The 72,089-nt window shown below is 47.0% G+C and overlaps 1 protein-coding gene across 1 annotated transcript; it reads right to left on the reverse strand.

The window, feature by feature from the left end:
- Positions 1-43,794: 43,794 nt before the first annotated feature.
- On the reverse strand, positions 43,795-58,074 carry S100Z (S100 calcium binding protein Z). The gene is made up of 3 exons (XM_073655043.1): positions 57,856-58,074; positions 57,398-57,553; positions 43,795-44,080 (listed from the first exon to the last, which is right to left on the reverse strand). Exons 2-3 carry the CDS (start codon positions 57,536-57,538, stop codon positions 43,922-43,924), a joined length of 300 nt encoding a protein of 99 aa, XP_073511144.1. The 5' UTR covers positions 57,539-57,553; positions 57,856-58,074; the 3' UTR covers positions 43,795-43,921.
- Positions 58,075-72,089: the final 14,015 nt, after the last annotated feature.

Below are 72,089 nucleotides of genomic sequence, written 5' to 3' on the forward strand. Positions count from 1 at the left end.
CAGGACAAAGGCTTGCTTGCAGCAGAGTCCTGCTGTAGCTGCAGAACAAAGGGCTCACTTGCCATGTGGATACCAAGTGGTTTGAGTCAGCTATGATTTCATAAGAAGAATATAGACTTATCATACGACCTAGCCGTACACCATGTATATTTCCGAGATCCCCAGACCGGACAGCACACCGTTCAGTGTCTCGATCCGTTCTGGCATCACAGGGTAGGGAGATACGTAGAATAGCTAGTGGGACACAGAGAGTACCGCTGTGTTTAGTCTCCACGCATAGTAGGGACCCGGCTGGATCCGATGACACCAGAACCGCCTCCGTAGGACCATCCATTAAGAAGTTATGACTCATCTGAAGTTTTGGAGTTATTATCTGCCAGGGGCACGGGGAGGGGACTCAGGTTAAGCCCAGAGGGAAGGAGGGCAGTTAACCAAGGGAGATATAAGCTAGAGTAAGGCCATGTGGCTCTCTGTCTGATGCATGTGGTCAACTTCAAACAGGGGGGCTCACGTCGAGTAACGTGCTGCTAAGGACCTGGGAACCCGCTGGAACGTCAGGCCCCCTTAAGGTCCAATGCACACATGGTCGTTAGTAATTGGCATGATTCATCTGCTTATATCTTTTGTCCTACCACTATTGTATTTGCATATCTGACCATTATATATGTAAAACCGTTGTGTATATAGTGCATTGTCTAGTGTGGCCTTAAGGCGATTAAATATGTAATTTAACCTTGGGCTGCTCTTTTATCTCGATCCACGAATCCACACGTCCGTTTCTTGGTTTAATTTCCCATGCTACCCGACATAGCTGGCCCGATATAATTCCTGTTATATCGAATAGGAACTGGTATTGTGACACCCCAGGGGTCTGGTTGTCACAGTGATAGAGATATTACGTCTGAGAGCAGGTGGGAGGTCCTTTGGTCAGGGATCCTGTGCATGCCACACCTCCTGCCCAGCCTTGGGAGGGGAAGAACTTCCCCTGTATAAACCCGGGGCTGAGGCAGGGTTAGTGAGTCCAGGAAGAGTAGAGACAAGAGCAGCATAGGAAGCAGCAGAGTCACAAGGAGTCAGGGGCTGGCAGCTAAAGAGCTCGCCCTGACTAAGAAGATTCTTTACCGGACCCGGAGTCCGAGGCTGTGGGGACTAACTTCTACCCAGCAGCAGAATCCGTCAGGCAGGGGATTTCAGGTCCCCTGGCCCAGAAGCCCGAAGGCCCGGTCACACGCGTGGGACCAGCACCGCCATCGTGGAGCGGAAGCCATTAGAAGGCCCCGAGTCACCGGCCATACGGGTGAGCACCACACGGTACACTCAGGGACGTGAGCTACTTACATCAGCTTCTAGCAAGGTAGCCAGAAGAGTACAGTCAGCTTGGGAGGCCTACAACTACGCCTGGCCAGGGGAGATCCCATCTGCTCAAGGACTGACCAGGCCCCGTTCGCTAGCAAGTACTCCGGGAGGGTCTATCGTTGTTACCAGTAAAGACCCTGAACGCTACCATACCGTCTCTGAGTGGTTCCTGCTACCCCCATCATCCACGTCGGCTGCCCTGAGGCCATACCCCTCTCGTTGGGGGTTATACTATCACGCTGCACCTTCCTTCCACCGGCCTCAGCGGTCTGCCCTGCAGCAGCAGCCCCCTGGCTGCATTCAACGGGTGGCGTAGTCATCAACCATTTTCTACCGCTAACAGACTGCCGTCCAGTTTGACTCCCTGGGCACGGACCGGGTCACCGCCACGAGACTACAACCCTAAACCGATCCGGCTCCGGGTAAGCTCCCGCGTGCGCAATGCAGCGCGACACAGGCCCAGGGGCGCATCAACTTTGGCGTAGTCGGCAGGATCACGTGCCCGCAACCACCGGGTACTGCGTGCCTGAAAAGCAAAGACTGTTCAAACTTACCAGTGGTGAAGATTCCCGCCATCGGTGAAGATTCCCGCCATCCGGCGCCATCTTCAGCCTTCTTCCCGCCATCTGTGGAGTTTTCCCGCCATTGGACGCCATCTTGAGGACGCCGCGCGGGAAGAAGAGGGGCGTGGACTCCGAAAGCGCGCGAGAACTGAAGCCCCGCCTCACGTCCGGACGTTGCGTAAGGTCCTGGAAGGAGCCCAGCAGACGCCGACGTCACAGGAGCGCGACGGAAGGTCCTCAACCCTGACGATCCACTGCGGAGCCGCGGCCTACGGAACAGGATCATCGCAAGGTAGGCCACGGTCCACTAGGGGGGAGGAAGATGTCGGATACGGAGGAGAGCTCCACTGCCTCAACCCCCGCCAGCGCTACCGCTGTTGCAGTTATGCCCTTCACCATGCCCTATATCCCGGGAGCAGCTTGGCTACCCCAGTACTCAGGGGAGTCACATACCCTGCATGACTTTAGAGAAAAGCTGGATAGCCTCTTCCAGGTGTACCCCCTCACAGAAGAGCAAAAAGTGAGCATCCTGGTGGCCCAACTAACTGGGGCAGCCAAAAGGGAAGCAAAATCCTGGCCACCTGGGAGGAAGACTGTCGCAGGGATACTAACCCGGCTGATGGACACCTTTGCTTTTCTTCAAAGACTGCACCCGGTTGCGGACATCCGTGACCATCTTATTGTGTTTCCTTATTGTATTTTATTGTTCTTTGATATACCTTGTTATATTTTTCTAAAAAGTGTTTAGTCCCGGAGTACTAAATTTCACTAGGGGGGAGTGTGACACCCCAGGGGTCTGGTTGTCACAGTGATAGAGATATTACGTCTGAGAGCAGGTGGGAGGTCCTTTGGTCAGGGATCCTGTGCATGCCACACCTCCTGCCCAGCCTTGGGAGGGGAAGAACTTCCCCTGTATAAACCCGGGGCTGAGGCAGGGTTAGTGAGTCCAGGAAGAGTAGAGACAAGAGCAGCATAGGAAGCAGCAGAGTCACAAGGAGTCAGGGGCTGGCAGCTAAAGAGCTCGCCCTGACTAAGAAGATTCTTTACCGGACCCGGAGTCCGAGGCTGTGGGGACTAACTTCTACCCAGCAGCAGAATCCGTCAGGCAGGGGATTTCAGGTCCCCTGGCCCAGAAGCCCGAAGGCCCGGTCACACGCGTGGGACCAGCACCGCCATCGTGGAGCGGAAGCCATTAGAAGGCCCCGAGTCACCGGCCATACGGGTGAGCACCACACGGTACACTCAGGGACGTGGGCTACTTACATCAGCTTCTAGCAAGGTAGCCAGAAGAGTACAGTCAGCTTGGGAGGCCTACAACTACGCCTGGCCAGGGGAGATCCCATCTGCTCAAGGACTGACCAGGCCCCGTTCGCTAGCAAGTACTCCGGGAGGGTCTATCGTTGTTACCAGTAAAGACCCTGAACGCTACCATACCGTCTCTGAGTGGTTCCTGCTACCCCCATCATCCACGTCGGCTGCCCTGAGGCCATACCCCTCCCGTTGGGGGTTATACTATCACGCTGCACCTTCCTTCCACCGGCCTCAGCGGTCTGCCCTGCAGCAGCAGCCCCCTGGCTGCATTCAACGGGTGGCGTAGTCATCAACCATTTTCTACCGCTAACAGACTGCCGTCCAGTTTGACTCCCTGGGCACGGACCGGGTCACCGCCACGAGACTACAACCCTAAACCGATCCGGCTCCGGGTAAGCTCCCGCGTGCGCAACGCAGCGCGACACAGGCCCAGGGGCGCGTCAGTATCACATGATCCGTCTGACGTAATAATGACGTCAGGCGGGATCGCGAGGTGCAGATTCTTCACAGAGAGTTTGCAAGCTCACCATGCCGTGAAGTCTGATGCTGGAGGTTAGAATACGTGTGGCGGGTGCAGGTCCTGCTGGTAAAGTTCTGCCAAGTTTCGGAGTAAAGGAAGGGAAAAATTCAGCACATACATCCAACAATGTATAAAAAAAATAACAAAGTTTATTGAAGATTCATTAAAAACATGGAGTCCAAGAACATAAAAACCTGATGCGTTTCCGGCATCCAAGCGCCCTTAGTCATAGGATTGGCACAGTACTTCCACAAACACAGGTGCAGAGTACACACACAGAGGTTTTTTGACACAGTACTCCCACAAACACTGGTGCATAGTACACAGAGGATTTTTGGCACAGTACTCTCTCAGACACTGGTGCAGAGTACACACAGAGGCTTTTTGGCACAGTACTGCCACAAACATGCCTGCAGAGTGCACACACAGAGAGGCTTTTTTGCAGAGTGCGCACACACAGAACCTAACGCTGTGCCTTACTCCAGCTATGTCCTGTCCCTACGCTAAGCAGAGCAGAATGGTGGTGGCCCCCGTGATCTGGCATATATATAGGCCAGCAGTGTCGGACTGGGGTGCCAAAGGCCCACCAGTAACTAACTGCAGGGCCCCACTTTTCACCTACATGCAAATGTGACATTATCCTCAATTACAAATTTATATAACATGAACTGGGTAGATTGTTGTATGAATAAGATGCTGCCCTTGTCTGAACATAGAGATTCAGGAACATAGAGTGAGCGGATCCAGCTTTACTATCCGGACATAGCCCCTTCAGCAATGCCTCTTCTGAACTGCTGGACTTGTGGGTATTATTGTATCTAATGTCCTGTTCTTACAGAGTAGAAGGTTCCCAGACTCATTTATATAGAAGAAGACAGCCGTGATCAGTCTCACACAGGAAGCATTATATTGACTCTGACGTAATTGCAAATGACAATGTTCAAGCAGGCATTAATAATAAATAGTAATAATTACACGGACATCAGCAGATCATCCCTTATCCCAGGACATACTGAATAATTACACTTACTGTAGGTATAATCACAGAGATGTGAACCAGCAGTCAATACAGTTTATATATTACCTTCATTTTTATTGTGCAGATGACTTTTATGACTGGAGCCATGGCGTGGAGTCATTTATTTATGTATATGAAAGGGATGGTCCTGTGCCTAATATGTCCCTTCTAAATATTTATTTTTATACCCTAACCACTTTTGTAATTTGCTTTATTATAAATTTATATTATTTATATTTCTCCCTATATAGCTAATCTCTAAATGTGTCATTATCAACTTCATTTCCTATGTCGTTTCGTTTAAGGGGAGTCTCAAACAGGATGCCATAGGAGGATGGGGCTGCACTCACTTTTCCGCAGCATCCATCGCCCCTCCTGTAACAGGATGTCATCAGGGGGCAGCGCTGCAGTTACTCACTACTTTCTTGAATCGGTGCCCTACAACGATGCCCTGCCATGGTGCTGTTAGAAACTGTGGGACAGGTGAGTGCAGCCCTGGCACTCTGCACTCTGTGTCTGTCTCCGCTCCTGCAGCTTCTAACTATGAAACAAGATATGGTCAGGGGTGGAGATAGCAGCAGTGAGTGACACCAATGCAACGCTACAGTTTCTAGCACTGCCCTCAAACAAACTGCCATCAGGTTGAGATGCTGGTGTCATTCACTGCTGCTATCTCTCCTTCCTGATGACGATTTGTTTGAGGGCGGTGATACAAGTTGTGGGGTGGCGCTAGTGTCTTCACTGCTTCCACCTCTGTCACCTGACCACATCTTGTTTTCACCAAGTTTACCACTGTGTGCTGTGACGGCATCCTTGAGTGGGTGGTCATGTATGTGATTTGCATACTTCCGGCCACATTCCATCTAGACGTGGCCGGTCTTGCTCATTGCACTTGCATTGAGCGAGGATACTCCCGGTGATGACCCTGGAGAATCCTCATAGTGGACAGAGCGCACAATGTGAGAATTCACAAGTCGGCAGTCACATAAAGTGACTGCAGACTTGTAGCCTAAGTCCAAACAACCCCTTTAAAGGCATTTTATGCACTCTACCATGTCCTACAGCAGCAGCAAGGAAAGTGAAATTCAGCTCCAGAGGTAAGAAGGAGGGGATTTTTCCTATAATTCTCTGCAGTTTACACGTGAGCAGAGGAGGAAAGGCTAAGAAGAATAGCAAGAGGGGCACAATCGCCAGAACAAAACATCACCTGAATCACCTCTACACCACTTGTCCTGCAGCAGTCTAGTATCATGTCTGTGACATCATCCGCTGTCTCTACCACAAGTCCTCCTCTGTGCTGCCGCCAGTTTTATGTCCTATTGTAGCTGTCGCTCCTCTGTCAGCTGGTGTGCTGCGTGTCAGGACATCATATAGTGCGCAGCGCTGGAGGAATAAGATGGCTGTACGCCTATGTTCCATGTAGTTTGCTCTTTCCTAGAGGCAGGGATGATAGTGAATTTCTAGTAGCAGTTAAAACAGGGGCTGACTGAAAGATTTATACTGCCCTGCTTTTTGTTGTACCTTCTGCCTCTGGTGTTTTTATCCTCTTAATATATTGCAATCATATTACCTAGCTTTGTGTACAGACAATTGCTCATTTTGCCTTTCTACCAAGTTAATTCTTCTCTTTTCTTGCTCTATGTAAAAACAGGAAGTCTCTTTTCCCTACATTCAACTCCTGCCCTAGCTGCTCATCCCTCCCCCTTGCCAGGGACTTTGCAGTGAAGTAGAATTGTAGTTCTAATGATGACTCATGCATGGAAAAGAGACTTCCTGTTACTAGATAGAGCTTAGAAGGATTCTGTTAGTCTGTTGTTAATCACGCAATGTCATAGACCTAATGGAAAAGAGAAGGATTAGCTGGGTAGAAAAGCAAAATGAGCAATTGTAAGTACACAGTGCTATGTAATATGATGATTGCAATATATTAAAAGGGTAAACATTTTGATGGGAGTGTTTCTTGAAGGGACACAATAAAGGTAATTTCTATTAAGGGTTACTGTAAACTAATTAATTCAGGAGGAACAATGTAGACAGTTCTATTTAGGGACACAATGTTTAGGCCATTTAGAATTATTATTCAGTGGGGTTTTGAACCTTGGGCACTTCGCACAAATATTTTTGTCATTCATGTTAGGAATCTGTTGTTAACAATTTCAATCCCATTCCTAGACAAAACAACTGAAAGTATACAGTTGAAACTAGAAGTTTACATATACTATATAAAAAGACACATATGCATGTATTTCTCAATATCTGACATGAAATCAGAATAAACCTTTCCTGTTTTAGGTCAATTAGGATTACCATATTTTTTAATATTTGCCAAATGCCAGAATAATGAGAGAGAGAGAATGTTTTAAGGCATTTTTATTACTTACTACAAAGTCAAAAGTTTACATACATTTCATTAGTATTTGGTACCATTGCCCTTAAACTGAATGACTTGGGTCAAACGTTTGGGATATCCTTCCACAAGCTTTTCACAATACTTGGTCGGAATTTGGGCCCATTCCTCCTGACAAAACTGGTGTAACTGATCCAGGTTTGTAGGCCGCCTTGCTCGCACCTGCCTTTTCAGCTTTGCCCATAAATTTTCAATAGGATTGAGATCAGGGCTTTGTGATGGCCACTACAAAACATTGATTTTGTTATCCTTAAGCTACTGTACTTTGTTACCATTTTGGCAGTATGCTTCGGGTCATTGTCCATTTGGAAGACCCATTTCCGTCCAAGCTTTAACTTCCTGGCTGAGGTTTTGAGATGTTGCTTCAGTATTGCCACATAATATTCTTTTCTCATGATGACATCTATTTTGTGAAGTGCACCAGTGCCTGCTGCAGAAAAACGACCCCACAACATGATGCTAGCTCCCCAGTGTTTCATATTTGGGATGGTGTTCTTAGGCTTCTAAGTTTTTCCATTTTTCCTCCAAACATAACGATGGTTATTATGCCCAAAAAGTTCAATTTTAGTTTTATCAGACCACAGGACATGTCTCCAAATATTAAGGTCTTTGTTCCTGTGTGCATTTGCAAACATTAATCTGGCTTTTTTATGTTTCTTTTGAAGTAATGATTTCTTCCTGGCAGAGTGGCCTTTCAGCCCATGTTGATACAGTACTTGTTTCACGGTGGATATTGACACAATCTTGCCAGCTTCCACCATCACTTTCACAAGGTCTTTTTCTTTTGTCCTTAGGTTGATACACACATGTCGGACCAAAGCACGTTCATCTCTCGGACACAGAACCCGTCTCCTTCCTGAGCGGTATGATGGCTGGACATTCCCATCTTGTTTGTACTTGCATATAATTGTTTGTACAGATGAATGAGGCACATTCAGGTATCTTGAAATTGTGCCCATGGATGAGCCAGACTTGTACAAGTCCACAATTCTCTTCCTGATATCTTGGCTGATTTCTTTAGACTTTCCCATGATGCTACACACAGGAGAAGTGTGTGTTCAGGTGTGCATTAAAATACATCCATAGGTGTATCTCTAATTAACTCAGATATTGCCAAAAAACAGAAGCTTCCAAACACATGAAATCATCATATGGGCAGTCCAGAATTGTTTAAAGACCCCTATTGGGTCTCTCATCCTAGTCACTCTTATTTGTTTTTTACTGTTATATATTACATGTTGTATTTTATTTAATAAAGATACAGTATTTTGCAATAACAGCTATATCTCTGGCCGTTAATTACTGAGGGCGATGTTCTTTCTATACATCAGCATTATCTTTATTACATCTCTCTCTCTTCTTCTTGGATGTTTAAATTTTGATTGCTAGCTTTTCTTATAGGTTTACATGGCATTGGTTTTATTGTGTTTTCAGAAACCTTAACAGGTTATATGGATTATAGAAAACGGGACAAATCCTGGGTTAATCAACTCGGGAGGTCTTTGGTGAGAGGCCGAGTAGTGACAAGGAAACCTGTGATGTGAAGGACTTGAAACTCAAAATACGGGAGCTGCTCAAGAAACGGGTCAAATTGTGGTGGAACAAGGCTGCCTTGGAAAATTATCTTCAAAAAGAAATTTTACCAAGAGGCCTGCGTATCCAACTTTTTCCAACCTTGGATATTGACGATCCCATTTTTATTAATAAATGGGAAGATACACTTACTAAGTGCTCCCGAACCCTCCTGGAGCTCCTTATAGGACTTGATAAAAAAGCTCTAGAACCATTAGAGAAGGAAATCGATAGTATTCGGGAAAAATTACACAATTCTCTAACATCTGAAGAATGTAAAAGTTTTGACAAATCATTAGACGAAGACCTCAATAAATGGGAAAATGAAGTTCAAAAACTTAAGTCTAAAAAATATGCACGTGATCTGAGTGATTACCAATCTAATAACATATATCGGTGGAAAAATAAAGGCAAAATAAGGCCACGCATGCAATCTATTTCTAGCACCTCTACTGCATCAGAGGAAGAATGTGGCGGTGGTCCAGGGCGTTTTTTAGGCAAACGCCCCCTACCCAGTCTCGAAGATATTCCTGCGCAACCTCATGTATACGCAAGAACACCCTCCACACATCTCAGAAATCGGCCCTACAATTTCAGGGAGAAAAGAACAAAGAAACCTTGAAGGTAATTAATCTTTCACAAATTCCATTGACAAAAGCCCATATTGATGTCCTGTCTAAGGGACTATCCTTCTCTCCTGTGGAACGATTTGACTATTTCACTGTTGTTAAGGACTTGGAGTTGTTTGCCCGGAAGCTAGCTTTCAAAAAACACTTCAACTCTACTACAGGATCTAATCTATCCCCATTAGAAGTACAAGCTCTAAGGGATCTTGAGTCATTAGAAGAGGAACAAGGGCCATCTTCTGTCCTCAATAGCCCCATGCATCTCCACCGCCGCTCTCGTGCATTCCCGCCCTTGTCTGCTTGCCCACAAATAGACATTTTTGTTAAATTAGTCCGTGAGGACCTAAGTAAACTTAACCCAAAAATTAAATACGATAATCTTTCAATATCATCTAGGAATGCAATTCGTGAATTGCAACAGATGAAAAATATAGTGATTAAAAGAGCGGACAAGGGTGGAAATGTAGTCGTGTGGCCTGTGGAGATGTATGAGGCGGAGGCATTTAAACAACTTCATTGCATTCATAAATATAAAAGATTGGATAATATCCCTTTGAGTTCTTTTAAAAAAGAACTCAAAGATCTCATTGATGATGGCATGGAGGATCATGTAATTACAGCCAAAATGGGAGAAGCTCTCCTGCCAGAATTTCCTATTAATCCCACATTTTACCTTCTGCCTAAGGTTCACAAGGACCCCTGCTGCCCACCTGGCAGACCCATTGTTTCCGGCATGGGGGGTCTTTGTGAACCTATATGCAAATTTGTGGATTTCTTCCTGCAACAATGTGTGGAGACCCTTCCTTCCTTTGTGAAGGACACCACAGATGTCCTTAAAAGGCTGAATGGGGTCTTGCTTGATGAGAACATGTGGCTAGTAACCTGCGACGTGGAGTCACTTTACACATCGATAAGGCACGACCAAGGAATTCGAGCCGCAAAATTCTTTTTGAATATGACTAATTTAGAACCTCAGATGATTGACTTCATACTTGGACTTTTGAAATTCATTTTAACCCATAACTACTTCGTGTTTAAGGACCGCCCCTTCCTACAGCTCCAGGGCACAGCGATGGGGGCGTCTTGTGCGCCCTCTTACGCTAACCTCTTCCTGGGGCTGTGGGAGAGAGATACGGTCCTTAACACTCCGGGCAACGAGGCGGTCATCCTCTGGTCACGCTTTATCGATGATGTGCTATTCATCTGGCAGGGCTCCGCGTCACAGTTAGAGGACTTTCTTATTCGTCTTAACAACAACGACCTAAATGTTAGGCTGACATGGAAGTACAGTCAAAAACAGATCGACTTCCTAAATCTTCTTATCTATAAAAATTCAGATGGAAGTCTGGAGACCGATATCTTCCGCAAAAAAACCTCGACGAACTCTTTACTCCATTATACCTCATCCCACCCTCCAAAACTTAAGAACTCTATACCTATAGGTCAGTTTTTGAGGGCTCGTAGGATATGCTCCACTGAGGATAATTTCTTGGATCAAGCTCAGGAACTGTCAAAACGATTCTATGAGAGAGGGTATAGATATCGGGATATTGACAGAGGATTCACTAGAGCTCTACAGTCCGACAGACAAAACCTTTTAAGCAAACCCCAAGGTACATATAGAAACAATGGTAATATTCAATCTAATACAACTCCTCTCTTTATCTCTACATTTAATACTAACTGGTCAGAAATAAAATCTATTGTCTCTAGACACTGGCCTATCCTCCTTACAGATAAGGACTTGCGTCATAATCTTACAGCATACCCTACCATCACTTGGCGTAAATCCAAAACACTAGGGGATCTGCTCTCTAGGAGTCACTACATACCACCCTGTAATAAGTTCATCTTCGGAAGTAAAGGTCCACCATGGGGAAGTTTCCCCTGTAGCAAATGTTCCATTTGCAAATACGTCCCTAGAACTTCAGACTTCCATGGCTCTAGCGACAACAAAATATACAAAATAGTACACCACATATCATGTGATACTGAGGCCGTGGTGTACCATTTAACCTGCCCTTGCGGACTTATCTATATAGGAATGACCATGAGACCATTAAAAGTCCGCATTCAAGAACACATCCGCGATATCAAAAATTCAAGTACATGTTCTGACCCACAAATTTTAAAAACTATCCCTAGACACTATCTAGAAGTACATAAGGGTAACCCTATGGGCACAACCATATGCGGTATTGATCATGTCTACCTGGGGATCAGAGGGGGTAATGTCAAACAAAAACTCCTACAAAAAGAAACCCGCTGGATAACGGTCCTTAATACAATAGCTCCCTTCGGACTCAACGAATATGTGAGTTTTAAGTCGTTCTTGGTCTAAAGAACCGGTGGGTTATATAGTCCATTTTATTTATCTCTGTGTGTCTTGCATAAGATTTTAACTGCTGTCTTTACTTTATTCTAGATACCTCTCTGTGTTTTTCACATTAGCAGCGTCTGACCTGAATAGGAGTGACGGATGTGCGCCATAATATACCACCTCTGAAGATCTATAAATTTCATAACCATCAAAGTCTGCAATCAACAATAGATATATTTATAATACTGGCAAGCTGTGACCCACTCTTGCCTGAATGTATCGTGACTACCATATGAATCTTGAAATGTTAATGGTTGTATTTTTCAGCTTTATCCCCTTTGACCGATTTGTTGGATATTAATGAATATTGCATGTATATGTTCGCGGGGTCCTATGTGTTGGGACCTTATTTGCTAATATGGAATTAGTCGAATTGTTATTATTTATGCAATTCAACCTCGTAGGAGTGGAGTATATGCTCTTTATTATATTGCAGCATTGACTCAGGATATGCATTATCTGTATGCAATGTACTTGCGGGGTTATATGCACAATTGCAGTGTACCTGTTTGCTGATGGTCTGTTATATCATCTTACCACTAAAGTGGTTTGTCCCTAATTGCATTTTCGTTATTTCTATACATAGTGATACATAGTTTGTAAAGCCGAATAAAGACTTGCGTCCATCAAGTTCGACCTGTAAGTTCTGTAGTTGCTAGAGTTGATCCAGAGGAGGGCAAAAACCCCAAATGATTTAGCCAATCTTCACCTGAGGAAAAATTCCCTCCCGACTCTGAAACCAGCAGTCAGAATAAATCCCTGTATCAACCTACTATTTTATTCTATTTTTAAGTATATGCAGAAATCTGCCTGGTATCTAGAAAAGCATCCAGTCCCCGCTTGAACTGGTGTAGTGAATCCGACATTACCGTCTCCTCACTCAGTGAATTCCATATTCTCACTGCTCTTACCGTAAAGAACCCCTTCCTATGCTGGTGCTGAAACCTTTTCTCTTCCAGTCTTAGTGAGTGCCCTCTTGTTACCGTAATATCCCTCCTTTTGAACAAATCCCGGGCAAGGTCTCTATACTGTCCCCTAACATATTTGTACACATTTATTATGTCCCCCCTCAACCTTCTCTTTTCCAGGCTGAATAGTCCTAGTTTTGCCAACCTCTCTGGGTATTGCAGTCCCTCCATTCCCTTTATTAATTTTGTTGCCCTCCTTTGTACCTTTTCAAGCTCATTTATATCCTTTCTATATATTGGGGCCCATAACTGAGCACAGTATTCCAAGTGTGGTCTGACCAGTGCTTTGTACAGTGGAAGAACAATGTTCTCATCCTTTGCAGCTATACCTCTTCTGATACATCCCATTACCCTGTTTGCCCTTACAGCAGCGGCCTGACTTTGGGCACTCCAATTTAGTTTGCTATCAATCAAGATGCCCAAGTCCTTCTCCATCTCTGAATTCCCCAATGATTTCCCATTCAGTGAGTACTGGTGACTTCCATTTTTCCTTCCCATATGTATGACCTTACATTTCTCCTCGTTAAACCTCATTTGCCATTTAATGCTCCACCTACCCAGCTTATCCAAATCCCTCTGAAGGTCTTCACTATCCTCTTTTGTATTAATTGTTTTACATAACTTTGTGTCATCTGCAAATATTGATATTTTACTATTTATCCCGTTGACTATGTCGTTAATAAAGATATTAAATAACATTGGGCCTAGTACAGACCCCTGTGGTACCCCACTAGTGACGCTTACCCAATCTGAGTATATTCCATTTATAACCACCCTCTGCCTTCTATCCTTTAGCCAGTTAGCTACCCACTTGCAGACATTTTCCCCCAGCCCCATCATTCTCATTTTGTATACCAACCTATTATGTGGCACGCTATCGAACGCTTTTGAGAAGTCGAGATACACGACATCCACTGGTTCCCCCTGATCTACTCGAGAGCTAACCTCCTCGTAGAAGTCAATCAGGTTTGTTTGGCAGGAGCGATTCCTCATGAATCCATGTTGGTTCGGGGTTAATAGATTATTAGCGTCAAGATGCTCCATGATTGCCTATGGTTTTGTTTGTTGTATACCTTTTTATGTACTCTCATTCTACAGGAGATTTAATCTCCTTCTTATCCTACCTTCTTTTCTGTGGATCTGGGCGCCTCCCTGTCGATCTGTGTATTGGCCACCCACCCCTCGACAGGGGATCCGCTCATGACCACAATTTCTATCTATACCCCTTCACTTTCTTCCGTCCGCTCTGATCCTCGCCCTGCAGCTCGGGCGTCGTGGGCGTGTCCTGGGTTGCCTAGACAGCGGAGGGGATGTTTTTTCCTCCCTTCCTGCTGTGCCTGGCGGCGCGGGACTCGCTCGGGCGCTTGAGGGGGCGGGACGCGATGACGGGCCGTGCGCCCATTGGACAGACGCTGCTATTAGTTCTCATATATATACACCCTCCGACTGACCTTTAGCCACGCCTCCTGACGAAGCCACTTCGGTGAAACGCGCGTCGAGGCGCGCTATTCATTCCCCTTTGCAGACTTCTCTTACCCGGTCATCATTATGTCACAAGGTAATGTGCGGCTATTCTGATTATTATAAGCAGATCACTTTAAACACTTCTATCTGCTTGCTGCATCTTTTGATCAAACTCAGATTCATAGCCTAGGTGTCTCTCCAACAAGTTGGACTCTGACCACATTGCCTGATTATGTATAACACCTGGGTATTAATTGTGGAGTTACACCTGCAATTGGGTTAAGGTTTTCCTTTCTCTTTTAGTTTTTTTTTTCGATCTTAACCCCTATTGGGTCTCTCATCCTAGTCACTCTTATTTGTTTTTTACTGTTATATATTACATGTTGTATTTTATTTAATAAAGATACAGTATTTTGCAATAACAGCTATATCTCTGGCCGTTAATTACTGAGGGCGATGTTCTTTCTATACATCAGCATTATCTTTATTACATCTCTCTCTCTTCTTCTTGGATGTTTAAATTTTGTTTAAAGGTATAGTAAAGGTATAGTGTATGTAAACTTTTGACTTTGCAGTAAGTAATAAAAATACCTTAAAACATTCCCGCTCTCTCATTATTCTGGCATTTGGCAAATATGAAAAATTATGGTAATCCTAATTGACCTAAAACGGGAATGGTTTATTCTTATTTCCTGTCAAATATTGAGAAAAACATGCATATGTGTCTTTTTATATAGTGTATGTAAACTTCTTGCTTCAATTGTACATATTTTAGTCAAAAGGACAGTGTGCACCAGTGTAAGATGCAATTTACCTCCTTGTTCCTTGCTATTCCATTCCTACTCTTCTATTCTTGTCCCCAAAGACTCACCTCTTTCTCTACTCTGTCTTTTTCCAATTCCTCTAGCTCCACTGTGGGATTAATAGTTTGATACTTTCTGCCATCATAGTTAACTAAGTGGACATTCTTGTATAATAATGTAAAGCACCACTCCAGCATTTTTTATTTTTATTTCAGTGTTGGAGTGGTACCACTAACATAATGTCCATCACCCTAGTGTTATAGTCACCAGCCGGCTGTCTTCAGCTGTTCTCGCACCGCTCCAGTATTGCGCCATCTTGTGATCGCAACTCTGACTAACCGGCATTCAGAGTTAACGGTCACAAGTTCTCATTGTAATTCTATGAGATCCTCATTCTGGTCTCGTTCTGGTTCTCAGACTTACATTGTGTAGTGATTTCTGGCTCATCCAGCAAACACTGGAGCTATCTGGCTGGCTACAACCTGTGGAAGACCAACCGGAATGGCGGTGAGAACAGATGAAGGCGGCTGGTAAGTATATGACTATGTGTAGAGAACTTACATTAGTCATACCACTCCAGTGTTAAAATTTTAAAAAATAAACAAACGCAGGAGTGCTGCATTAATCAGCTATATCAAAATATATCTTTGGTGGCTTTATAAATCCAAAATCAGCGAGCTCCCTCTAGTGGTAAAAAAGTGGATGCAGAGTGGTAGTCTGTATAAAATGAAAAAATATCATGTTTCTGTTTATACATCTATACACAGGCTTGGACTGGCCCACAGGAGAACAGAAGAATCCTCTGGTAGGCCCCTGTGAAGAAGTGCTAATGAGTAGTGCAGAAAACAAATATCTTATCATTCAGCAAGCTAGCCAAATTAATATTACATAGAAGCAAAAGTAAATTTGTTCCCTAGGGTCAGGTTAATTTTGCATGTAACTGAACAGTGGGCCCCAAGAATCATTGTTACTTGTGGGCCTTTGCCAATCCAGTCCGACACTGTCCATACACACACATATACAATCATATGCTTTATAAGTGATGCACCCAGGGGATAGGGAGGGACGACTCGGTACCCGGGCCTTTACCTGGTTTGGGGATGTCGCGGTGGTCGGCTCCCGGGCCCGTACCCTGGGGTCACTCTTGAAAAAGGGGATTGGAACTTGGATAAAATAAATAAACAGTTTGTGACGCCACCTGTGGTACCTGGTAATGATTACCAGCGCTGCTTCAGACCTCCGGGGGTGTTGGGATGGCAGCTGAGGTGTTTCTGCTCCCCACAGGTGGAGCGGGCCCCAGGGGCAGGGATGGTGTGAAGGGATGCAGGAGAGAGGGGACCCAGCCGGGTCAGAGGCAGAACAGATACGCACACAGGGGTTCACTTCAGTACCTTTACTGATGATGGTAGTCAGGTACGGTTCGGGGTACTTGTAGGTGGTTTGCACTTTTGGACTTGCTCCCCAGTGAGCGGGTGTAAGGCCTCCTTTCTGTATCTTTCTTTCTCTCTCCCTGTAGCGTCTGACCTGCCTGGAACAGGGTCTAGCTTCCTTGATGTTTCTCTCACCCATATGCTTGGCGGCGAGGGCTTTCCCCTGGTTACCACTATCCCTGGACGCCGGGGCCTTCGTGGTACCTAGTCCTCTAAATGTGCAGTATTCACGGGTGGACTGAGGGATATGAAATCCTCCTCAGTATGCCGGATTCCCTTCTGGGCATGGAGGTCCCAATAGGCTCGCATCAGGGGACGAACCCTCTGTGGTTCCTCTGTCCCTCATGGCTCTTCTCCTCTCCTTGCCTTCTAGCCCACTCTAGACTCTCCACTAGCCAGACTAGCCCGCAGCTTGGGCCTAGCCTGGCTTTCAGCCACACAGACTTCAGCTTGTCTGGTGCTGCAGCATCATGTCACACTCACTGCTTCCCACTGACTGACTTCCTGAACTCCACCTCCCAGTATATATATACCTGACAGGGCTCCATCTAGTGGACTTGGGTGGAGGTGTCTGCATGTATTGAGGCCACTGCGGAGAATCTGTCTGTGCAACACCCAAGAGTTCTGTGACAGCCTGCAGCTGCAGGGCGTCACATAAGTGACTCACGCCCTGGGCCGTGGGGTACCTGGAACCGGGCTTCTGTATGATGCTGGGGGTAGTAGTGGCAACCCGATCCCGTGGCTCAGGGTGGTCAGACCAAATTGTGGCAGTCTATTTATCAGTGTTTTGAATGTCTAACTACGCCACCCTTGGATTGCGGTCAGGGATAACCGCCGCTGCAAGGCAGACCGCTGATGCTGGTATTGGTGTGCAGCACAGGGGTAGGATAACGCCCCACGGGAAGAGTGTAGCCTCAGGGCAGTGTAGGTGGATGCTGGGGGTGATAGTGCAGGCAGCAATAGTAAGAGTTCAGAGTCCGCTTCAAACAGTCCAGGGTCTTTATTGTAGGAATTATTAATGACCCAACAGTAGTACCTGTTAGGAATGGGCCTGGGTGTCTGAGAGCATTCGGGCGAGCCCCACTGGTCAGGGTGAGTGTGTAGGCCTACCGTTCTCTCTATGCTCTTTCTGACTATCCCCCTCTTCGTGGTGTAATAGCCCACGTCCCTGAGCTGGCCGTGTACTTCTCGCCTGTATGGCTTGCGACTCGGGCCTTGGGTACCTTTTGCTTGGGACAGGAGGTGCTGGGACAGGAGGTGCTGCATGCTAATGGTCCCTAACCAGGGAACCTCCCTCCTGCTCTCAGACACAGCCTTTAATATTTGTGGCATCCAGGCCTGGGGTGACATATTCCCCCCTAGTAAAATGTAGTACTCCGGACTAAACAGGAAACACAAATACAGGGTATAAACAATAACATAACATCTTTACAAGTATATTTTGTCCTTAAGGTCACGGCGCTTCCGTGACCGGGTGTCCATGTCACCCAACAAGGTGAAGTTTTCCACGGTGTGGGGACCTGTCCCTACAAACCCCAAGTTCCTGGCCTTGGGTGTGGCGGCAAAGTAAAAGCTAACTACTTTGGACCACAAGGAGGCCACGCCGGACAGGTTTTTCTTCCGTGGCCATCTTCGAAAGAGGGCGCCAGGTGCAACTATCTACAAGACAGTTCCGGCCATTCAGTTTCCATGACCTGTCGGTCCATCGTACTAGGAAAACTGGAAAAACAGTATTAATAATCAGGTAACAAACATAAAACATTTGCAATATACAGCATTTAGATCTTCCAGCGAGCTGGTATTTGACCCCTAGTGCTCCGGGTTGACCTGCGTAACCCACTGTCTGGTGGTGGTCTAACCTGGCTTTCCCCACTAGCATTTAGGGTACAGCTACTAGCTGGGTTTACAGGCAGGGCAGGCAGCTGTCTGCGGGTCCTTTGGTTTACCGTAGGCATGGCACGCTCACTGTCAGCAGAGGGTTGACTCTCCTGGGCTGCTGGCATGGGTTCTTCTGCCTCCGGGGCTGCTTGTTTCTCTTGTTCTTCCTGCTCTCCTGTAGGCTCCTGCTGGGTTGGTTGAAGGAAGTGTAGGACGGGTACCACTATTGCGTCGTTTATCTGAGTCCAGGACCGGGGGAACTCTCCGAGAACGGTGCTGACCATTTCTTCCTTGTCCACTGTGGGCTCAAGGTCATCTTGATCTTCACTTGGATTCTGCAGTTGCTCGGGGCACCGTTTTAGGTGGTCTCTGGAGACGGTGCTAGTGGTTTCTCCTCCATCCTTAGTAATTACACATACCTTCGGGTTGTTGTGGTCGGACTGCAGTACTGTGTACGGGTCTCTCTCCCACTGGTCATCTAGCTTGTGAAGCTTTCTCTTCCGCTTCAGGACCTGCTCGCCAGGTTCCAGGGGACCAGCAGGGGTGTGTTGGTTGAAGAGCCTCTCTTGCTTTTCTCTCGCTTGACCCAGACTCCTCTCCACACTCTCCTGTACCTTCTTGTACTGTAGCCGCCGTTCTGTATCCCAGTCCGCATCTGGGGAGGTGTCCTCGGGTGTCAGGACTCCCATCTCCAGGTCCATAGGCAGCTTACCTGGTCTTGCTCGCATCAGGTAAGCCGGGGTGCAGTTGGTAGCATTCACCGGGATATGGTTGTATAGGTCTATCAGGTCTGGCAGCTTCTCCGGCCACAGGCTGCGTTCCTCCAGGGGCAACATCTTGAGGAGATCAATGACGATATTATTCATTTTCTCACACAGCCCGTTGGTTTGCGGGTGGTAAGGCGTTGTCCGAATCTTCTTACAGCCGTAGAGGTTGCAGAACTCCTGGAAGATTTCCGCTTCGAACGCTGGACCTTGATCTGTCAAGACCTGTTCCGGATACCCGTGTGGACGGCAGAAGTGTTGTTGGAAGGCTCTGGCCGCTGTTTGGGCTGTCAAGTCTTTAACGGGAACCACCACCAGGAGCCGGGAATAGTGGTCCACTATTGTCAGGGCATAGACGTAGCCCGACCGGCTTGGAGCCAATTTCACATGGTCCAGAGCTACCAGCTCAAGAGGCTGCCTGGTGACGATGGGCCTCCAGGGTGTCTTCTGGCTGGTACCGTCCTTCCTTCTGAGGTTACATGGGCCGCAGTCCCTGCACCACTTCTCTATGGCCCCTCTCATAACGACCCAGAAGAACCGCTCTCTCAGTAGGAACTCCAGCTTCTTCCACCCGAAGTGTCCCGCTCTGTCATGGTAGGCCTCCAGGACCATTGCTGCATCTTGTCTTGGGACCACTACCTGCCAGGTCAGCTCATGCATCCGGTGGTTGACAAGCCTTCGGCACAGCTTACCTTCGTAGAGGAATAGCCTGCTTCTCTCCTTCCATAACTGCTTGGCTTCCTCTGGAGCGTCTGGGCCAGGGATAGCGTCTGCCTGGGTCAACAGGTCTTTCACCAGTCGAATTGCAGGGTCACTATCTTGCATTTCAGCCCAGCCGTGGTGGGGTAAGGGATTGAACATGACGGTGGTTAGGTCTTTGTCTCTTACCCGGTGAGAATACTGAGTGGCCCCATACCGGTGGAACGCAGGGAGCTCTAATTCCTCCAGCTCTTCTGAGTCCTCTTCTCCTTCGGGTAGGTGGGGCATTCTTGATAGGGCGTCTGCATTGGCGTTGGTTCTGCCCGCCCGGTATTTGATTGTGAAGTCATAATTTGATAGCCGCTGTTCTAGGGCATCAAGTCTTGCATTTCTCCAGGTGTGTCAACGGGTTGTTGTCCATGTACACAGTGAACTTTGCGGAGGCCAGGTAATGTTTAAACCGTTCTGTGACGGCCCACACCACTGCCAAGAATTCTAGCTTGAAGGATCTGTAATTCTCCGGGTTTCTCTCGGTGGGCCTCAGCTTCCGGCTGGCGTACGCGATCACCCTTTCTCTGCCCTGTTGGTTTTGTGACAGTACGGCTCCCAGCCCCACATTACTGGCGTCTGTGTGGAGGATAAAAGGCTGGCCATAATCGGGGTAGGCCAGGATCTTATCCCCCTTGAGGGCCATCTTCAGCTGGCGGAAGGACTCCTCTACAGGCTTGTCCCACTTGAAGGGTGGCTTTTGGCTTCTGGTCTTAGATTGTCCTATAAAGAGGTCCTGCATAGGGGCTGCCATCTTGGTGAACCCGGGGATGAACCTTCGGTAGTAGCCTACCAACCCGAGGAATTGCCTCACTTCTTTGATGTTGGAGGGGCTTGGCCAGCTCTTGATTGATGTAACCTTGTCGGGGTCGGGGGCTACTCCCTCTGCACTCACCACGTGTCCTCGGTACTGTACCTTTGGTTTCAACAGGTGACACTTTGAGGGCTTCACCTTCAGGCCATAGCCTGCCAGGGCTTCGAACACCTCTGCCAGGTGTTTTAGATGGTCCTCGTAGGTCTTCGAATATACAATCACGTTGTCTAAGTAAAGTAGGACCGTCTCAAAGTTTCGGTGCCCTAGACAGCATTCCATCAGCCTCTGGAAGGTCCCGGGTGCGTTGCAGAGCCCGAATGACATACAGTTGAATTCACTTAATCCCATCGGGGTGGTGAAGGCGGTCTTCTCCTTGTCAGCCTCTGCCACAGGAACCTGCCAGTACCCTCTAGTAAGATCCAAAGTAGGGAAGAAGTTAGCTGATTTTAGTGCGGCTAAAGACTCCTCTATCCTAGGTAACGGGTACGCGTCTTTATGGGTGATACGATTGACCTTTCTATAGTCCACGCACATTCTCATGGTACCGTCTTTCATTTTTACCAAAACTAAGGGAGCTGCCCAGGGGCTACCGCTATCTCTAATGACCCCAGCTTCTTTCATTTCTCTCAGCATGCCCTTTGCGTTCTGATAATGTGCAGGGGGTACAGGTCTGTGTCTCTCTTTTATTGGTGGGTGGCTCCCCGTGGGGATGTGGTGTTCTACCCCTTTCACTCTGCCGAAGTTTAGCGGGTGCTTACTAAAGATTCTCTCGTACTCCTGAACCACCCGGTAGACTCCCTGTTTTTGGTGCAGGGGAGTGGAGTCAGCACCCACATGGAGTTTCTGGCACCAGTCCTCCTTGGGTTTCTGAGCCATTATCCTTCACCGGTGGAGATGGAGGCAAGGGTTCCACGACCCTGACTGCATTGTGTTCGACAGCAAACAATTTGGCTAATGTAGCGTACCGGGGCAAATGTACCTCCCTTTCCCCAATGTTTAAGATCCGGACGGGCACCCTTCCATGGCGGACATCAACCACCCCCCGGGCTGTCAAAATGGTGGGCCTGCTGTCTGAGTTCACGGGTTCTATCATGGCTTGGTAGTCTCTCCCTCTTAACCCGATTGCAGTCTGACACCAGATCATCATTTCACTTTTAGGAGGCATGGCAATGGGGAACGGGTTGCTCATCCTCACGCTACTGATCTCACCACCAGACAATTCTACCTGTTGCCGTCTCATCAGGGCTCTTATCTCTTTCTGGAGGACCCTCTGTTGGCTGGAGCTAGCATTCATCGCCACCTGCTGCAAAATTATAATTACTTCTGAAAGACAATTTTCAATCACGTTAGTACCCAAGGTTATTTTAGGGTGACTTTCTCGACGGTCAATGTCCACAATCAGGGCCGGCTCCAGGTTTTTATGGGCCCGGGCGAAAGAGTCTCAGTGGGCCCCTATAACACATACCACGATTCATGATGCACAGATACCGCAGAGAAATCTATATATATATATATAGTACAATGCAAAGATTTCACTTCTTACCTTACATGAGCGATATCTATTGTAAATTCCACAATAGCTCAGAAACCGGCGAATTGCTCCACACAGAATACTGGCCCCCATATAAGGCCCCTTACGGAATACTGGCCCCCATATAAGGCTCCATACGGAATACTGGCCCCCATATAAGGCTCCATACGGAATACTGGCCCCCATATAAGACTCCATACGGAATACTGGCCCCCATATAAGGATCCATACAAAATACTGGCCCCCATATAAGGCTCCATACAGAATACTGGCCCCCATATAAGGCTCCATGCGGAATACTGGCCCCCATATAAGGCCCCATACGGAATACTGGCCCCCATATAAGGCTCCATACGGAATACTGGCCCCCATATAAGGCTCCATACGGAATACTGGCCCCCATATAAGGCTCCTTACGGAATACTGGCCTCCATATAAGGCTCCTTACGGAATACTGGCCCCATATAAGGCTCCATACGGAATACTGGCCCCCATATAACACTCCATACAGGATACTGGTGCCCTTATAAAGCTCCATACAGGATACTGGCCCCCATATAACGCTCCATGCAGGATACTGGTCCCCTTATAATGCTCCATACAGGATACTGGCCCCCATATAATGCTCCATGCAGGCTGTTACCCCCCACATAATGCCCCATACAGGCTGCCCCCCCCTTATAATGCTCCATGCAGGCTGTTCCACCCACATAAAGCACTATGCAGGCTGTCCCCCCCCCTTTATAATGCCCCATGCAGGCTGTTCCCCCCCTTATAATGCCCCATGCAGGCTGTCACCCCTCCTCTTTATAATGCCCCATGCAGGATGTACCCCCCCTCTTTATAAGGCCCCATGCAGGATGTCACCCCCCCTCTTTATAATGCCCCATGCAGGATGTCACCCCCTCTCTTTATAATGCCCCATGCAGGATGTCACCCCCCTCTCTTTACAATGCCCCATGCAGGATGTCACCCCCCCTCTCTTTATAATGCCCCATGCTGCCATGCAGGATGTCACCACCCTCTCTTTATAATGCCCCATGCTGGATGTCACCTCCTCTCTTTATAATGCCCCATGCAGGATGTCACCCCCTCTCTTTATAATGCCCCATGCAGGATGTCACCCCCTCTCTCTATAATGCCCCATGCAGGCTGTCACCCCCCCCCCATATAATGCCCCATGCAGGATGTCACCCCCTCTCTCTATAATGCCCCATGCAGGATGTCACCCCCTCTCTCTATAATGCCCCATGCAAGATGTCACCCTCCCCCATATTATGCCCCATGCAGAATGTCACCCCCCCATATTATGCCCCATGCCTCCATACATTAAAAAAAAAAATCAAATACTCACCTCCCTCCTCCTCACCTGCTGCAGCTGCTCGGGTCCGGACTCCAGCGTCGCCGATATCTTCCCGCTCTGCGCTCCCTGTGACAGCTCAGGGGAGCGCACAGTGGAAAGACGTCACCGCGCCCTCTGACCTGAGACATCACAGGGAGCACAGAGCAGGAAGACAGCAGATCTGCGGAGGCACGGGGAGAGGTAAGTATCCGGCTGCCGGGGCCCTGAGCAAGCGGGGGAGAAGGGCGGGCGCTGACACCGCTCTCCTCCGCCCATAGCCCGGCAGGATGCGCGACCGCCAGTGGGCCCCTCTGCCTGCTCAGGGCCCCGGCACTTGCCCAGGTGCGCCGGGTGCTGACGACGGCCCTGTCCACAATGATCACTCCCTGTGCCGGCAGTTCAACTTTACCAATCTTAATGGTCATCTCTCTGAACCCCACCTGCGGCACGGGCTGGCCATTGCTGGCGATGATGCTCAAGTCATTGTCTGGATAGCGGGTTATGTCAGTGTCACTCCAATACTGCTTAAAAAGTACATAGGGGATGGTAGTTACTTGTGACCCGGTATCCAGCAGTGCACTCATGGGGATACCGTCCAGCACTACGGGTAAAACTGGGCGTCCCCCCACGTACTTATCACGCCAGTTAGACGGGCCTGATGACCTTATGCCTGGGGGTTGGCCCTCTGCCCCAGGTCGGACCCATTTAAAGTACAGTACCTGGCTACGTGTCCCGGCTGGCTGCAACGGCGGCAAATCGGCTGTCCATCCTCAGTGTAACGGTCGGTGGGCCTCCCTCTGAATGACGGGATCCTCCTCTGTCGACGCCACGGGACATCCTCCAGACTGGAAGCCAGCTTGATTGGTCCTGACGGGTTCATCTGTAACGACTGTACGGTCCTGGTCAATGCAGCAACACTCTTTGTTAGTTCTTGGACCTGATGGTGCAGGTTTGCAGGCGGGGATGGGTTTAGGGCCTGCGCATCAGCCCCCACAAGGTCTTCAGGGTAGGGCGCTGCCTCCTGGTGGTAAGTGATGGCAGGGCGCCGGGAAGCTGCAGCGTCACCCAGTGCGGGTTCTCGGAGCACCCGGATGGCCCTATCTTTGAACTGTGCAAAAGTCAAATTGGGGTTCTGTAGGGCCATGAGGCGCAGCTGGGTTCTGTGGGCGCTGGACAGCAGACCTTCTATGAACTGGTCAGTCAATAGTTTAACTGGATCCTGCACGCCGCCAGGGTCAGCTTGTTTGGTTGCTCCCAGGGCTTCCTGTAAATTTAGGGCATAATCTCTGATGCTATCTTGAGCTCGCTGCTTACATCCATAGAACCGCATTTTGATTTCTGCTGAGGTACGGGTATTAAAGGTGTCCCGTAGACGGGTCAGAACCCCCCCTTACAGTCCTTTTCTCCTCAGCTGTCCAAGACTTTACCTCCTGCTGGGCCGCACCAGTTAACTGCCTATCAGTATGCTTACTTTCTGTTCTTCTGTCAGGGGAAAAACTTTGAATAAGCTATACAGCCTTTCTTTAAAGTCGCCCACGGTATGCGACTCGCCGGCATACTGTGGCAGCCAGGCCGCTCCGGGGATATAGGGCATGGAAAACGGCATCACAGCTGCAGCGGCTACGCTGGTGTTAGAGGGTCCCTCCGCATCCGACATCTTCCTCCCCCCTAGTTAACCGTGGCCTACCTTCCGGCGATCCTCTTCTGTAGGCCGCGGCTCCGCTCGCGATGCTCTGGGCGAGGACCTTGCGTCGCTCGGTGATGACGTCGGCATCCGCTGGAGCTCCTTCCAGGACCTTGCGCAGCGTCTCAGCGTAGGGCGGGGCTTCAGGTCTCGCGCGGTTTTGACGTCCACGCCCCTCTTCTTCCCGCGCGGCGTCCCGAAGATGGCGCCCGATGGCGGGAAACGGCTCCGATTGGCGGGAAATGGCCCCGAATGGCGGGAAACTTCACTCAGGTGAGTATAAAGTCTTTTTCAGGCACGGAATACCCATTTGTGGCGGGTTGGTCACAATCCTACTGACTACGCCAAAGCTGACTCGCCCCCTGGGCCGTGGAGTACCCGGAACCGGGCTTCTGTACGATGCTGGGGGTAGTAGTGGCAACCCGATCCCGTGGCTCAGGGTGGTCAGACCAAATTGTGGCAGTCTATTTATCAGTGTTTTGAATGTCCGACTATGCCACCCGTGGATTGCGGTCAGGGATAACCACCGCTGCAAGGCAGACCGCTGAGGCTGGTATTGGTGTGCAGCACAGGGGTAGGATAACTCCCCACGGGAAGAGTGTAGCCTCAGGGCAGTGTAGGTGGATGCTGGGGGTGATAGTGCAGGCCGCAATAGTAAGAGTTCAGAGTCCGCTTCAAACAGTCCAGGGTCTTTATTGTAGGAATTATTAATGACCCAACAGTAGTACCGGTTAGGAATGGGCCTGGGTGTCTGAGAGCATTCGGGCGAGCCCCACTGGTCAGGGTGAGTGTGTAGGCCTACCGTTCTCTCTATGCTCTTTCTGACTATCCCCCTCTTCGTGGTGTAATAGCCCACGTCCCTGAGCTGGCCGTGTACTTCTCGCCTGTATGGCTTGCGACTCAGGCCTTGGGTACCTTTTGCTTTCTCCTCGCTGTACTGGTCCCTCTGTGTGGCAGAGCCTCCAGGCTTCTTAGGCCAAGGGACCTGAAATCCCTCGCAGGTTGGTTCTCTGCTGCTGGGCTTATAACCCTGACAGCCTCGGACCCCAATGTCCGGTTGTGTGATTCTCTCAGCCAGGACCGGCTCTCGTCGCCTCTGTCCCTGGCTTGCAGTTTCTCCTCTGCCTCACGGACTCCTCAGCTGCTGCTGACCTGTCCCTTCCTCTAAGGAACCCTTCTGGTCACTTCAGAAGTAGGTTCTGGTCTCTCTAACCCTGCCCCCAGTTCCAGCTTTTATAGGGGCAGCCAGCTCCCCCTACTGGCCTGGGACAGGAGGTGCTGCATGCTAATGGTCCTTAACCAGGGAACCTCCCTCCTGCTCTCAGACACAGCCTTTAATATTTGTGGCATCCAGGCCTGGGGTGACACATAAGCATCTTGGATTATTGAGGCTGTGTGCCTGCAATGAGTTTTGGTGAATTTTTGATGCTGCATATTTTCGCTGTGTCAAAAAGTCACCGTGTTACAATTCCAGCAAAGTGGATGGGATTTATAGAAAGAAGTCTCCAGCCCGCTGTGCTTTTTTTTTACTCCGCGTAAACTGACCTGCGGTGCATGTTTGAAATCCGCAACATGTCAATTTCTCTTGCAGGTACTCTGAGCATTCTGTGCGGACTTTCCCCATAGACTTACATTAGATGTGGAAAATCAGTATGTGAAAATACACGTGTTTTTAGTAAGTTTCTGCGGGAGAAACGCACCAAAAACGCATGTAATCCGCACATGAAGTTTTGTCAAAGCCAAATACCAGGAAGTATCAAAAACAAAGCAGCTTTATTTAAAACATGACATACGACATGACATAAAACATGAAACATGACAAGAGACAAAAAACGCAGCGTCAAAAACGTGATAAAAACGCATGTAAAAAAAAAATGAAAAAAAATGTTATAGGTGCAGAAATGCTGCAGAAAATCTGTAACATCAAAAACCCACTTGTCATCTGATTCATGCTGCCCGGATGATCAGCCTGGCTGCACTATTACAGCAGTGTATGTTTTAGGCCGACTGGAGACCAATGTTTGAAAAATCATTCAAGTTTCATCAAAAAACTCAGACGATTTTCATCCGTGTGTTTGTTTTCTACGTCCATGTGACATCCATGTGATGTCTATGTGGCATCCATTTTCATACATCTGTATTAAAAAATGTACATGATCAAATACGATTTCCAAGGTTAATAATAGAAATGTATTCATAAAAATCGGATGTCACTTGGATGTTCCATGTGGAATAAAAATTTAATTTACGCATTCGTAGACTTGAATGGATGAGTCTCATCCAAGATTCAGAAAAGAATAGGAGGATAGTCAGACTAAGAGAAAAATCGTTCATCTGAACAGCCCTATTGAACATAGGTCAGTGCACTGTCCGTGTGCTATCCAATCAAAAGTTTGATTTATACGGTTGTTGGCATGAGCTCTTACAGGTGCATCTCACTAAATTAGAATATCATCAAAAAGTTAATGTATTTCAGTTCTTCAATACAAAAAGTGAAACTCGTATATTATATAGAGTCATTACAAACAGAGTGATCTATTTCAAGTGTTTATTTCTGTTAATGTTGATGATTATAGCTTACAGCCAATGAAAACACAAAAATCATTATCTCAGTAATTTAGAATAATTAGCAAAAAACAACTGCAAAGGCTTCCTACGCATTTAAAAAGGTCCCTTAGTCTGTTTCAGTAGGCTCCACAATCATGGGGAAGACTGCTGACTTGACAGATGTCCAGAAGGCAGTCATTGACACACTCCACAAGGTCCCAGAGTTCCAATTTTCATTTGGAAATCAAGGTCTCAGAGTCTGGAGGAAGAGTGGAGAGGCCACAATCCAAGCTGCTTGAGGTCTAGTGTGAAGTTTCCACAATCAGTGATGGTTTGGGGAGCCATGTCATCTGCTGGTGTAGGTCCACTGTGTTTTATCAAGACCAAAGTCAGCACAGCCGTCTACCAGGAAATTTTAGAGCACTTCATGCTTCCCACTGCTGACAAGCTTTTTGGACATGGAAATTTCATTCTCCAGTAGGACTTGGCTCCTGTCCACACTGCCAAAAGTACCAATACCTGGTTTAAAAACAACACTATCACTGTGCTTGATTGGCCAGCAAACTCGCCTGACCTTAACCCCATAGAGAATCTATGGGGTATTGTCAAGAGGAAGCTGAGAGACACCAGACCCAACAATGCAGACGAGCTGAAGGCTGCTATCAAAGCAACCTGGGCTTCCATAACACCTCAGCAGTGCCACAGGCTGATCGCCTCCATGCCACGCCTCATTGATGCAGTAATTGATGCAAAAGGAGCCCCGACCAAGTATTGAGTGCATTTACTGAACATACATTTCAGTAGGCCAACATTTTGGACTTTAAAAACATTTTTCAAGCTGTTGTTATAAAGTATTCTAATTTACTGAGATAATTACTTTTGTGTTTTCATTGGCTGTAAGCCATAATCATCAACATTAACAGAAATAAACACTTGAAATAGATCACTCTGTTTGTAATGACTCTATATAATATACGAGTTTCACTTTTTGTATTGAAGAACTGAAATAAATTCACTTTTTGATGATATTCTAATTTAGTGAGATGTACCTGTACTTTGAAATATTGCATTGCCCTCTCTGCTCCCCTAAACAGACAGGTCTCTCCCTATGTGTGTGCAGGGCGAGAGACCTGTCAGTTAAAGGGATTCATCAAAGTGATTACACCAGAATTCTGGTGTAAATTAATTTGAAAAGTTGCACAAAAGTTATGCATATATTGCCGATTTAACACTGCTTTGCCCAGCTCTATCAAAGTTGGTGAAACAACAGAGTAACGCCACAGCTCATCTAATTCATGATGAGCTGCACTGTGCCTTACTGGAGTAAGATTTGTAGCAAGGCACACACCACTTTTCAGACACACCTGATTCATTATGAGGTATTTGCCTCTTAATGAATCAGTACCTTTGCACACAGCACGCCCACTCATAAAGGCAGCATAAAGATTGGGTCCAAATTCCACTGCTGACTCTTCAAAGTATGTTTTCTCTAACACACCTCAGCGTTTCAGAAAAGAACATACATTGCTGCAATAGCATAGCTGGACTCGGATTCATGCTGCATGTGGTTCAGGGAGGTGGCAGGTTCCCTTTAAATTTTACTGAAAGTTTGGCTACCAAGAGAAAAAACTTATTTCCTCTCTGGAGCCACCAGCTTTCAGTCATACGGGTATGCTCAGAGGGGTACGGTCACCCCTCATAGCACTGCTCATTATGCTGTGAGCACGACCCGGCACTTTGATTTACAGCTCAGTCTGTACAGATGCACTGTAAAGCCAGCTGTCAATCAAAGTGCCAGGACATGCTTAAAGCCACCTCTTACAGTATAGTGAGCCATCCATGTGCAATCTGTCTGTTTTTAACATTACCATGGGTAGAAGTTTTACATTTTTTTTCTTTTTTTTTGCATATGATAAAATCAATGATGAAATACTAATGGCAAAAATGGATACAAGAAACAAAAGCTGATCAAAATCAGTCCGTTTTTTCATGTCTGATAGAGACCCTACAATGGATATGCTTAAACACTAACAGGCAGGTATGTGCTACCTACCTGCCTGTTGTGCTCGGAGCCTGCCACGGGTGTGTCAGAGGTGACAGACAGTCGCCCTGCAGTTGGTTGCAGCAGATCTCTATGTTTGGCATTACAGACATCTTTTTAGAGTCCGTCTCTAGGACCCAGTGGCTACCTCCTCTGGCTAATTAACTCCCTGGCCTGGGTGTATAAATACCTGGTGTGTTCTAGAGGGAGGTGCCGGCAATATTCATTATTCCTTGTTAAGGCTTAGCAAGAGCAGTACCTTTTCCTCTCTGGAACTTGAGGACATGTTTCTGCATTTGTCTGGAGTCATCTAAAGCTAAGCACTTTTCCCCTGTTTGTCCTTCCTTGTTGTCTATAATGTTTAGTGGAGATTGACTAGTGCTCATCTCCTCCCTTCTCTAGCTTGAGCCAAACGCCAGGGAAAGACAGGGCGAGGTAGGCATGTGGCGACTGGTTAAGAGTCAATACAGGGACGTTAGGGGAAACAGGGTGACACTAGATCAACCTAGGAGGTCTCCACTTTTTCCCCTTTCCCTAGAGTCTGGGCTCCCTTTCCCTTTTCCCTTTGTGTTGCACTAAGTCTTTCCCACACCTTGCGTGACATTGCCCTTCTTCGCCGGCACAGAGCGGTCAGAGATCACTCCTGCTGACGATTCAGCTGCTCCCTGGAAACAGAGTAGCTCTTCCTCTTCTGGGCGGCTCTGTCAATGGGGTATAGCGGTGTCCAAAGAATACGGCAAGGCAGGACTCAAGTACGGCACACCAGACGAGGAGGCAGAAACAAAACACTGGCTTTATTAAGTAAAAAGATGATATATGCCGCAAAATAGAAATAACAGTTTTTATAACAATGATAATAATAATATGAATATAAGGAGAAATAGCTGAAGCATATCACAAAACTATGCTCCAGCTATTGCAATGACAGTACAATACAAACCGCATAAATTGGGTTTGCAAACTACACATGGTTAATTCACTATCTGGCTTTTCTGCTAATCGGGCCACGCTGCTACAGCGTCCTAACTAAAGAGAAAACTGAGCTACACCCTCACACAGTACGGTACCAGTTTTCACTCACAATTGTGCAGTTCAGGAATAGATAGGCAGCTGTTGGTTGGTTCTCTTGTAGCTGAGCCAGATGAGTTATGCTTGAGTTCCTTGTCCTGTAGATTTGGTCTCTTTCTCTCTTCCAATCAGGCAAGTCTTATTCTCCTCTCAATGATGAGGGATGGCTGACACACTCTATTATCTGTTACATCAGGTCACCAATCTTTAGGGAAGCTGTTCCGGAGGAGCGATGCAGCTCTTTACTTTTGGACACAGTCCTAACAACAATCTTGTAATAGTACAGTCTTTATCTTTTTCCCAGAAAACATCAGGTCCTCTTATTATCTCTCCTTATCAGGACACAGGCAAACATCCTGATTGTTACCTCAGACACACACGAGGCCTCTCTCTCTTCCTGGTTCTTCTCCCTTCAACAGCACACACCAAAACAAGAGGGGGGGAAGGCGACTAGTCCAACAGCAATAATCAGAGGGGAACATGGTCTCTTAAAGCCACAGTGTCATTCAATGTCCAGTAAGGGCTGACGCCCTACAGGGACGTGACTGCCGACATCATGATGATTGACAGCCTGCTTCCTGCAGTTAGGCAGCAGTCACTACCCTTCAACAGAGCAGAGCGGAAAATAAGTCACCGCTCTGTTGACGTGAAATCAGTAGAAGCAGTTGAATCGTCGGCAGGAGCGGTCTGTGACACTCTGTGCCAACGAAGCACAGTGCCGAGAACAACAAGCAGGTAGTTAACAACCACCTGCCTGTAAGTGCTTAGGCACTTTTTTTTTGCAATGTCCTGGATATTCCTTCTAAACTGTATGCAAGTTAATGTTCCTAAATTCTAAATGCATTTTCAGATCTAAAAAGGATATTTTATATTAAGAAGGCTCTCTCTAGTAATAGGAGGGTTAAACCTCAGGCCCTGCACCCATGAGTCAGGGTTCCCTTGTGCCATGGGCACAGCTGATGCTGCAGTAGTGCAATTATAACTAGTTAACGCTTTCTTTTTCATATACCATAATTATCCATAACCTGCTTCTCAAGTCTATAGTATACATACTAAATGGATTCAGCAGAACATTAATGACTACTCAAATGATGCAATAAACTAAGTATAACTTCCACAAGCTTTTAATAGCTGTTACAAAGTGGATATTACAACACTGAAAGTCTCTTGACAGCAGAACTGTGAACTGTGCCATTATGATGTAAGAAGATAATAGCTTATTCTTCTGAGCCAGAATTACTTAAAATATATATGGACCGGCAGAGATATTTGCAAATCAAACTAGATTTAACTTCTTTTGAGTCTTTCACAAATCTCTACAGTTTAATCAGAAATGTAAGCTATAGGTAAAAGGGCAGCATGGTGGGCTCAGTGGCTAGCACTGTAGCCTTGCAGCATTGGGGTCCTGGGTTCAAATCCCACCAAGAACAACATCTGCAAGGAGTTTGTATGTTTTGCCCGTGTTTGCCTGGGTTTTCTCCGGGTTCTCTGGTTTCCTCTCACACTCCAAAGACATACTGATAGGGAAATTAGATTGTGAGCTCCAATGGGGACAGCACCCATAATGTCTGTGAAGCGCTATAGAATTAATGGTGCTATATAAGTGAGTAAAATAAATAGTACAGATTTAGAGTAAAATTGTTTATTTACTTCCAGAAACAGAGCACTAATCCTGTCCACTGACTTTGTCTAGTACTGCAGTTGTTCTCTATTCACTTGAATACAGTAAAAAGAGAACCTGACAGCTGATACATTCTGCTCGATCCGAGCTAATACTGTGTAGTGGAGCAGCGAGCCTCTCTGCTCCACTGCTTCCTCAGGCAGGTTGCAGATTACTTCTGGCCCCTGGCATTCCACCCATGACAAGCTGCAAGAGAAGGCTAAAGCAGCAGTGGCAGGGGAGCCTGGTTTAGGTGAGTATAATTTTTTTTATTATGCATCCTAAGATTCTGATGGGTGGGTGGGTGACTGTGATATAATCATACTGTGTATGGGGACTATGGGGGCATTATACTGTATATATGGATCTATGGGGGCATCTTTACTATGTATGAGGGGCTCTGGTGCCATCATACTGTTTAAAGGGGGCTATGCGGGCATTATATATATCTATATATAGGCTATACTAAAATTTTGCAACTTTTTTGCAATCACTCTTCGCTCCGATTGGATAAAGTGGGTGAAGCTTGGGCAAGATAGAGGCTCGTCAAATTCGCGACGAGTGGCAGCATTAGCAACACCACAATTCTTACTCTGGCAGAGACTAGAGTAGGATAAGTGGCGAGGCGCACACAGAGGCGTACACCACTCATCCGATTCATGAACAGGCGTGTGTATAGGTGTAGGTGACGCACCCCTGGGCCTGTGTCGCGCAGCGTTGCGCACGCGGGAGCTTACCCGGAGCCGGATCTGTTGAGGGTTGTAGTCTCGTGGCGGTGACCCGGTCCGTGCCCAGGGAGTCAGACTAAGTGGCGCTGTATTAGCGGTAGATGTTGTACGACTACGCCACCCGTTGAATGCAGCGAAGGAGCTGCCGCTGCAGGGCAGACCGCTGAGGCCGGTGGTAGGATTGTGCAGCGTGATAGTATCACCCCCAACGGGAGGGGTATGGCCTCAGGGCAGCCGACGTGGATGATGGGGGTAGCAGGAACCACTCGGAGACGGTACGGTGTAGTTCAGGGTCTTTACTGGTGACAAAGATAGACCCTCCCGGAGTACTGGCTAGAGATTGTGGCCTGGTCAGTCCTTGAGCAGATGGGATCTCCCCTGGCCAGGCGGAGTTGTAGGCCTCCCAAACTAACTGTACTCTTCTGGCTACCTTGCTAGAGGCGGGTATAAGTAGCCCACGTCCCTGAGTGTACCGTGTGGTGCTCACCCGTATGGCCGGTGACTCGGGGCCTTCTAGTAGCTTCCGCTCCACGACGGCGGTGCTGGTCCCATGCGTGTGACCGTGCCTTCGGGTTTCTTGGCCAGAGGACCTGAAATCCCCTGCCTGACGGATTCTGCTGCTGGGTAGGAGTTAGTCCCCACAGCCTCGGACTCCGGGTCCGGTAAGAAATCTTCTCAGTCAGGGCGAGCTCTGCAGCTGCCAGCCCCTGACTCCTTGTAACACTGCTCCCACAGAGCTCCTGTTGTTTCTTCCTATGCTGCTTCTCTTCTCTACTTCTGGCATGGCCCAGGAGCTGGGCCCAGCCGGAGCCACAGCTCCCTGTCAGCCCTCCTGGCTGCACTCTCCCTCTCAACTCTCTAACCCTGCCTCAGCCCCAGGTTTATACAGGGGAAGTTCTTCCCCTCCCAGGACTGGGCAGGAGGTGTGGCATGCATAGGATTCCTGACCAAGATACCTCCCACCTGCTCTCAGACATAACATTGCCGTTACTGTGGAAACCAGACCCCTGGGGTGCCACATAGGCACACCTCTCTTCATGAATCAGGAGCGTCTGACTCCAGCACATCTCATCAAGACTCACCATGAACAACGTCGGTCTTGATGAATCAGGCCCAATGTGTATATATCTAATAGAATTTTGCTGCTCAGAATACTTATGAGGAATTGAACAGGAACACTGTCACTGTTGCTCTGTTGCATAAAAACCATGTTCTCTGTGGCAAAAAATTATTGCTCTGTGCCATATAAACCTTGTACTCTGAGGCAAAAATCCTACTGCTCTGTTGCATAAAAACCTTGTTCTATGGATAAAAAAGTGTCCAACTGCAACACCTTCTTAAGGTGCGTGCAGGCGAAAGGACGTTCAGCGTTATTTAGTAGGCCCCAGTACCGCAGAACAAATGATGAGGCCAGAACACGTAGAGGTCGTGTTAGATTAGATGGCTGGGAGTGCCTCCAGTTCCTTCAAACTTTCTTACACATAGTCTTCTGCAAATCATCCAAGCAGTCTGAGCCCCAAGTCATGCACCAGTCTCTTCTGCTGTTTGATGAGTCCGCTGGTTTCGTGGCCCATCCACCTGGCACTACCCCAGAAATGGAAGAGACTGAGTGCACTGATGCCCAACCACTCGTTCTGTTGGAGGATGAGTGCATGGGAGGGCCAGTCCACACAGTCAGCGTACCACTGCAGCACATCTCTGGGGATGAGTGAACAGAGGTGCCAACTGCTGCAGCTTTCTGCTGTGTGTCGCCTGTCAAGGAGGGCAGGGGTCAGGACTGGGTGGAAGATGATGACGGGGATGATGAGATCCTCGACCACACATCAATCGAAGGGCCTCACAGTGACATGTGCAGTTCGGAGGAAAAAGAGGTGGTCATGCTTTCCGATTAGCACAGCAAAAGAGGGAGCATGGTGGAAAAGCACAGCGGCCGGCCCATAGCCAGTATATTGTCTGTTACAGCCCCCTGTACCAAGGGAATGAGCACCCAAAAGCAAGTTCAAAGGAACTCCCTGACATGGGACTTCTTCACCCAATATAGTGAAGACAAGTTGCAGGTCGTTTCCATGCTGTGCCATCAGAACCTCAAGCAAGGCCTAAATATTCTAAATCTGAGCACCACCTGCATGATCAGGTATCTCAAATGCAAACACGAGGTGCAGTGGAGTACACATCTTAAAATGCATGACAAATCTGAGCCTCCTCCTGCTCCCTCTTTTGCTGCCCTCTCGACCTCTTCCTCCTGGTTTTGTTCAATAGGGCCACCTGCCTCCCCCCAAAGAGAGGATGTGACAGTACAACCACCACCAGTGTCACCGACTATGTCTACACCGTCCCATGGAAGTTTCAGCTCTCCATTCCCAAGCCCTCAAGAGAAAGAGAAAATTCCACACTAACCACTCAAGAACCATGTGCCTGAATGTCAGCAATTATAAATTACTGGCATTTGAAATACTGCCATTCCAGTTGGCGGAGACCGCCAGTTTCAAAAGAACTGATATCGGTGGCTATCCCGCAGTACATTGTTCCCAGCTGCCACTACTTTTCCAGGTGGGCCATCCCTGCCCTGCACACACACGTTTCTGACCAGATAAGCTGTGCATTGAGCAACTCTATCACTAGGTCCATGTTCCAACAGATATGTGGACCAGTAAGCATGGGCAGGCACGTTACAATTCCATAACTGCCCATGGGGTCAATGTAGTGGCGGCTGGGACAGAGGCGGAAGGAGTTCCAGCAAATGTCCTACCACCACCGAGGATTGCTGGACGTTTCTCTGTACATGTTGCCTCCTTGTCCTACTCCGCTTCCTCCACCACCTCCTCACTCAGACACAGTGAGCCCTGCACCACCAATTTCAGCACAGCCAGGAGGAAACGCCAGCAGGCTATTCTAAAACTCATTTGTTTGGGTGACAGATCCCACACTGCACAGGAGCTGTTAACAGGGATCAAACAGCAGACAGATGAGTGGTTGGTGCCCATGAACCTCAAGCCCAGCCTGGTGGTTTGCGTTAATGGGCGAAATCTGATAGCAGTTGTGGAAAGAGCCCATTTGACTCAGTCACATGCCTTGCCTGGCACATGTGCTGAATAAATATGTCTGATTTGCTGCTGAAAGTGCGTGTAGTGTGTGGGCGCTTTCGGCATTCTCACCTTGCTGCTGCTCCTCTGTCTGCGCTGCAGCGTCACTTCTGCCTTTCAGCTCAACGCCTCATATGTGACCTACCAAAAAGGTGGAAATCCACCTTGTATATGCTGGAGAGGCTGTATGAGGAGCAGCAGGCAATATTGGAGTTTCAGCTGCAGCACGCATGCACGAGTTGCTCAGCGGAACAGCACTTCACCACGAATGAGTGGGCCCCCATGCGGGACATGTGTTACGTGTTGCGCTGCTTGGAATATTCCACCAACATGGCCAGTGCTGATGCCGCCATCATCAGCGTTACTATCCCACTTTTATGTCTGCTTGAAAAAACCCTTCAGGCGATGATGGATGAGGTGGTGGCACAGGAGGAAGAGGTGCAGGAGATGCAGGCAACATTCACACCTTTATCCTGCCTGTCATTCACACATGTCTCGGAGGGAGGGTTCCTGTAGCCACATCGACCTGGTTCACAAGGGTCCATCTAAGGGACAGTTTTGGAGGATGAGGAGGACATTGAGGAACCGTCTTTCCAGCAGAATGGCACTCCAAGCTGCTCACGGGCATCACTCGAGCGTGGCTGGAAGGATACAGAGGACCCAGATCGTACAACTCGCACCGTGGACAGCTTATCGTTGACTCTGGGCAGCCTTGCACACATGAGTTAATACATGCTGCTGTGCCTATGAAATGACCACCGAGTTTCCTGTATTATTACCAGCTCTGATTACTGGGTTGCCACCCTGCTGGATCCCCGTTACAAGGACAACGTACCATCCTTAATTTCGTCCTTGGACCAGGATCGCAAAATGCGTGAATACAAGCACACACTGGTAGAGAAACTACTGATGGCTTTCCTACCTGACATCTTGGCGCCAGTGGAAGAACAAGGCAGAGGCCGATGAGGAAGTCGCCAACGCAGCTGGGGCACCACCAGCACCTCGGAAGGCAGGGTGAGCATGGCCGAAATGTGGAAACACTTCCTCCACATGCCACAACATCCGGCACCACCATCTGATATGGTCCATATGAGCAGGAGGTAGTGTTTGCACAACATGGTGGAAGAGTACCTGTCCACACTTCTCCACGTTATAACTGATGGGTCTGCCCCATTCAACTTTTGGGTCTCCAAATTGGACACCTGACCTGAACTTGCCCTTTATACCTTGGAGGTGCTGGCCTGCCCTGCGGCAAGTGTACTGTTGGAACGTGTGTTTAGCATGGCAGGGGGTGTCATCACAGACAGGTGCATCCACCTGTCCACAGCGAACATGTGCCAGCTCCCATTCATTAAAATTAACCAGGCATGGAACACAAAGGACTTGTCCGTATCTTTGACTGACTAGACAACTATACCAGATGCACCCAGCCATGGTTAGACTCTATTTACCATTTGTTTAATATTTGAGGCCTCCCTCAGTAAAAAAAAATGTAAAAAAGGTGTTGGCTACTTCCTCCTCTGACTCTGCCACATCCACCTCCACTTCCTACACTTTTGTACCTCGGCCTCCTGGTTCAAGATAATACATTGTTTTCTGTATTTAATTTCTGTTATTTTCATTAGTTCCAGTTAAAAATAAAAAAAAATACCCCAAAAAATTAAAAGTAACCAAAACAATAAAAAAAAGTGTTAGATAGCTCCTACTTCGACTGTTAAACCTACATGACAACGTCTACCTGATTCTCCACTTGGGCCTTGGCCTCCTGGTTCACGATAATACTTTGTTTTTGTATTTAATTTCTGTTATTGTCATTAGTTCTCTTAACAAATATGTATATATAAGTGTTTAAGTACCTCATCCTTGACTTGGTCCTCGGCATCCTGGTTCAAGATAATTGTTTGATTTTGTATTTTGTTCTCTGTTATTTCCATTACTTACCTTAAAAATAAAAAATATACCAAAAAAGATAACAATAACTAAAAAAAAACAAAAAAAACTGTTTTGGCTACCTCCTACTTTGCCTCTTAGAGCTCAAACCCATCACCATGTTGTTCCTGAAAAGTCGGACGCGTGTCATGCAAGTGTAATGCATTTTTCATGCGAGTACAATGCGATTTTTTTCACCTAGAATCCGAATGACATCCGAATGACATGCGAATGCAATCCGTATGCAATGCGATTTTAACATTAGCTTTTACATAGAGTAATTCTCTATGTCATTTAAAGATAGTTTTCTAAGGAAATATTCTTCTAAACATACAGTACAGACCAAAAGTTTGGACACACCTTCTCATTTAAAGATTTTTATGTATTTTCATGACTATGAAAATTGTAGATTCACACTGAAGGCATCAAAACTATGAATTAACACATGTGGAATTATATACTTAACAAAAAAGTGTGAAACAACTGAAAATATGTCTTATATTCTAGGTTCTTCAAAGTAGCCACCTTTTGCTTTGATGACTGCTTTGCACACTCTTGGCTTTCTCTTGATGAGCTTCCCCATGGGCGTGGGGAGCAGTGAATATTAATTTTCCTTAATAACTGACACACTGTGCCTGCAGCGCGGCTCCTGGTATGTATGGCACCCTTCTCCCCTTTATGTATGGCTCCCCCTCATCCCGGTATGTATGGCCCCCCTCATCCCTCTTCCTGGTATGTATGGCACCCTTCATCCCTGTATGTATGGCCCCCCTCATCCCGATATGTATGGCCCCCTCATCCCTCTTTCTGGTATGTATGGCACCCTTCATCCCTGTATGTATGCCCCCCTCATGCTGGTATGCTTGGCACCCCCTGATCCCAGTCACGCTGCACAGAAAAAATAAACAATTATACTCATCTCCTCTCTCCTCCAGATCTATGTCACGCTCTGTGCCGGAATAGTCACTGCTCCCTACGCCGGGACTGTGTGCGTGGGGAGCAGTGACCATTCATTCTCCCTAATAGCGCGCACACTGTACCCGCAGCGCGGCTCATGCTGCGCTCCGAGCGCAGCAGGAGTCGCACTGCGGCTACAGTGTTCACGGTATTAGGGAGAATGAATGGTCACTGCTCCCCACACATGCAGTCCCGGCGTGAGGAGCAGTGACTATTCTGGCACAGCATCTCACTGTGTGAGGGCGCATGGCAGTTATGCCATGAAGAGTGCCATACATACCAGGAAGAGGAATGAAGGTGCCATACATACCAGGAAGAGGGATGAAGGTGCCATACATACCAGGATGGGTGTGAGGGGGGCCATACATACCAGGATTAAGGGTGCCATATATACCAGGATGGGGGATGAGGGGGGCCATGCATACCAGGATGGGGGTCCATGCATATAAGGATGGGGATGAGGGCCACATATAACAGGAAGGAGGGGGCCATATATACCAGGATGGGGGATATTAACAGAATTGGGGGACATTAGCCCTATAACAGTGTCAGCAGCAGACCCCCTCCCCCTTAACAGGGCTTCATGACCACATTTTTTGTTTAAACTTTTTTTTCTATTTTCCTCCACTAAAACCTAGGTGCATCTTATGGTCCGGTGCGTCTTGTAGTCCGAAAAATACGGTAGATAGATAGATAGATAGAAAGATAGATAAATGCGGGGGCATTTATGCATATAGCATTTATGCATACTTTATCGAAGTGCCATAATTTATCAAAGTGCCTCGGCAATTAGATATGGCAAATCTAATATTCATCTTTCTTCTCTTCTTACAGGTATATATATCTCATTCCTCTGCTGTGTGTTACCCCTTCTGATATCTGCATTGTACCGCCATGTTATTTGCTATGCTCTGCAGCTAATCACTGGTATCTATATCTCATTCAGCTACGTTGTTTAATCCATGATACTTTAAGGTCATCACACTTACTTTAACAGTTTATGATCCATGTTGAGTTGCCAGTCTGTTTTCTTTATGCTGTTTTATTATCTCCTGTTGTCTTAAGCAAGTTGTTTGATTGCTAACGAGTTAAATCTGTATAGATCTAAGCAGATACGTCCCTATATATTGAGACATAGTCAAGGGGCAGCATTTATGCGGGGGCATTTATGCATACTTATTGAAGTGCCATAGTTTATCAAAGTGCCTCGGCAGTTAGATATGGCAGTTGGGCAGGAGACAGATAAGACATGCAAGACAATTAAACAAACTTGCTTCCAGGTCATCTGTTTTACAAACAGTATTCTCCATTTGTATTTGTGCCATTTGCGTTCTGGCTGCTACAATCATCCACATTCACCGTTCTCCCACTAATTCTGCACATTTCATCCATATTAACCCCTCTCTCCTCCCTTCTCCTATGTACAGCTGTCATGCTCTCTTCACAATGTTATACCACACAGATCCATTCATTCCCACCATACAACATAGGAAATGCTCTCACAAATCACTCAACCATCAGCTCACTCTCTATATCCTCCTTCTCTTAGTCGCAGGTGATATTTCTCCTAATCCAGGACCTCCAGTAATAATAACACTTACCCTTTCCCTGTTATATTTAGAAACCCTGCTAATCTTATTAATATTCTTTGCATGCCTTCTGTCTCTTTCAACTGTGCCCTTTTGAATGCGCGCTCAGCATGTAATAAACTCTCTTACATCCATGACTTTTTCCTCTCCAATTCCCTCAACCTTCTGGCTCTCACCGAAACCTGGATCCAGCAGTCGGACACCACCGCCGCTGCTGCTCTCTCATATGGTGGCCTACATTTCTCTCATACCCCGAGATCTGGGAACAGATCAGGTGGAAGTGTTGGTCTGCTTCTTTCAACAAAATGTACCTTTCAGGTTATCCCCCCAGTACCCTCCCTTATCTTCCCTTCTTTTGAGGCCCACACAGTCAGACTCTACCGGCCCTTCTCCTTGCAAGTGGCGGTTGTCTATTGCCCTCCAGGTCCCTCCCGTCAGTTCCTGGATCACTTTGTTGCCTGGCTTCCAAATTTTCTATCCTGCCACATCCCCACTCTAATCATGGGAGATTTTAACATCCCAATTGGCGATCCCCTTTCCCCATCTGCCGCTGATATTTTATCGCTAACCCCCTCCTTTGGCCTTTCACAGCTTGCTAATTCTCCTACACATGAAGATGGGAACACATTGGACCTGATCTTCTCCCGGCTTTGCTCAGTAGTCAGTACATGACTTTACTAACTCTCCCCTTCCACTCTCTGACCATAATCTTCTTTCATTCTCTGTAAAGAACTGTGACTCTACTCAAGAAACCCCCACTTTCCACATTTATAGAAATATAAGCGCCATTAACACCCAGAAATTTATGAAAAAGTTGTAATCATCATTGGCCCCAATCTATTCCCTCTCATGTCCCGACTCTGCATTGAAGCATTATAGCGAAGTATTGCTATGCGCCCTGGATGAAGCCGCACCTCCTGCACAAAGAACAATTCGGCATACACAGCGACAACCCTGGCACATGCCGCAAACACGTTTTCTCCACCGGTGCTCCAGGTGCGCTGAACGGCTGTGGAGAAAATCTAATCTACCCGAAGATTTCCTCCATTATAAATTTATGTTGAAAACTTTAACTCTAACTCTGCCCTTCACCTCTCCAAGCAAACCTACTTTAACAACCTCATCATATCACTTTCCAATAATCCTAAACGCCTCTTTAACACGTTTCACTCTCTACTCAAACAGCACAGGCCCCGACCACCAAACGACCTCAGCGCTGAAAATGTTATGCATGCCCCCCCCCCCACATTGTGTCTTGCTCACTTTCTGACTACGAACCAGTCATGGAAGATGAAGTGATCAGACTCCTTGCATCTTCTCGCCCTACCACCTGTACCAGTGACCCTATTCCCTCACATCTCCTTCAGTCCCTTTCTCCAGCTGTCATCACTCACCTAACTAAAAAGTTCAACCTCTCCCTCTCATCTGGTATCTTTCCCTCTACTTTTAAACACGCCAGCATACATCCGTTACTTAAAAAAACATCCCTTGACCAGAACTGCACGGCTAACTACAGACGTGTTTCCAATCTTCCCTTTATCTCTAAACTCCTGGAACACCTGGTCCATTCCCGTCTTGTCCGCTATCTCCCAGATAACTCTCTTCTTGACCATTTACAATCTGGTTTCCGCTCTTTATATTCTACTGAAACTGCCCTCACTAAAGTCTCTAATGATCTACTAACAGCTAAATCTAATGGTCACTACTCCCTGCTGATTCTTCTAGATCTCTCTGCAGCATTCAACACTGTGGATCACCAGCTCCTCCTCACTATGCTCCGCTCTATTGGCCTCAGGGACACTGTTCTCTCTTGGTTCTCCTCCTACCTCTCTGACCGCTCCTTCTCTGTGTCTTTGCCGGCTCCTCCTCCTCTCTCCTTCCCCTTACTGTCAGGGTTCCTCAAGGATCAGTCCTAGGCCCCCTTCTTTTCTCCTTATACACCGCTACTATTGGACAAACAATCAGCAGATTCAGTTTTCAGTACCATTTCTATGCTGATGACACTCAATTATACACCTCTTCTCTAAAACAATCTGTCAAAAACTGAACTACTCGTATTTCCTCCCTCCACTAACCTACCTGTGCCTGATATTGCCATTTCCGTTTGTGGCTCAAACATTACTCCCCAGCAACAAGCCCGCTTTCTTGGGGTCATTTTTGATTCAGATCTTTCCTTCACTCCTCACATCAAATTACTCGCTCGCTCATGTCATCAAAACCTCAAAAACATCTCAAGAATCAGGACTTTTCTTACCTTTGACTCGGCAAAAACTCTTACTGTAGCTCTTATTCTTTCTCGTCTCCACTATTGCAACTCTTTACTTATCGGTCTCCCTCTTACTAAACTCTCCCGTCTCCAATCCATCCTTAACGCAGCAGCCAGGATCATATTCCTTGCCAACCGCTACACCAATGCCTCTTCCCTGTGCCATTCATTGCATTGGTTGCCCATCCAATATAGTGTTCAATACAAACTTATCACACTTACCCACAAAGCACTCCATGCTTCAGCACCCCCCTACATCTCCTCCCCTGTCTCAGTCTATCATCCTACCCGTGCCCTCCGTTCTGCCAATGACTTAAAACTAAAATCCTCCATAATCTGAACTTCCCACTCCCGTCTCCGAGATTTCTCATATGCTGCGCCAATTCTTTGGAATGCACTACCCAGGACAGTTCGATTAATTCCCAATACCCACAGTTTACAAGCGGAACCTAAAAACCCATTTCTTTAGACTTGCCTATCGCCTCAACACTCTATCTAATTGTTCCAGTTTTGGCCCATATTAAAATCTTCTTCAATTTCAGGTTCATACCATCCATGCACTTAATAGCTTCGGTCTGGACTGGGCTAAATTGCATTGTTGAAAGTGTCCTAAAAAAATAAGTGATAACAATGGTGGATGGAAAAATTTTACTAAATGTGCTTATAATTATGATATCTTGTGTACCCACTTCCCAGCACAATGGCACGTCACTCATCCAGGCTGATGAATTAACTGCAAAGACAAAAATGGCTTTATCCAATATTTATTATGTAACAGTTATTGATACAGTAAATCCAGAATGCTGATACTTTCTAATGTTACAATTGGACAAATGCTGCCTGTGGGATTCATCATAGTAAGATTCGACTAATATTTATTTTCCTTTTTTTCTCAGCTGTTCTTCAAAGAAGTCATTACATGCCACGGTCAGGGCTGCCACCAGTACCACAAATTCATTAAAGTCAACTTCGTTGTCTTTGTTGGAGTCCAGATCGTTCATGATCTTGTCGACCAGCTGTGGATCTTTTTGACACTAAAAGCAAACAAAAATGAGAGATTGAGCAACATTGTACTTGCGGTGAGTGTCCAAACTTCTGATTATTTTTTAAGATATCTTTATAGCTTTATAGCAGTTCTTGCTACCTGCAGGCATCAGTAAGGAAGCTTAGATGATCAGTTATTCAGAAAAAAGTACAAAGTAAGCTTTGGCAGTGTTCTGATACACGCCAAGTTCATTGACACACCCTAAATGCACTTCCAGGCTTATTTGCATGTGCCTTTTAGGCTTGATTTCTCATAGTTCACACATTGGATATAACAAAATAGACTCAATTTTTTATTGTTGTACTAGGACCTATATAGCCTGATCACTAGTTCCAGTAATAAAATTGAGACAGGTTCCATATACATCCCCCACTACTCTATTGGTCCCAGACAGTCTTTGCTTATTTTGCAGTGATCACAAGCTGTATATCCATGTGACTCCACAGCCAGTGGCCCAGTGATTGGCTGCAGTCATGTGGATGCACATGACATCATAAGTGCAGGAAAAAAAACAGAGACCAGCAGTGAATGATAGACTTTGTTCACACTGCCCATTTTTTAAAGGGAACCTGTCACCAGCAAAAACACTATTAACCTTCAGATATGGGCTTAATCTGGTCTGCAGGTTACTAACCTGCCCGGCGCCTGCACTTAGTTGAATGCTGCAGGGAGAAACTCAACTTTATTCTCCCCGGCATCATTCGGTTTCATGCACAGGGATTGCGCCTGTGTGGGTTCAGTCACCGATCTGAGAATACATAGCAGCAGCTGTAACTGCGCCCCCAGCCCTTACTGATACTGGCTCTACATTGGGGCTGGCTGTCAATCAAGGCCAGGGGGTGCGGTTACAGCCACCACCCAGAGCAGTGATTGATCCCGCGCCTCCTCTGGGACTGAAACTGAATGCTGCCCGGTAGAATAAAGATAATTTTCTCCCCGCAGTGTTTGGCTAAGTGAGGGCGTCGGGCTGGTTTGTAACGCTATTAACCCCATATCTGCAGGTTAATAGCGTTTTTGCTGGTGACAGGGCCCCTTAACTCACTTGTATGGAACGTGCATGTGTCACCCTACCGGGATGCCACAAGTGTAAATAAAGCTGTGTCTGAGAGCAAGGGGGAGGTTCTCTGGTCAGGGGAGCATTAGCATGCAATGCCTCCTGTCTCAGGCCAGTAGGGGGAGCTGGCTGCCCCTATAAAAGCTGGTACTGAGGGCAGGGTTAGAGAGAACTGGATTGCCTGTCTCAGCTCTGAGACGTGTCCCAGAGTGGAGCAGGGACAGAAAGTTGCATTGTAACCTAAGAGGAAGTGTGACAGTAGGAGAGAGCCACCAGCCAGAGACAAGAGGCGAAGAGAGCCTGTCTTGGCAGAGAAAAGACTTCATTTTACCAGACTTTGGTGTCTGAGGCTGGAAGGATTCCACATCCCCCAGCAGAGAACCAGGCCGCAAGGGACTGTACATTCCTTGGCCTAAGAAGCCTGGAGGCCCTGCCACAACCGAAGGGACCAGTAAAGCCGTACAAGGCTGGGAGCAGAAAGGAACCCACGTCGCAGGCCATACAGGCGAGAAAGCACGGAAGCTCGGAAACGTGGGCTGTTATCCTATCAGGAGGAGATAGTCAGAAGGAGCGCAGAAAGCACGGTAGGCCTACACCCTCACCCTGACCAGGGCCAATTTCCCCGTTGCTCTCAGACATCCAGGTCCCCTCCTAGCTGGGACTGTTTGTGGGTCAGTTTACCTGTTAGTAAAGACCCTGGACTGCAACCTGTTGTCTGTGTGCTCCTTGCTCCTCCAGCACTACCATCACTCCCACCATCCACTATACTGCCCTGGGGCCGCACTCTTCCTGTGGGGAGTCACACTACCATAGCTGCACACCTCATCAGCCCCAGCAGTCTGCATGCAGCGGCGGTTCCTAATAACCGCAATCCACGGGTGGCGTAGTCGGACATAATCAATATAACGGACTACCACTGGCCTGACCACCCTGAGCCACGGAACCGGGTTGCCACTACTACTCCCATCGTTCCCCCTATTGCCCGGATCCGAGTGCCCCACGGCCCAGGGGGCGAGTCAGCTTTGGCGTAGTCGGCAGGATTTCGTGCCCGCAACCACCGGGTACTGCGTGCCTGAAAAAGACTTTTGTAACTTACCTGTGGCGAAGTTTCCCGCCGTCCGGAGTCTTTTCCCGCCATCCGGAGCCGATTCCCGCCATCAGACGCCATCTTGGACCGTTTCCCGCCGTCTTCTGCCGTCTTCCCGCCATCCGCAGCTGTTTCCCGCCATCGGACGCCATCTTCAGGACGCCGCGCGGGAAGAAGAGGGGCGTGGATGTCAAAACCGCGCGAGATCCGAAGCTCCGCCCCACGCTCCGACGCTGCGCAAGGTCCTGGAAGGGAGAGAGAGCGACGCTGACGTCATCAGGACGCGACGCCAGGTCCTCGTCCATAGCAGCAGCAGCGGAGCCGCGGCCTACAGAAGAGGATCGTCGGAAGGTAGGCCACGCTTAACTAGGGGGGAGGAAGATGTCGGACACAGAGGAGCCCACTACCACCAACGCAGCTGCAGCAGCGGTGATGCCCTTTTCCCTGCCTTACATCCCTGGAGCGGCCTGGCTGCCCAAATACTCAGGGGAGCCCCATGCCCTAACTGACTTCAAGGAAAGGCTATACAGTTTGTTCCACGTTTACCCCTTGACAGAGGAACAGAAGGTCAGCATATTAACAGGGCAGTTAACTGGCGCAGCCCAAAGGGAGGTAAAATCCTGGCCCACTGAGGAGAAAAGGACTGTGAAGGGTATTCTGGCCCGGCTGCGGGGTACCTTTGACACACGTACCTCCGCTGAGATTAAAATGAGGCTCTATGGATGTAAGCAGCGGGCACAGGACAGCATCAGAGACTATGCCCTAAATCTGCAGGAAGCCTTGAGGGCTATTCAACAAACTGACCCTGGCAGTGTGCAGGAAACCGATAAGCTGCTAACAGAACAATTCATAGAGGGTCTGCTGTCTAGCGCCCACAGGGCCCAACTGCGCCTCATGTTCTTTCAGAACCCCGACCTGACCTTTGCCCAATTTAAGGACAGGGCCATAACGGTGCTCCGTGAATCTGCAACCAGTGGCGCTATAAACCCCCGGCGCCCTGCTATCACCTACCACCAGGAGGCGGCGCCCTCCTCTATGGACTCCGTGGAGGCTGATGCACAGGCCCTGAACCAAGCCCCGTCGAAAGGCCTGCACCACCAAGTCCAGGAGCTGACCAGGAGCGTCGCGGCGTTGGCCAGGACCGTCCAGGCGTTGCAAGTGGACCCGTCAAGACCCATCGAGCTGGCTTCAAGTCCGGAGGATGTCCCATGGCGTCGACAGAGGAGGATCCCGTCGTTCCGAGGGAGGCCCACAGACCGCTACGCAGAGGATGGACAACCCATTTGCCGTCGATGCAACCAGCCCGGACACATTTCCAGGTACTGTAATTTAAACGGGTCCAACCTGGGGCAGAGGGCCAACCCCCAGGCATAAGATCACCAGGCCCTTACAATTGGCGTAATAAGTACGTTGGGGGGCGCCCGGTTTTACCCGTGGTGCTGGACGGTATCCCCATGAGCGCCTTGCTGGATACTGGGTCGCAAGTAACCACAATCCCTTATGTACTTTTTAAGCAGTATTGGACTGATGCTGATATCACACGGTATCCAGACAGTAACTTGAGCATCATCGCCAGTAATGGCTTATCCGTGCCGCAGATGGGGTTCAAGGAGATGACCATTAAAATTGGTAAAGTTGAACTGCCGGCACAGGGAGTGATTATTGTGGACATTGACCGTCATGAAAGTCACCCTAAAATAACTGTGGGTACTAACATAATTGAAAATTGTCTTTCAGAGGTAATTGTAATTCTACAATAGGTGGCGGTGAATGCTAGTTCCAGCCAACAGAGAGTCCTCAACAAGGAGATAAAAGCCCTGATGAGACGGCAGCAGGTAGAACTGTCTGGTGGTGAGATCGGTAGCGTAAGACTGAGTGACCCATTCCCCATTTCCATGCCTCCCAAAAGTGAAATGATGATCTGGTGTCGGACTGCAATCGGGTTGAGAGGTAGAGACTACCAAGCCATGGTAGAACCCATGTACTCAGACAGCAGGCCCACCATTTTGACAGCCCGGGGGGTGGTTGATGTCCGTCATGGGAGGGTGCCCGTCCGCATCCTCAACATTGGGGAGAGGGAAGTACACTTACCCAGGTACGCTACACTCGCCAAACTGTTTGTCGTCGAACACAAAGCTATCACGGCCGTGGAACCCTTGCCTCCATCTCCACAGGCGGAGGGTAATGGCTCCCAGAAACAAAAAGAGGACTGGTGCCAGAAACTCCATGTGGGTGCTGACTCCACTCCCCTGCACCAAAAACAAGGAGTCTACCGGGTGGTACAGGAGTACGAGAGAGTCTTTAGTAAGCACCCGCTGGACTTCGGCAGAGTAAAGGGGATAGAACACCACATCCCCACCGGGAGCCACCCACCAATAAAAGAGAGGCACAGACCTGTACCCCCTGCACATTATCAGAACGCAAAGGGCATGCTAAGAGAGATGAAAGAAACTGGGGTTATTAGAGACAGCTGTAGCCCCTGGGCAGCCCCTTTGGTTCTGGTCAAAAAGAAAGACGGCACCATGAGAATGTGCGTGGACTATAGACAAATCAACCGTATCACTCACAAAGACGCATATCCGCTGCCTAGAATAGAAGAGTCTTTAGCCGCACTAAAATCTGCTAACTTCTTTTCTACTTTGGACCTTACTAGCGGGTACTGGCAGGTTCCTGTGGCAGAGGCTGACAAGGAGAAGACCGCCTTCACCACCCCGATGGGACTGAGCGAATTCAACTGCATGCCTTTCGGGCTCTGCAACGCACCAGGGACCTTCCAGCGGCTGATGGAATGCTGTCTAGGGCACCGAAACTTCGAGACGGTCCTCCTTTACCTGGACGACGTGATCGTCTATTCGAAGACCTACGAGGACCATCTAAAGCACCTGGCCGAGGTGTTCGAAGCCCTGGCAGGCTATGGCCTGAAGGTGAAACCATCGAAGTGTCACCTGCTGAAACCAAAGGTCCAGTACCTAGGGCACGTGGTCAGTGCGGAAGGAGTGGCCCCCGACCCTGACAAGGTCACGGCAATCAAGAGCTGGCCAGGCCCCTCGAACATCAAAGAGGTGAGACAGTTTCTCGGGTTGGTAGGCTACTACCGAAGGTTCATCCCCGGGTTCACCAAGATGGCAGCTCCTATGCAGGACCTCCTGATCGGACAGTCCAAGTCCAGAAGTCAAAAGCCACCCTTCAAGTGGGATAAACCGGAAGAGGAGTCCTTCCGCCAGCTAAAGATGGCCCTCACAGGGGACGAGATCCTGGCCTACCCTGATTATGGCCAGCCTTTTATTCTCCACACAGATGCCAGTAATGTGGGGCTGGGAGCCGTACTGTCCCAAAACCAACAGGGCAGAGAACGGGTGATCGCATACGCCAGCCGGAAGCTGAGGCCCACCGAGAGGAACCCGGAGAATTACAGCTCCCTCAAGCTAGAATTCTTGGCGGTGGTGTGGGCCGTGACGGAACGCTTCAAGCATTACCTGGCCTCCGCAAAGTTCACCGTGTACACGGACAACAACCCGTTGACACACCTGGACAATGCAAGACTGGGTGCCCTGGAACAGCGGTGGATGGCCCGTCTCTCCAACTATGACTTCGTGATCAAGTACCGGGCAGGCAAAACCAACGCCAACGCGGACGCCCTATCAAGGATGCCTCACTTACCTGAAGGTAACGAAGACCCAGAAGAGCTGGAGGAGGTAGAACTCCCCGTGTTTCACCGGTATGGAGCCGCTCAACACTCTCACCGCGTGAAGGAGGAGGATCTAACAACTGTGATGATGAATCCCCTACCTCACCACAGCTGGGCCGAGACCCAAGATAGTGACCCTGCAGTCCGCCTGGTGAAAGATCTGCTGACCCAGGAAGATGCCCGCCTAGATCCAGATGCCCCAGAGGAAGCCAAGCAGCTATGGAAGGAGAAGAGCAAGCTGTTCCTCTACGAAGGCAAGTTGTGCAGAAGGATTGTCAACCACCGAACGCACGAGCTGACCTGGCAAGTCGTGGTCCCAAGGCGTGATGCAGCTATGGTCCTGGGGGCTTACCATGACAGAGCGGGACACTTCGGTTGGAAGAAACTGGAGTTCCTACTAAGAGGAAGGTTCTTTTGGGTCGGCATGAGAGGAGCTGTGGAAAAATGGTGCAGAGACTGTGGCCCTTGTCACCTGAGGAGGAAGGACCGCACCAGCCAGAAGACACCCTTGAGGCCCATCGTCACCACGCAGCCTCTTGAGCTGGTAGCTCTGGACCACGTCAAATTGGCTCCAAGCCGGTCCGGATACATCTATGCCCTGACAATCGTGGACCACTATTCCCGTTTTCTAGTGGTGGTCCCGGTAAAGGACTTGACAGCCCAAACAGCGGCCAGAGCCTTCCAGCAATACTTCTGCCGTCCACACGGGTATCCGGAACAGGTCCTGACAGACCAGGGTCCAGCGTTCGAAGCTGAAATCTTCCAGGAGTTCTGCAACCTCTATGGCTGTAAGAAGATTCGGACAACGCCTTACCACCCCCAAACCAACGGGATGTGTGAGAAGATGAACAATATAGTCATTGATCTCCTGAAGACGTTGCCCCTGGAGGAACGCAGCCTGTGGCCAGAAAAATTGCCGGACCTGGTAGACATGTACAACAATATCCCGGTGAATGCTACCAACTGCACCCCAGCTTACCTGATGCGAGCTAGACCAGGTAAGCTGCCCGTAGACCTGGAGATGGGAGTCCTAATACCTGAGGACACCTCCCCGGATGCGGACTGGGATACGGAAAGGCAACTGCAGTACAAGAAGGTACAGGAGAGTGTGGAGAAGAGCCTGGCCCAGGTGAGAGAGAAGCAAGAAAGACTCTTCAATCAACACGCCCCTGCTAGTCCCCTAGAACCTGGTGATCAAGTCCTAAAGCGAAAAAGAAGGCTACATAAGTTGGACGACCAGTGGGAAAGGGAACCCTACACCGTACTGCAGTCTGACCACGACAACCCAAAGGTGTGCGTAATCACCAAGGACGGAGGAGAAACCACTAGTGTCGTCTCCAGAGACCACCTCAAAAGGTGCCCCGAGCAACTCCGTAGTGCAGAAGAGGATCAGAGTGACCTTGAACCCGCAGAGGACAAGGAAGAAATGATCAGCACCGTTCTCGGAGAGTTCCCTCAGTCCTGGACTCGCATAAATGATGCTATAGTGGTACCCGTCCTGCATTTCCTGCAACCAGCACAGCAACAACCAACACCAGAGCCGGAAGGTGAAGAGGAGCAAGCGGTTCCAGAGGCAGAAGAGCCTGTTCCAGCAGCCCAGGAGAGTCAACCCTCTGCTGACAGTGAGCCTGCCATGCCTGCGGTAAGCCAAAGAACCCGCAGACAGCTGCCTGCCCTACCTGTACACCCAGCTGGTAGCTGTACCCCTAACGCTAGTGGGGAAAGCCAGGTTGGTCCACCACCAGACAGTGGGCTACGTAGGTCAACCAGGAGCACAAAGGGACAGATACCCGCTCGCTGGAGAATATAGAATGTACTAAGATTGTAAATAACCCTGTTGCCAAATGTTGAATCGTTTGCAAAGTTACATGCATGTTTGGTAATACTCTTTTTCAGTTTCTTGCAGCTACCGTAAGGACTCACAGGTTATGGACTTTTTATAACCGGGACCTTGTATGGACTGCATTCTGAGCCTAACCCAGGAATGAACTAAGACTGTAAAGGACTTGGGGTAGGACAGACCCCCACCTGGTTAAGGCTCCCGTTGTTTTGGTGATATGGACACCCGGTCACAGACCACACTGTGACCTTAAGAACTCAATCTGTGCGTCGTTTGTCTATTAATGTTTTATTGTTATGCATATTGTCTTTGTTTACTGTTTAGTCCCGGAGTACTAAATTTCACTAGGGGGGAATGTGTCACCCTACCTGGATGCCACAAGTGTAATTAAAGCTGTGTCTGAGAGCAAGGGGGAGGTTCTCTGGTCAGGGGAACATTAGCATGCAATGCCTCCTGTCTCAGGCCAGTAGGGGGAGCTGGCTGCCCCTATAAAAGCTGGTACTGAGGGCAGGGTTAGAGAGAACTGGATTGCCTGTCTCAGCTCTGAGACGTGTCCCAGAGTGGAGCAGGGACAGAAAGTTGCATTGTAACCTAAGAGGAAGTGTGGCAGTAGGAGAGAGCCACCAGCCAGAGACAAGAGGCGAAGAGAGCCTGTCTTGGCAGAGAAAAGACTTCATTTTACCAGACTTTGGTGTCTGAGGCTGGAAGGATTCCACATCCCCAGCAGAGAACCAGTCCGCAAGGGACTGTACATTCCTTGGCCTAAGAAGCCTGGAGGCCCTGCCACAACCGAAGGGACCAGTAAAGCCGTACAAGGCTGGGAGCAGAAAGGAACCCACGTCGCAGGCCATACAGGCGAGAAAGCACGGAAGCTCGGAAACGTGGGCTGTTATCCTATCAGGAGGAGATAGTCAGAAGGAGCGCAGAAAGCACGGTAGGCCTACACCCTCACCCTGACCAGGGCCAATTTCCCCGTTGCTCTCAGACATCCAGGTCCCCTCCTAGCTGGGACTGTTTGTGGGTCAGTTTACCTGTTAGTAAAGACCCTGGACTGCAACCTGTTGTCTGTGTGCTCCTTGCTCCTCCAGCACTACCATCACTCCCACCATCCACTATACTGCCCTGGGGCCGCACTCTTCCCGTGGGGAGTCACACTACCATAGCTGCACACCTCATCAGCCCCAGCGGTCTGCATGCAGCGGCGGTTCCTAATAACCGCAATCCACGGGTGGCGTAGTCGGACATAATCAATATAACGGACTACCACTGGCCTGACCACCCTGAGCCACGGAACCGGGTTGCCACTAATACTCCCATCGTTCCCCCTATTGCCCGGATCCGAGTGCCCCACGGCCCAGGGGGCGAGTCATGCACGTCTAGAGTGATATGGCAAACCTGGACAACCCCTTTAACAGTAATTCTAGACTTGTTACATGCTGGACACTAGGTTTCCCTTGTGGTGTCTGTCACTTTACCGAAACAAATAGCACTTCATGTTGAACTATTTGTTATAGTAAAAAATAGGGGGTCCTGCAACTGACCCTCCAGCGCAGCAAGGTATAAACGGAGGCTTACCCCTCCTTCACATGTGAGTGATTTTCTCATACAAGAAACTCGGTCCAAGTTTCCTCATTGTTTTTTTATTTTTTTTATCAGTTTCATCAGAATTTGGTCAATGTGTCAGTTCTTACAATCAGAGATTGGTCTAATCGTTATCAGTTTTTTTGTTTTTTTTTTCGAATGAGCTCTGTACCCGTAATCCTTTATTTCCACAACATAATAAAAGACAATTAATTTGTGGTCCAAATCAATTGACGTCAATAGTACATAATGAATGAGCTACTAGTCAGAATGACTCATGGGTGCGCTATACAGTGACAGAAACACCAGCAATGCTCAATTAATTACCTATTGAGCATCAATGACTAATTCATTGATCAAGAGATCAATAGAAAAGTTACTGTTTGGTAAACACAAGCACAAAATGTTACAAGCAAAGAAGAACACTGCTAGACTCCATTCTAAACTCTATCTTCTATAGACATAACTATTCTGCTGCAAGATAAGATAATTTACAACTCTGCTTCCCAAGAGGCTCTGAAGCAGCTGAGGATCTTTCTCACATTATGTCTTATCTGCAGACCTGACTGGAGGAGCCATTTACTATTGGTAACAAAGTGTATTCCAACCTTGCATTGCATATAAAGTAAGGAGCCAAGCAGGGGGAATTTGCATTCTATGACAGCGCTGGGTTGCAAACAAACAGCACTATGCAAAGCGTGTCATGGCAGGATGTCATACACAGCCCATGCCTTCTGCCTCCAAAATCTAAAATCCACATGCAAATAGTTATATTAAAGAATATTGAAATAAACCACCAAGACATTTCCCAGTCAAATACAGAATCTCGCTGTTTTCTATTTTCCAATCCTAGGATTCCACTACAAACCCTTTAGAATATCTCCCTGACAAAACTGACCTGATGGGTAAATACAAATATTGCAATCAAGTAAATCAATCAATCAGGATAAGGGCGCACTCAGACAGGCGTATGAATCAGACCGAGAGTGGAACACAGTGCTGGACTGGCCGGCGGCTCTCCAGACCTGAGCGTGTCAGCTTCACATATTTCTATGCAGCTGTCACGCTCAAGTCGGGAGACCTGCCGGCCAGTCCAAAACTGAGTACTGATTTTGGCTCGATTTATATGCCCGTCAGACTGTGCCCTGATAAGGCTAGGGCTACATTTGTCAAGCTACACTAGGACATCGCATCCAAGTATTTCCTATGGAGTCTCATCATGACTTGGGACCCATCAGGATTGTGACACAGAGTCACAACTGTGATCAATTTTCTGTCACTGGTTGCAAGTCGCAGACAACTCACCTGCCACAAACTTCAAAATCACAAGCACTAAAATAGTTGTACAATAGCAAGTAACAGACAAGTTACACAAATGATTTTGGCCACACAGCTTGTCTCAGGATTGCTGTCACCACCCCAGCCTTATTGAAATTGGGAGCTCTGGACAACAAAGCTCTGCCAGCAATGGAATACTAATTCTGTACATAGCCTACCAGTTATCGCCAAACTGTAGATCCACAACTGGGGTGAAACTACAAGTCCCAGCAGGAAGCCGTTGTGAGTTGCAGGTTCACCGTAGCTGGAGAGATGCAGGTTGCATGCTACACTATATGTAATTTACAGGGTTAAAATTTAAGGTTGCAGGGAAAACTGTGAATCCAATGAGACCGTCCTCTTATCTCGTCTACTTTTGTCAGTCTATGGTATGTGTTCACGCATTGCAGAAAATTCTGCTGCTAAAAAACTGCTGCATACATGTGAATAAGTTTGCAAACCACATTTCCACTTAGGGGACGGCTGAAGTAATAATTTCTGTCTCGTGTGAACATAACATTGAAGGGGTTGTCCGGTCTTAAGCTACAAGTCTGGTGCCGTCGTCGGGAACAGTGGTCATGTAACCACACGTATGCGATATGCTATTCCTGGCCACATGCTGACTAGATGGGCGAGGCAAGTGTATTGAGCAAGGCCGGAAACAGTCTGGTCGGGATGTGGCCTGAAGTAGAATATCGCATACTTGTGGTGACAGCGCTCAGTGTGCGCGATGTGAGGATTCATGATTCAGAATTTTAGCTTAAGATTGGATAACACCTTTAAAGGGCAAATGTTTTTAAATTGAACATATGCAGTAAATTCTTCATAAACAGATGGCAATGCCAATATACAGTATATGATATACACACATATTACACACAGATCTCCATTTAGGAGCGCTGTCTCATCTCAGGACAGGGCATATTATGATGAGAATGCTTTGTATGCAGTGACGAAAGGAGACCAAGAGGCGCGGTATTTTCTTATTTTCTTAGAGCTCCTGTCACAACATTCTAGTGATTGAAAGAGATCACTGTGATCACATCCCCACTGATCAGATATTGGTGGCAGATCCTAGTTATGTGCCATCAATGTCCCTGACGAGACAACTGTTTTGAGAGACTATTGCAGAGCAGGATGCTGAACTCTATACATTTTATAATTAGAATTTTAATTTTGAGAGGTGCGAGTTCTCACCGTGAATTTTTCAAACTGTCTAACAGAAAAAAAAATGTCTGTGTTGCTCATAGCCACTTATCAATTTGGCTTTTATTCTTTAGCCTGCTCTTGTAAAAGAAAAACTGTGCTATGATTTGTTGCTATGGACAAGAATGACAAAGATTTTCTTTTAGACAGTTTTCATGATCCTATGCTGAACTCTTTCAGCTTTTTAGGCATCAGTAGCTTGTCCAGGTAGTCAGTTCTCTACAATGCTAACAATATTTCACATATCTCTTGTTCATAGGTTACCTGTATGCACCTCCACCAATTTCTATAGTCATAAACTTCAGCTATGTTCACATCTGAGTTGGAGCATTTAGCTTTCATCAAGATATAGAAACCTCAGCTCAAGGGAGCAGTCAGACGGCCGTATATATCGGACCGAGATCAGAACACAGTGCACGGACTGGCTGGATGCGCTCCCAACCGTAGCGTGACAGCTGCATAGAAATACATGAAACAGTCACACTCGGGTAGGAAGAGCCGCCGGCCAGTCCGTGCAGTGCGTTCCGATCTCGGTCCAATTTATACGGCCGTCTGAATGTGCCCAAAAAGTAACTGATGCCATCAGAAGTCCATTAGTCACTGCTTGTGTTTTTACTACAGATCCAGCATTGCTTTATATTCCTTGTTTATATGCACGTTCATCTCTTTAAAGATGTCCTTTATTTAGATTTTTTAATTTAAAAGTGAGTGCCTCCTCCAATTGCCCCTATGTTGTAAGGTTATAGATTTATATTCTCCCTTTAACCAACTGGACGTATACCAGTTGGCATTGTTTTTCTCCTGTATGACAAAAATTCTATGGTATACGCTTAGTTGTTTAAAGGGAACATTTTCATTATTATTACTGGTGGGCAGAACTTTGGAATGGAGAGGCAAGAAAAAAAATAAATAAAAAATCAACCGTTCTAGACTTAGTGAAACAACAGCAATTGTAGGAGGTACTCAATTTAAATAAAAAAAAAATTGAGCGAAAGATCCTCTTTAAGGCTGGGTTCACATGTTGCATCAGATTTTTATTTTTTTTTAGTCTGATGCAACTCAGTAGTTCGGAATAGATGTCAAAACTGATGCAAAAATACATCAGTTGTCATCTGGCTTTTAAAAAACATTTCCTCCGAGGCGTTGATATGGGGCCAAATTCCAATATTGTAGGAAACATTGAATAGTCAACTGGTCCAACACCTCCATCAGTCCGGCACATAAACTGATGCACCGAACAGAAAGCAACAATTACATAGGAAAGAATGGGATCACTTCCTCCATCAGGCTGCTGAACAAAAATACCAGAATAAAACGAGCTTGCAGCGCTGGCCTTATGTCATCTCAGCCTACGGACGGTTTCACTTGCCTGACATTCAGGATCCAAATACAGATAAGGCTGTTGTGTTCGGATCAGGATATCTACGACCAGTCTGGTTTTTGCAGTTCGTACCCAGATCGTGAATGTCAGATATGTGCAAAACGCCTAAATCTTACATTGCAATGAGCATTGAGACCAATCTGTTGACTTACGGCAAGGAAGTCTGTCAGCTCGCTCTGCAAGAGTTGCTTCAGTTCTCCTTTGTTCAGCTTGTACTTGTCACCTTCTTTGCCAGAATAATGGTGAAAGATCCTGATCATGGTATCCATGGCACCTTCCAACTGGGTAGGCATGATCAAGATGAGAGTCTAAAGGAGGTAAAAGAGAGAATATTCAGGGTAGAATGTTCGGATCGGGCCACTAAATCGTTATATTGGCCAATCAGGTGACAGTGCTGCATAATCTTAACCTTTCAATCTAAAAGTAATATAAATGTTATACCCGTCATCCTCATTCACCATAAATTAAATAAAACAAATTGTCAGCAGCATAATGCTGCTCCACCTGGATGTAATGTCTGCAGGATTAAATAGGGATAACCAAAAAGGTTATTATTAGGAAGGAATTCAAGGTAAGAAGCAAGTGACAAAAGGGACACTAATCTTCATACCTGTGTGTCCGCTGCAAGAAGAAACCGAGGAGGAAGAAAATCAGGTGAAGAAATCTCCGTAGCTGGGTTATTTATACATAGCGTCCACTAAATCACAGGAATTCCCAAAATGTAAAATCTCCTAGATCACCAATGAGGACGGGTGAGTGCCCTGCGTCAGTCGTCACCCAGCACTGATTGGTTGTTGACATAGTGCACTTTCATCACCTGAATATTGGAGGATTTGAATACCCTGTGTAGCCAGCGTACCCATGATTGCTGGTAGTACCTGGCGGGGAGGAGACTTGTCACTGCACATCTGCTCATTAAAACCAGGTAGGAAGTTAAGGCAATTAGTTGCTAGGAAGCTCAGGCTGAGGAAAATCTCCAAAAATAAATCGGAGGAAGAAGGGAATACATTGTTATTGCCTAAGTGATGGTGATTTCCTCCAGGGAGGGTTCTGCAAAGGAAAGCTGGGTACACACAATATAGTGTTACTTTTCATGTAAAACATCAAATGAAAACTTTTATATGTATTTAAAAACAATGTATCACATCTCATTATCTAGCAAAATACATGTGATAGAAAATATCAGTATAGTATAGTATAGCTGTAAGATGACCCAGATAATTATGTACTTTGAGCAGAAAGCCATTATTAAACTTGAGGGCAGTTGTTATTTTCTCTATATATTAGTTAGGAAAACACAGCAAAACATTCATAAGTGGATTGTTAGGCTGCATTCCCATGATGAGTATTTGGTGAGTGTCTGATGTTGCAGATTTTCGGCATCTATTAAGTAAATCAGGTTGCTTGCATTTATTTTCATTGCATTTCTGACTCTGCATTTTTGTCTCTTGTTATTGTGTAATTTCTTCAACAAACTGCTTTGCTTTTTATACTTCTTGGTATTTGACTTTGCCAAAACTTTATTGATATAGTCATGTGCGGATTACATGCATTTTTAGTGCATTTACGCTGTGGAGATGTACTAAAAACACATGAGCGTTCTTTACCTGCGGATTCTCTACATCTAATGCAGGTCTAAGGGGGAAAATCGCACATAAGACTCATCGTACCCACAAGAGAAATTCACATGTTACGGATTTTAAAAAAGTACTACAGGTCAGTTTATGCTGCGTAAAAAAAAAAAAAAAGCACAGCGAGCATGAGATTTCCATAAATCCCTTCCACTTTGCTGGAACTGTAATACGCTGTATTTCTTGCGCAGCGTCAAAATCTCACCAAAAATTCAACATGGGAACATAGCCTAAGGCTGAAAACACATAAAAATCCACACAGGACCATATCAATAAAAGTTTTGTCAAAACCAAATACCAAGAGGTATCAAGAACAAAGCAGCTTTATTGAAAGCATGACACACCAACAAAAGACAAAAAACATGATAAAAATTGTGATAAAAACGCATTGTAATAAAGCAGGAGGTAAGGTCCTGGATGGCAGATCTGTGCCACCGAGGCGGTTGGCCTCGGTAAAGTAAAGTCTGTACCAGTAATACTAGGTTACTGAGAGAGATTTATTTTGACTGGATTTTGGGTCCGGGAACAAACCAAAAGAGTTTGGGTAGAAAAGGTCATTCCCAAAATCCAGCCCAAAGCTTACAGGCCTAATTACAAAAGCTGGGTTAGCTCACCAGTGTGGAGTTTGGGTTGGAGCTAAACAGAGGTGTGTTTGTTTGGTGAAAGCGTTTAAACTGCTGGAGCTGCTATGGCCTGAAATATTCATATTGATGAGGCTGATATATTTACCTTGATTCATTGTGCCTGAAGGAAGGACTGTTTATATTATTCACTTGTGCTGGAGAAAGGCTGTTTTTGTTTTGCAGCTGCAAAGTTTATGATGGACAATAAACTTTATGCTGTTTTGATATAAAACCTCTGTAACTCTGTGTATCCAAGCAGCTACCAGAGAGCTGAAACCCTACAGCATGTAAAAATAAATGTAATGAAAAAAGTGCAAGTAACCCAAAACTCAAAAGCTCACCAAATACTTATTGTCAGTACGTAGCCTAATGTTTCATGAATAAAAGCAGTAGTAATATATTGCATTGTTCACAGTGGACAATCCCTTTTTGCTGCATTTTTTTCAGCTGTATTTAGTGAGGAACCCAGGAGCAAATATTAAATTTCACTGCAGAGTCCCCACAAGGTAAATGAAATATTACACAATTCCTATTAAAATTAATTGGCCGTCTGTATGGTGCATCGATGTGCTGAGTCCTTCAGAATGTCGGATGATCTTTTTAGCCACTATCCATTTGGTATTGGGTTATGTTATGTGCACACGAAACTGGTCCCCTGTGGAATCTTTGCAACAGTGGTTCGGCTGGGAAATCGATTGTGTTGCAGATTTTAATGTGGAAAAGCATTGTGGATGTGAAACATGCAGCTCTCTGCAATTCCCGCTGCACATTTTCTCCAGTGAGTGGATCAGATTTTGTAAAGTCTCAGCCACAATGATGGGACTGTAATAAGCAGTGGCAATGTATTTTCTGATGTAATATCCACAGCGGCCATTAGCTCTTTTCCATCTCCGGCACATATTCATCTTCAGATGAAAACATCCCTGCATTTTATTTTACCAGATTCTGATCTTGGTCTAGAAGGCCCAGCATGTCAGAAGTCTGAGTCTACTGACAGTACTTTATTTAATGTATATAGGGATTAGAAAATAATTTTTGCATTATTGCCCAGCATATCCAGTTCAAACTACTAACACTGACCTATAAACCTATCCATAACCTGTCTCCTCCGTACATCTCTGAACTAATCTCCTGATATATTCCCTTATGTAATCTCCGGTCCTCCCAAGATCTCCTTCTCTCCTCCACACTTATTCGTTCCTCACCCAATCGCCTCCAAGACTTCTCCCAAATATCCCCCATCCTCTGGAATTCTGTGCCTCAACACGTGCAATTAGCCTCCACATTTGGATCCATCAGACGGAACCTGAAAACCCATCTCTTCAAGAAAGCTTACAGCCTGCCATGACCTCGCTGCCACCTCAACAACACCGGAGCTACTGCAACCCCCCACCTACTGTCTCCTTCCCCACCATCCCATAGAATGTAAGCCCGCAAGGGCAGGGTCCTCTTCCTTCTCTACCAGTCTATCATTGTTAGTTTGTTTACTGTAAGTGATATCTGTATTTTGTATGTAACCCCTCCTTATGTACAGCACCATGGAATAAATGGCGCTGTATAAATAAATAATAATTATTTCTAGGAAGTCTGACCTCTTGCTACTGAGTGATTTGGCTCCTTGAGCAGAGGTTCCCTATATCCAAATGTCTCATGTTCATCATTGCAGCTCCCAGTCCACCCAACTGCACATCTAATAATTATTAAAGTAACACTTCTACAGTAGCGATTTGCAATATGCAATAAACAAATTCCAGGTATGTAAGGGTCTGTTGACACAGAGATTTTTTTTAAGATAATTTTTTTAGTTTATCTGCTTTAAAATTCACACCAAGACTCTTCTTGTTTATTTCAATATAAAATCCAGTTTGGTTTTTCATACATTGTGTTTTTTGACTAAGTTTTCCTCATGGAAAGAAGTGAAATATCTTTTCTTTGAGTCAGATTCCTGGTGAAATCCGCTCCAAACTTAAAAAAGTAAAAAGGCTGAAAAACGAAATGTGGAAATAAACACTCCAAAAATCTTGAAAAACAATTAAGGCCGGTTTCACATGTCCGTACATTTCCGTTACCGGAAAAACTGGTACCGGAGATATCCGTGTTCCATGGGTCCGTGTGTGTCACACGTGTGGCAAACGTGTGCCGCCCACGTGCTGCATCAGGAGCACAAGTACCGGCGTCTGGGAAACATCGCTACAATTAGCGCTGTTCCCAAGCACCGGGTGCTGAACACTGCCCTCATCATGGTTCTGTGCCGGCGCTGCGATCAGCTCCAGCAGTGACAATGATGAGGGTAGTAGTAGTCTGCTCCAGCAGTGTCCCTGTGTAAAAATAAGATTAAAATAATAAAATCCTTATATTTACCAGTCCTAGGTGTCCCCTGCTGTAGTTCTCTGACCGCTGCTGCTGAGGAGCCGAGGAGAATGAGCCGCTGCAGCGAGCAGCCCTGGAGCTGAGCTCAGTGAGTGACAGGACATCGCTCCTGAGCTCAGTTCCGGGGCTGCTCTCTGGAGTAGCTCACTCTCCCCGGCATGATCGGTCACATGGATTACAGCAGGGGACACTTAGGACAGGTGAGTATATGGATTTTACTATTTTAATCTTATTTTTACACAGGGACACTGTGGGAGTAGACTACTACTACCCTCATCATTGTCCCTGTTTGTGCTGATCGCAGCGGCGGCAGGGAACCATGATCAGGGCAGTGTTCAGCACCCGGCACTTGGAAACAGAGCTGATTCCCAGGCGCCGGTACGTGTCACATTGATGAGACATGGATGTCATCCATGTTGTGTTCAGCGTGAGACACTTTTGTGGACCGTGCATCCTCAAAAAAATGTGCACAGACCCATAGATTTGAATGGCTCTATGTGTATCAGTGTCTCCAGTACGTGTGGAAAGTGTCACCACATGTACCAGAAACACGGATGTGTGAAAGAGCCCTTAAAAGAAAAAAATGCTTCAGGAAAAAAAAAGCCTACAAAAAAAACCAATAAAAGGTATGTGCACACAATGTCTTTTTCAGGCTGATTCCACCATAGAAACTGCCTGAAAATCCTGTCAGAAAACACTCAAAAGAATGAACATATCTATTTCTATGGGAAGACGACTCGGTGTACATATATCCAGGCTTTTGAACGTCGTTTAACTGCTTTTAGATTCGAAAGCCTTCAGTTAACAGAGGGAACGTCTATACTTCTGATGTTTTCTGCTCGGTAGTAGATGCTCTGTTCTTTACAATGCAAGTCAATGAGAAAGCTCAAAAGATGACTGGAAGATGCCCGGTGTCTTTTGGAGCGTTTTGCCATCATTTTTACTTAAAGTGGAAGATGCGTCAGGAGTTCCTCTTTGATGTTTTCTTGTATTGTTTTCCTGAAGTGTATTTTGTTACCTTTTTGGTCATATCCTTAAGTGCTTTATTAATGTTTTCTTTTGCCAGAGTTTTTGTTTTTTTCAGCGTTTCTTTGGGAGTCTTTTTGCTGTCGTTTTTCTGACGTTTTTTTTAAATCCAATAAACAATGAATGAAATGTAAGCAGGTAACAGAATGCAACAGCGAAGGCACAGGCAGAGGAACAGTCTATTGCTTTTATTTAACAACCTAATATTAAAGAAGTTGTGCACTACTTTAGATTAATCCCCCAATATATCCCCCTGGCGCCCTTATCTGCAGTGGAAGGTATTTACAAAAAGGCTTAGGAGCCCCGGGGGGATACATGGGGGGGGGGGTAATCTAAAGTAGTGGACAACCCCTTTAATTGTAAAACACGTATAATATGGTAATAATATTCACAATGTTTGACAGTTAAATAAGCAGGAATTTGCACAACAGAATAAATTATCAGAATACACTAGAATTCATGGGCCGGCAATTTAAAACGATCTACTGGAGGGAATAGGAACTAGATTGTCATTAACTTTACTAAGCAAAGGGCTATCTTTTAAAGCCTTGGAAATACTCTGTTCCTATCACAAATCGCTGCCCCCGTTCCCTCTGTCACACTCTATACACTTTTGCGGCGCTGCTCTGGCATCTGCTGGTCCCCGTCTGACTACTATCTTTCCCTCTATTTGTGCCCGGCAACATATGTCCCTGTCGGAGTTAATGGCCCATGTTGAGTGTCCTTCCTAGTCGCCGGATCTTTGGGGCTTGACTGTCGACATCTGGGTTGGGAACCTTGACTGGCGTTGCTCGGGTCTTCGGGGATTGACTGTCGACGTCTGGGTTGGGAACCTTGACTGGCATCGCTTGGATCTTCGGGGCTTGACTGTTGACGTCTGGGTTGGGAACCTTGACTGGCGTCGCTCGGGGCTTGATCGTTGACGTCTAGGCTGGGTGAATGCGCTGCACTTTTCTTCCTGACAGGAGCTCCGGATGCTGTTGAGTCTCCTCCAGTCTTTCCTTGGCGCCAGAATCACCTCAGATCTTGCGCGCGAGCTGTTTATCTCCTGAGCTGGTTTCCCTGACCCAAAGTCCTGATTAATCCTGTCCCCTCTGCTATGCTTCTTTGCTGTTCTGATTCCACAGTGTTTTACAGAAATGCAAGTGTTTTTTAAGAGAAAACGCTCAAATAGGCATCTACACATCTTCCGGGGGCATCGCTCTCTCGCGCGCTCGCTCTCTCTCTCACTCAGCTATTGTAGAACTGATGAAGAAAAAAGGATTTTCTGGCACTTCCATCCATAAAATGAATAGTTTTATTAGAAAGTCATTTAAAAACAGAAGGATCCATCATGAGGATGAAAACTTACACGTTTCTGACATGCACTACGCATTTAGGCATAGCAATATGCACAGAATCATGGGAACTCTGTTTTAAATTATGAACAACCAATGGCAATGCTTATCACAAATACAATTAAATATTCATGTAAACTGCTGCCCTGACAGCCCTTATAACAGGTGATCTTATGCAGTAACTCCTAGACCAGAAAAAAAAGCATCATGTCAAATTACATCTCTATTCACATTGCAAGCAAAAACCACATTAAGCAAAACCACATAAATAACAGGTTTGAAATGTAAAAAAAAGAAAATTTATATATAACGGTGCATGAATTAACAATAAGGGCATTGCCAGAAACGGTTTTATCATCATGATGGATTATCCTGTTTTTGAAAAGAATTTCTAATAAGATTAATTTTATGGATGGAAGTGCCGGAAAATCCTTTTTTTCTTCGTCGGTTCTTCAAAAATTATTCTGGTAACCCAACATATCAAAAAAAGTTACAACCCAAAAAACTATTATGGGTGAAAAATTGCTAAAAAGTTTCTGGTCATTTAGGATTAAAAAACCTGCCTTTTAAATTTGTAGACTTTTAGCCTGGAGGAGGCAAGTTTTAGAAATATTAGGTATAGGATCCCATCAAAGAGAGGTACACCCTGTTGCGGCTCATGGGCTATCATGAATTGGCAAATTTGTGGGCTAAGTACCTTTTATTTTATAAGTATATTCTATATGGCAGTAATGCAGTCCACACTTCATATATTCAATGTTTGCATGTGTGGCGCCCCTGAGGGTTCGGTCGCCACTGAGGTATTGCATCTCATCCAAAGGTGTGGTATCTCACTCTCAGGTAAGGAAGCAGTATGGCTCAGGACCCTAACACTACATCCACTACACCACATTTCCGGGGGGACAGGGCGAGATTGCTCCTACGAGAGAGCACAGTCCCTGATCCCTGGCTGGAGTGGGGAGGAACCACTTAGAGAGGGGGAACTATGTAGTGGATAGGTGGAGGATGTAGATCCTGGGAGCACAGTAGTAAAAGGTATATTAGTGAGGAACCATCTTAGATTAGGGAGTAGTGAGTAGAGAGTACAGGTCCAGTCAGTCAGACTGAGGTGCAGGCAGGGGGCAGAGACTCTGCATGAGCTCTGCTCCACAGGCTGGCCCTGCCACGAGGCCTGAGCCTGGAAAGGAGAGGGAGCAGGAAGGCTCCAGGAACCGAAGAGACCCTAGGGGTACGGGCCGTGCAGCAAGCCACCCGTACGCCCGCCGTTACTAGAAGAGTAAGGGGGTCAGGCCAGAGAAGGGGAACCGGGTCTCCCAACCTACAGAGACTACAGGGCTCAACTGGGAACCGGAGGCTGCAGCACTTCAAGTACAGCAGGCCGTCCACACCAGCCACCAGGAAAGTAGCCACATAGGGCCAGGGGACGGAACACACATCGCCCGCCAAGGCCCGAGGACACTGGACAGAGGTGCCGCTAGGTGTGAGGTACAAGGAGAGAGGCCAGAGAGGACACACAGAAGGGAGTCCTGTTAAGTGCTCCAGAGCTACCTGGGAGTCGACTGAGCCCCTCACTCGGTAAACACAGGACAACGCGGGAAGTTATGAACCTGCAGTAATAACTTGGAGTGAAAGAACTGTGAGTAAAGACCCTGAGACTGCATTGCAAAGGCTCCGCGTTGTCACTGCTGATTCCCTGCACCATCACCCCCATCATCCACTCATGCTGCCCTGAAGCTACACTCCACCTGTGGGGAGTTACATCACCCTGCTGCGCACACCACCAGCTTCAGCGGACTGCCCCGCAGCGGCAGTTACCAATAACCGCAATCCACAGGTGGCGTAGTCGGACCATCTATAACTGAGACACATAGACTACCCTGGTTTGACCGCCCTGGGTCACGGACCGGGTCGCCGCCACGGTGACTACAACCCCCAGCATCTACAAGGCCCGGCTCCGGGTATCCCCACAGCCCAGGGGGCGCGTCACATTCATCTATTGTTTGTCAACTGCTATAAGCTGCCAGTCGGTGGAAACATCTAATATATAGACCAGGATCTCCTTTGACATTTAATAAGTACATCTAATAGTGAGCGATATCAGTAATTATTTAGTATTAGGCACCTCTTTATCAATTTGAGAAATATACAGATATAGCATTATTTAAAATTTAAGTTCATTGTGGTGTGAACCAGTGAGGAACATATTTTAAAGCACCACTCCAGTGTTTTTTTTTTTTTTCAGCGCTGGAGTGGCGCTTTAAATGTAAGCCCCCTGCCCCCAGTCACATACTCACCATCCAGCGTCTTCACCATTTTTCGGTGCCGTTCCGATCCCATGACACCATCTTGTGAGCCCAGCTTCGGACTTACCGAATGTGAGAAGCTACGTCACACGCTCTCAATGTAAGTCTATGAGAGCCAGAACGAGGCTCATAGACTTGTATTGAAAAGTGACCTCCAGTGAAACACTGGAGCTGCCGGCAGGTCACTTTTCGCCAGAGATCGACCAGAGCGATGCTGGAAAATGATGAAGGTGGCAGGCGAGTATGAGACAGGGGGCAGGAGACTTACATTTAAAGCACCACTCCAGCAGTTCAATAAAAATAAAAATACAGGAGTGGTGCTTTAACTTTATTGTTCGTAGTGTGGTCATTATTAATTTAATAGTAAATGAAGTCTTACTATTATAGGGTGGTGAAACATTGGTAATTTTTATCCTTAGGACCAAATATTTTTTGCCATAAGTTTCGTCTTTTGTCATTTATTTTAACCACTTCAGGCTTTGAAAGCTGTGAAGCGGCTAAAAGAAGTGACCGCTCCATTCTTCAGGCGGCTTTCACTTGGAAACCACCACTATGTTATCTATGGAATAAAAAAAAATCAGTGTAAAAGGCGCTCCAAAAACGGAGCAAAAAAAACATCAAAGTTACTTCAGGAAGAATAACTCCGGCATTATCCCAAAGCCTCTTCTGCTTCAAAAACTTTGAGGGTACGGAGAAGTCTAAAATGTGTTGTATGCACATACCCCAGTCATTATAACAATCAATATTAGCAATGTATTGGCAAATTGCAATGTGACTAAACTGTGTACTGTCAAATAGCTCCTTCAAATATCACATAATGTGTCTACAATGGAAAATGGTGAACCTGTATTGCCGTGGGTTAATGCTTGCACTGGTTGCAACATGATGAGCAGATCTGGCATGAATTCCCTTTGCAATCATCAAGGCAAATTTGCTATATCCCCACGTGATTCTGTTACTAAAAAAGAAGTCATTGTGGGAGTAACAAAGTAAAACAGAATATGACTGTACAGATTTAGATTCAATTGCATTGTATATATTTAACATGACAAATTTAACTAACCTATTTTAGTTTGGAGAAAAGTATCATAAAGGATCAGTAAATTGTGCTTGGTGTTACTCTGATGCTCAGCTCACTGTTTCCATACTGATGTCAGAAAAAGTGGACCACAAATAGCATGAACATGGCATTCGCCATTCATACATTCACAAATCTTACCTAATATTTCACAGGCAAAAGAAAAAGAACGTAACTGTGAGAGTGCAGGAACCACTATAATCAGCAGTGGCTTTTTCTTGCACCATTTTCCATTACCTTGTGCAAAATAATGCTTGCACAAAGTGCTCCTGAGTGACACTTTGCCAAGCAGTAACAGGTGGTCCAAAACTATTATTGATTTTCATTCTAAATATCTATTTATTTGAACAATGTTGTAGTTTTTCTAATATGGCTTAATTTAAATGTCTCTACCATTCCCTCTCTAATCTAACTGCTATATTTTATTGTTTTATCTATTTCCGTTTTGAAGCTTCATTTTAGAATCCCCAGTACATGCTGGGATACTCAACTGGAACGTCCTCAGGAGGCAGAGGCAGCAATCACTGACGCAGCCTGTGTTTCCACCGTGAAATGAAGCGTCATCAGTGACGTCCGTTGTAGGGGCTACTGAGCATCTGTCTGCCAATTCCGATGTATGCTCATGAAAAGCTACCTTCTTACTGTGTACTATTCATCTCAATGCACAGTAACAGAGCGCTCCCTTGCCAGCTCTAATTAGAAGTGATGAGCAGGGAACAGAGCGCACTGTCAGTGCAAACTATAAGGAAAGAATAACGCGAGCAGAGAACAGCTCCGCCACTGAAACAGATGGCACTTTTGAATATGGGGCTCGTCTCTGCTTGCACATTTTCCCCTTACAATACGCTCTGATAGTGATCTCTGTTGCCAGATCGTCACTTCTAATTAGAGCTGATGAGGAAACGCACTGTCACTGTGCATTGAGAAGAATATTGCACAGTAAGAAGGGAGCTTGTATTGAGTATACATTGGAGTTGACAACCTACGCATGCGCAGTACATCAGGGACTCACCCAGCCCCTGAAACGGATGTCACCAATGACTCTTATTTTCAGGGTGGGGACAGAGGCTGTGGCAGTGCTTGAGATTATTAAAACGTAAATAGTTAAATTAAATTTAATTAGAGAGGGAATGGTAGGGACTTTTTAATTTAAACCATATTAGAAAAATTATTATGTTCTTAAAATAAATAGAAATGATAGACATTTAGGATGGAAATCAATATTAGTTTCGTACCACCCCTTTAAGGTCACTGCCCATATTAGCCTTCTTTACAGCTCTCCCCTTCTTCAGTACCCTGTGTATGGGCAGCGCTGAAAGTGAATGGCCCCTGTGCAGGAAGTCTGTCTGGGTCCAACATGAGGTCCCACCCACTTACACAAAAATATGCACATGTTAACACATTGAACAAGAATTTTCACATTGTGCCTGGGTATATACGTTGTACACACATATACACAAACTTATATCAAATACAGACGTAAATCTAACAAATGCATGTACACATGGAAATTGTTCTGATGCACTTCTTCAGACAGCCATAGGAAATTTTTGTTTTTATCCTTCTACATTTATAGCTCCTCTATGATCCTCTGAGCTTCCACTGCAATGTTCTTCTAAAGTCTATGTAGTGCCATGATTCAACTATATTGACCAAACAATAAAAGTGATAGCCATATTACTGCAAAGGAAAAAGCTGTTACTATATATATATATATATATATATATATATATATATATATATATATATACACTGCTAAAAAAATAAAGGGAACACTCAAATAACACATCCTAGATCTGAATGAATGAAATATTCTCATTGAATACTTTGTTCTGTACAGAGTTGAATGTGCTGACAACAAAATCACACAACAATCATCAATGGAAATCAAATTTATTAACCAATGGAGGCCTAGATTTAGAGTCACCCCCAAAATTAAAGTGGAAAAACACACTATAGGATGATCCAACTTAGATGTAATGTCCTTATGTGGCGCCCTGCTGCGCATGGTGCCACAGAACCCAGAAGGCTGCACGGACGGATTTCTCCACAAGAGGCCCTCACTACATGCAAACACCTCCACCTTCCACCTCATACCAGCAGAGGGAGCCCTGATAGGGATATATAAAGGAAAGGTGGAGCTAGGCAGCTCAGTTAAGTTAAGTCTAGTTCAGTTTTAGTCTACAGTGAGTGCTCAGAGTGAGAGGAGCACGCAGGCTGCTGTGTGAAGCAAGCTAGGCCTCCAGCAGTACTGAAGCATAGTGAGGGCCCCGAGCGTGGCTGAAGGCAAGTGGAAGAAAGGAGTGATCAAGGGGGCAGAGGAGCATACCAGGCTCACCCCAGTATATCTACCGGACACCGGGTCCGAGCCTACAGGGACCCTTTATACCCAGTAGGGAAAACCGGAATCCCAGGAGGACTACAAGCCCCTGGCAAACCTGAAGCTAGACACATACAGGACCAGGAACCACGTCGGCCCCGACATCCAGGGAAAGTGGTTAACAACCGGAGGTCCTACTTCAGAGCAACAGGTGGAGTAAAAAGCAAGACACATAAGCTAGGCACAGTTGCAGGCTGGCCAGGAGCTTACACAGAGGCAGACACGGATCAGGAGGCCTTATACCCGCTCCCTGGGGAGAAGTCCAAAAGTGCGCCCTTCACCTAGAGTACCCTGGACCATATCTACCAGCTGTACCAGTAAAGGTAACGAAGCAAAACCCCCTGTCTCTGTCCGTTACTTCGGCCGCGCCATTACATCTCTACCTGCACCACAACGCCCAGCGCACCCATCATCTATCTATCTATGCTGCCCTGAGGCCCGCTCCACCTGTGGGGAGCTGTACCATTTTACCTGCCTTGTCACCTGCCTCAGAGGACTGCTGCAGCGCTGGTGACCTTCACCAGACACCACAGGTGGCGTCACGAATTTCTCCGAACTTTATTAATAATCGCTACCCCTTTTGTGCACTGTCCGCCCTGGGCCAGCCACCGTTATACATATATACTGTCCCCAAACAGTAAGGCCCACGGGGGCGTGACACTTAAAACAAGTCAAAATGAGGCTCAGTATTGTGTGTGGTCTCCACGTGCCTGTATGACCTCCCTACAATGCCTGGGCATGCTCCTGATGAGGTTGCGGATGGTTTTCCGCGGGATCTCCTCCCAGACCTGGACTAAAGCATACGCCAACTCCTGGACAGTCTGTGGTGCAATGTGACGTTGGTGGATGGAGCGAGACATGATGTCCCAGATGTGCTCAATCGGATTCAGGGCTGGGGAACGGGCGGGCCAGTCCATAGCTTCAATGCCTTCATCTTGCAGGAACTGCTGACACACTCCAGTCACATGAGGTCTGGCATTGTCCTGCATTAGGAGGAACCCAGGGCCAACCGCACCAGCATATGGTCTCACAAGGTGTCTGATGATCTCATCTCGGTACCTAATGTTAGTCCAGCTACCTCTGGTGTGCACATGGAGGGAGGTGCGGCCCTCCAAACATATGCCACCCCACACCATTACTGACCCACTGCCAAACCGGTCATGCTGAAGGATGTTGCAGGCATCAGATAGCTCTCCATGGCGTCTCCAGACTCTGTCACGTCTGTCACATGTGCTCAGTGTGAACCTGCTTTCATCTGTGAAGAGCACAGGGTGCCAGTGGCGCCAATTCTGGAGTTCTGTAGCAAATGCCAAGCATCCTGCACGGTGTTGGGCTGTGAGCACAACCCCCATCTATCTGTGGACGTGGGGCTCTCATACCACCCTCATGGACTCAGTTTCTAACCGTTTTTGCATATGTGGCGCCCCTGCGGGTTCAGTCGCCACAGAAATACTGCATCTCACCCAGAGGTGTGGTATCTCACTCTCAGGTAAGGAAGGAGTACTGCCCGGGACCCTAACACCTGCATCCAACACTACACTACTCCAGACCAGCAGAAGGGGTAAGATGCGTCACTCTCCTGCTGAGCCCTGTCCCTGGCTGGAGTGGGGGGAACCAAAGTAAGGGGAACCATGTAGTGGGTGTGGGTGGAGGAAGAAGTTCAGGGGAGCTCAGTAAGAAGTGTTATAAAAAGGGATAGAACCATCTAAAAGGGGTTCCAGTCAGAAGAAGAAGTGAGAGAGAGTCAGAGGAGGAGTTGGGAGCAGGAGCAGAGCTCTGCTCAGGGGAAGCGCGGGCCTAAGTGAGGAGGCCCGGGAGAAGGAGAGGAGGAAGGAACGGGAGCAGAGAGAAGGCTCCAGGAGTGAAGAGAGGATCCCAGGGGTACGGGCAGTGCTGGAGGCCACCCGTACGCCCAAATCTACCAGGTGGTGGAGGGATCGGGTCGCAGAGGGGACCGGCCCCTAACTAGTGAGAATTGCAATATTCAACTAAGTAACCGGAGGGTGCAGCATTTCAGGTGCTGCGGCCCAAAAACCACATCTAACTCGCCGAAAAGGAGGCCATAGAGGACCCAGGGGACAGAGAAGATGTCGCCT

The sequence above is a fragment of the Phyllobates terribilis genome, unplaced genomic scaffold (assembly GCF_046119375.1).
Source record: "Phyllobates terribilis strain yellow unplaced genomic scaffold, ASM4611937v1 Scaffold_1__5_contigs__length_1240528914, whole genome shotgun sequence".
Lineage (NCBI taxonomy): Eukaryota > Metazoa > Chordata > Amphibia > Anura > Dendrobatidae > Phyllobates > Phyllobates terribilis.

Excerpts from the sequence above, each read along its gene's own strand:
- S100Z (XM_073655043.1), bottom strand. The coding sequence starts at position 57,538 with ATGCCTACCCAGTTGGAAGGTGCCATGGATACCATGATCAGGATCTTT. Across the intron at positions 44,081-57,397 it reads AGCTGACAGACTTCCTTGCC|TGTCAAAAAGATCCACAGCT; the intron begins GTAAGTCAACAG and ends GTTTGCTTTTAG.